The 72,089-nt window shown below is 37.4% G+C and overlaps 1 protein-coding gene across 2 annotated transcripts; it reads left to right on the top strand.

The window, feature by feature from the left end:
- The first annotated feature begins 28,170 nt into the window (after positions 1-28,170).
- Positions 28,171-59,331, top strand: anos1a (anosmin 1a). Of its 2 annotated transcripts, none has more exons than XM_073843061.1 (14): positions 28,171-28,460; positions 32,986-33,033; positions 40,749-40,811; positions 41,671-41,893; positions 42,990-43,174; positions 43,416-43,545; positions 43,665-43,861; positions 51,766-51,907; positions 52,050-52,166; positions 54,823-54,911; positions 55,376-55,547; positions 55,758-55,975; positions 57,891-58,035; positions 58,388-59,331. In XM_073843061.1, the coding sequence occupies exons 1-14, from the start codon at positions 28,281-28,283 to the stop codon at positions 58,435-58,437; spliced, it is 1,959 nt and encodes a 652-aa protein (XP_073699162.1). In that variant the 5' UTR covers positions 28,171-28,280; the 3' UTR covers positions 58,438-59,331. The 2 variants fall into 2 exon arrangements, with proteins under 2 accessions (XP_073699162.1, XP_073699161.1); XM_073843060.1 differs by having other exon boundaries at positions 28,179-28,460; positions 55,755-55,975.
- The last annotated feature ends 12,758 nt before the right edge of the window (positions 59,332-72,089 follow it).

Raw genomic sequence — 72,089 nt, 5'->3', positions numbered from 1 at the left:
TATATCTATTATTATTTATTTCTTTTATTTTACATCTATGGATTTTAGTTTAGCCAATTCGTGATTTGAGAAGGCAAATTGAAAGAGTAGGTCAACTCACTGTCTGCCGCTTGGTCTTTAAGAAACAAAAAGCTTACGTTTAACGAACAAAAATGCTCCAATTTTTTTTTCTAAATTAACTTAATAAAAAGGAAACGAAATTATAAATACTTTGCCGTTACATACAGAATGAATTACCGATTATGGCGCCAGATATTGAAACAACAGACATAAATACTGTCCAAATAGCCCTCTTTGTGCAGGGCTTGGCCACAGAATGTTGTTCCTTGCGCCACCTGGTGGATATTATATGAAGCGCAACAACGTTTTAAAAAAACCTAAAAAAGCCCCTGCAGGCCGCCGCGTGGCGACGCGTGCTGAATTGCAGGCTGCCGCGTGAAAAAAGACGCATTTTTAATGGCCAGATCTGTAGTGTACTCTGGGTTTGCTTTGTTAAGATGAAATTTTATACAGTTTGAATTTTTTTTTTTTTGCCCTAGTTTTAGTGCATTTTTAGATTGCCTTGTCTGCAAAAGATTCATGTCATACTGCCTTTAGCTAAAGTAGATATATTTGTATCTTGGGAGGCTCACTGGGTTTTGGATCATAGCAAAACAGTTCAGCAAAGCAGAGGCACATTTTGTGTGTGTGTATGTAATTTGTTTTTTGTTGTTTAATTTTAAAAACATGCTTGGTGGAAGGCATCATTTTAGGTGGGAGCATCAGATATTGCTTTAGTGCAAAGTGTGTTCACATGCACTAGATTTGTTCTGTGCAGGCAAAGGCATAATAAATCTGCCCAAACCCTCCATAAAAGCACACATGTGTGTTTTACAATCATGGTGGGGTTTTTATACTGAGCTAATGATACTTTCTATACCCTATTTCTCTACCTTTTTAGATTTTCAGTATTAACATTATTTATTATATCTATTAAGTCGTTTTTGTTTTGGAGGGGACTGCTGGCACCGTCTACGTCTACTGCAAAAGATTTCAGGTATTACTATCCTTGTGGGGACATGATAATGTTTAAAGCTGACACACACACACACACACATGTTGGGTTTACATGTTTTATGGGGACATTCCGTAGGCGTAATGGTTTTCCTACTGTACAAACTGTATTTTCTATCGCCCTACACCTACCCTACACCTAAACCTAGCCCTCACAGGAGATTGTGCACACTTTTACTTCCTCAAAAAAGCTCATTGTGCATGATTTATAAACCTGTTTCCTCATGGGGACCTAAGAAATGTCCCCACAAGGTCAAAATCTACTGGTATTACTATCCTTGTGGGGACATTTGGTCCCCATAACGTGATGAATACCAGGTACACACACACACACACACACACACACACACTAGTTTATCGGTTCTAGTACCACACTGCCTTTTTCAGTCACCCACCAGGTCTTCTTCGCCACCAATGCTGATTTGCTGACAGCAGTCGAAGGGCTGCTGGGAGAATTGTGTGTGAACATAAACAGCTATTGATTTGCCCAGAAACCACTCTTCACATTACTCTGATCCAGACGTAATTAAATAAGCAATACGCTGCTCTGCCATAAGACTTCTGGGGTCCCCAGAGCAGAGGCTAGCAAAGTAGGAAACAACCTTTTAATGGCACTGCCAATTACATGGCGGTGGAATTTTAAGTCTTTGCTAGTTCATTTGTGTATTCAAATGCAAACGTTTTATGAGGAAGTGCTTCTATTTTAATACTTCTAATACAATGCCTGTTAATCGTGTATTATATCTCATTTGTATAATCAAGGTTATGAATCTGCTTATGCCCTTTTCTTAGAACTTATGAAAATTCAACTGAAGTCAGATATTACACCCGTTTTTTCGCAGAAGCAGACACGTCTTTCAAGTGGTGAGCAGAATGCTTTTACTATATTTATTTTACTTCTGAAAATTACCGCTGGCTTTGATGTCTCTGTAGTGGTTACACATTAGATATATTTTGTTATAGGTAAATATAACAGTAGTCTTTAGTCTCATAAATCCTTGATTTGTTCCAGAGAAGATAGTTTTGGCAAAATCTCATGTTTATGTAAATTCAGCATGTATACTCTATACAGTGAGCTTTCAATAGAGTAATACTATAAGCTTTTAATGAAGCAACTCAATGCTCTTTCGTTGCTAGCTCTAAAGTGACGTTTTGGAATTATTAACAGCTCAGCTGTTAAACTGTAAACTTTAGATTTGAATCTGTGGCGGAAGGAAGTAGTTCTGCACAAAAGAGGGCTTTTAATAACACTTTGTTGTTATTTTGTTTATCTATTTACACACTCATGCCGTTGAACTGTTGTATAAATGCAATATCACACTTGTAGACGTGAGATATTGCTGTCTATCGCCCCATACGGTCACTGTGATTACCTACAGCCGTGCCAATGTTCAGCCATATCTCACGTATATGAACATAATGTTATATATATACATATATCCAATTGATGAATTAGCAGAATTTATTACTCCACCACCTGAATGTGAAAGCGTACATACTTCTATTATACTATATTATTGAACAAATGACAGTGGTATGACAATGTTACTATGGTTTTGGAAAACAGTTGTGACGCTGGTTAGTTTCTCCAACACTGCATCTAAGGTAATGAATCAGTAATAAAATGATAATTATTACATCATAAAGGAAACGCTCTGCTGATTGGTTAATGCAAATAAAATTATTGACTGTGACTAGATTGTGATTATATTTCTGGTTGAATATTCAGATTTTCAAACAGAGAGGAGATAATTGAAATGTTTTTGAATTTAACAAACTTGTAACAAAACATTTCTTATCTTCAGCTAAGATCTGCATTGTCTGGGTAAACTTATATTTAATTTATTTAATTTAATTCAAAGCTTGTAGGAATGCAATTCAAACGGCAACTACTAAATTTATGCAAAATTTTAATATTTTGACAGGGAATGGGAAAATAAGATTTCATGGCATTTAACAAATCAGACTACATTACAGATAACTGCCACACTATGGAAATGATGCAACCAAATTCTATTAGATGACATTTAAAGTGATTTTCATAAATGTTTCTGTATAATATCTCATTGTGATGTATGAATTCATGCCAGGATTTAAATAAATAAATACATAAAACTGGTATTGATTATGCATGTGTTTAACATTTGTTCATATTCAATGTATATTGTAACATTTAATATTTCCCCAAATTCTAAGATTTAAGAAACAACATGTAACAAATAAAGACTAAAAAAAATATGGTTCAGCATTTTACAAATCTATTCTTTCCTGAGTGAATAGATGTTTTCTACGGTAGTGCTCCTTTCATTGTTTAAGATGACCCCTGTTTTCATAAGCGTGCAGAGGTCAGATGGTCTGGCTTTAAACCACATCTCTGGAGCTTAATGGTGGGGGTGTGATTTGTAGAGCCATCTTCAAACACACACACACACACACACACACACACACACACACACACACACACACACACACACACACACACACACACACACACACACACACACAGAGCTGTTTAGAAGCCTGTCTCCAGTCTGAACCACCTGCCCCGTTTTCTTAATGACATGTCAAGGACTTCTAGCATGATTAAATTGCCAGTTTAGTCCACACACACACACACACACACACACACACACACACACACACACACACACACACACACACACACACACACACACACACACACACACACACACACACACACGTTGGGTTTACATGTTTTATGGGGACATTCCATAGGCGTAATGGTTTTTATACTGTACAAACCGTACTTTCTATCGCCCTACACCTACCCTACACCTAAACCTAGCCCTCACAGGAGATTGTGCATACTTTTACTTCATCAAAAAAACTCATTGTGCATGATTTATAAGCCTGTTTCCTCATGGGGACCTGAGAAATGTCCCCACAAGGTCAAAATCTACTGGTATTCCTATCCTTGTGGGGACATTTGGTCCCCACAACGTGATGAATACCAGGTACACACACACACACACACACACATAAATGTGCTGTGGTCAGGAAAGGCTGAGTCCTTGGTGGTGAGTCAACAGTAGTGACAGACAGCAGTGAGAAAATCAATAGGCTGACTATAATAAATAGTGTATTGGGACATTAGAAGTATGCGCCTGTTTGTTGTGCAAAGCCTCTAACACTTCTGTAGGATCACATCTTAGAACTCAGTGAACCTTTGAGTGCTCATCTGTGCATTTGGGAAAACACAGGTAGCTTTTTTTTACTGCAAGGACAAAAGGGACAAAACTAAGCTAAAGCAAAAATACATTATTATTTTATGTCTTATTTGCCATTTATATTTCTCATATAGCGTAGAATGGACAGGAAATTGTATGGAGAAAGAAGGAGTTGGGTAATTTGATCAGGAAATGTCACAAGCCAGATTTAAACTCACATTTCCTACAGTAAATGAGCACCAGGACTCAAAGCATGTGCGCTATATGGCTGTAGGGATATAATATGTTTATGATATAAAGCAGGGGTTTACAATTTTTATGTAAGATATTCACTAGAAGTACCCCGTGAAATTTAAATATGTATATAATTTAACAACACATTCACATATTCATGGTGATGTTGGTCACATGATATACACTGCAGTTCAATATTTTTTTTATTTATTTTAATTTAGCAAAGCTGAATTTTCAGCATCATTACTTTAGTCTTCAGTGTCACATGATCCTTTCAGAAATCATTCTAATATACTGATTTAGAATAAATTATGAAAACAGTTGTGCTGCTTCATATTTTGTTAAAACCTTTTCTTTTAGGATTGTTTAATAAATAATAAAAACGAACAGCATTTATTTAAAATAGAAATCTTTTGTAATAATATAAAATACAATTGAAAAGTTTGTGGTCAGTCATTTTTTTCTTTCTTTTTTTGAAAGACATTAATACTTTATTGACCAAGCATGTGTTCGATTGATAAAAAAAAAAAAAAAAAAAAAAAAATGATATTAAAGACCTCTATTGTTAGAAAAGATTTCTATTTTGAATAAATGCAGTTTTTTTAATTCATCAAAAATTCTGAAAAAAATAATCACAGGTTCCAAAAAAAAAAAAAAAAAAAAAAAATTAAACAGCACAACTGTTTTCAACATTGATTATAAAAGTAATATCAGCATATTAAAATGATTTCTGAAGGATCATGTGACGCTGAAGAATGGAGTAATGGCTGATGAAAATTCAACTTTGCATCACAGGAATAAATTATATTATAAAATGTATTAAAATAGAAAAAAACACTATTTTAAACTGTAAAAATATTTCACAATAGTCTGTATTTTTGGTCAAGTAAATGCAGTCTTGATAAGCATAAGATAATTATTTAAAAAAATATAAAACATCTTACTGATCACAAACTTTTGAACTTTTATTATACATTTTTTTTAATAATAATAATCAATTTATTTTAATTTTTTAATATTTAATTAATTATTACCAAATCATCAACTCACAAATCCCCTGCAGCTTGGGTCATAAACTTCAGTCTGATGTAAAGAAATAGATCAAAACTTCATAGTTTATTTATTTACCTTTATCTCATTAAAATGTTGTAAACAAGGCACAGGTGAAAATATTATATTCTAAGATGTGTCTGTAAAAGTCCATACTGATTTTTCACGTTATATCAATATTTTGAATTACACGTTGTATTGCCATTTTAGGGTTTAGGATATGTCCATAAATTAAAATTACCAGTACTTTTCTGTTTTTCTAAGGATTTTTATTTTTATTTTTTTTTTGCCTACAGTGCAACGAATAATTAAATTTCAACCTGTTTCGCATACAAAGCTGTTTGTAATATTTTATAGCAGATCGTATAGACAGCTTCTGGTTTCTTCAAAATGTTTATCTTTCATGCTCCTTTGAAAAAAAATAACACCATACGGGTTTGGAACCACATAATGGTGCATATAAAATGGACAGAATATGACAGATATCCTCCTTTATTTCCAAATTACCTCAACCATTAGTTAAAATAACAAGCCCTTTTAGTCACGTTCTGCACTGGTGTTTCTAAAATGAAGCTGTTTCTATGCTATTGTGTCCTACAGGAAGCTACTGATCATTAGTAGTCTAGAAAGCAGAGGGTGCTCAGAGCTGTCTGTGACAAAACAGTCTCAGGGGAGGGTTTCCCTGTCATACACCCCAGAGCTCTCTAAACATACATCTGAGTCCACAGCTGAGCTTTACCCTCGCAGTCACGGCAAATCAGATGAAATGGTTAAACGAATTCAATGAAATGGATAAATGAATTCAATAAAATGTATAATAAAGGATTAAATGAAGTTATTACAGATTTATGTAAACCCTAGAGTGCATTGGATGTATGGAGGCTAATGTATTTGTAATGTACTTTGGGATACCCCACAGTAGTTGGTTCTGTACCAAATGAACTGTAATGGATTGACGCCAGGCCCGTAAAGTTGCGGTCTGGCAGACATCCTTGGCAAACACTCCCTGCAGTAGGTCTTTGCTGACATACAAGTAAAACGACACCCCAAAGAGTTCAGCTGCTGCCTTTCACAACATAAATCACCACAGCTATAGTTTGTAATTAAGACATTATTGGGTGTGTTAGACTCATTTTTTTTGAGCTGCTTATTTTCTTTTGTTCTACAGCAAAATTAGGTGCATAAAGTAAATGCAAATATTTAGAATTTTGTATTATGTACACAAATAAAACACTCTGGACATTCTGAATGTTCTGAGAACATCAGGAAAAACGTTTTTTCAGAACTTAATGGGTCATATTTTTGATAGCTGGAATATTGGCTATATAAACATCCACATATCCTTTAGTGAGAAAAGACTGGTACCTTACAGGTCACTGGTGTTAATGTAGGCTGTGTTTAGGTTTAACCCTTCCATTACACATCAATCGCTCTCTGTCACACTCCTCCCGCCCATCAATTACACAATGTGTGTGTGTGCATGATCCACATTACTCTGCAGCTGACAGAAGCTGACTAATGAGAATTTTTTATGCTTTTGCATGAACATTTAAACAAAATAAAACCACAAACAAATACTACTTACTTTTTTTGTTTTCTAATGTATACAGAACCTAAACTCAATGTAAACTGCTGTTGACCCCACATTTCATTTCTGCAATGTGGTGTGTTTCAGAGTAAAAAAAGGCAGGGCATGGTTTAATTTTATCTGTAAGGGATTGACTGGTTCATGAGAAGTTGGCATTTCTAGAATTAAATGCCCATGTAGTTTGGCTACATGGGCTGATGTCAAGAGATCACACTATGAAAGGAAACTTTGATTGAGGTTGTAAAGATCTCAAAATATTTTTTTTTGAAAATTACATGTGCATACAATAGTTCATTATTTATTTTATTTTATTTTATTTTATTTTTACATACAGTTGAAGTCAAAAGTTTACATACAGCTGTAATCTGCAAAATGTTAACTATTTGACGAAAACAAGAGGGATCATACAAAATGCATGCTATTTTTTATTTAGTACTGACCTATATAAGACATTTTACAGAAAAGTCTATAGTCCAGAAGAGAAAATAACAGTTGAATTTATAAAAATGACCCTGTTCAAAAGTTTACATACACTTGATTCTTAATACTGTGTTGTTAGTGAAATTATCCACAGCTGTTTTTTTTTTCATTTATTTTTGTAGTTGTAGTTGTTCACGAGTCCCTTGTTGGTCCTGAACAGTTAAACTGCCCGCTGTTCTTCAAAAAATGTCCTTTAGGTCCCACAGATTCTTTGGTTTTTGGTTCTTTTTTATTTTATTTTTTTTAACAATGACTGTATGATTCATATGCAGTTATTACTGAAGGTTCAAATGCTCACTGATGCTTCAGAAATAAAAACAATGCATTAAGAGCAAGGGGTGTAAACTTTTGAACAGAATTAGGATGTGTGCAATTTTCTTATTTTGCCTAAATGTCATATTTTTTTTATTTTATTTAGTACTGCCCTTCAGAAGCTACAGAAAATACTTACACGTTCCCCAGAAGACAAAATTAAAGTTAAATTTACGCTGATCTCCAAATTCAAAAAGTTTTCACCCCTCTGCTCTTGTGTTTTTCCTTCTGATGCATTAGTGAGCATTTGAACCTTCTGTAATAGCTGAGTCTCTCAGTTGTCCTTAATGTGAAAAGATAGATCTCAGAATCATACAGTCATTGTTGAAAAAGGGTTCAAATACACAAAAATGCTAAAAAAAAAAAAAAAACTAAGAATTTGTAGGACCTGACGGATTTTTCTGAAGAACAGCAGGCAGTTTAACTTTTCAGGACAAGCAAGGGACAAAACAAAAATAAACAAAACAAACAAAAAACAGCTGTGGATCATTCAGGTAACAACACAATATTAAGAATCAAACTTATATAAACTTTTGAATGGGCTAATTTTTATAAATTCAGCTATTATTTTCTCTTGTAGACTATATGTAAACATCTTTTATGTGAAATTTCTCATTCAGGTCAGTACTACATAAAAAACAACATAATTTTTGTATGATCCCTCATATTTTGCCAAAATAATTAACATTTTGCAGATTCATCAAGGCATATGTAAACTTTTAACTCCGACTGTAAATTTGCAATTTTGAAGAATATGTGCATTTAAAAATCTTTCAAATCTAAAATCAAATCATAAACTCTAAATTGTCCCTATTACAGTCTTTTGACATCTGCAGTTGATTATCTGTATATAAATTATGCACACTGAAAAAAGTTAACATAATTAAATGGTTTTTTGTATATCAAAAATATTATTAATGTCCCTGAATCAACCTAAACACATTAATTTATACCACTTTATGTGGAATAAATCAGGTAGTAGTAGCTTTTACAAGTAATAATCACAAATTACTATAAGTGCACTTAATAATAATAAAAAAGTTGTTCGAAAAATGACTTGAGTCATATGCAAATGCAATTTTGCTTTGTATTGCACTATAGCGTGCAATGCCATGCTGCTGTGTGCCTGTGGTTCTTCTGGAAGTGCCTGCAAATGTCAGCTGCTGTTGAATTATTCAGTAAAACAAAATAAATATAACATCTCAAAGAAGGAAATTTGTTTGTACAGTATAATATATCAGCAGATGATTATCCTTCGTACTCAGTAGTAAAGTATATAAACCATTTTCACCAAATTACACTGCAGGCTCACCACTGGGCTATATATAAATAAATCTAACAAATGCAATTAATTGATTTTCCTGAACTCTATTCACCAGTTTATCAGCTGCGACCTTGTCTGGCGTCACACTCTAAAGGTTTTCTAGGTGCTTTGATTCATTTCCTACGCAGTCATGCTGTCTCCCTCTCTATTCTGGGAAAGAAAGATACTGTTGCGTGATGCTCTGTGCCGTAATTTCGGAGAGAGGCCTTCAATAATTCAGACTAACATTTTCTCAGTGCACAGTGATTCAAGATCCCAGTGTTCCAGCAAGCATCAGCCTGCCATTATTACGCCTCACTGGACTAAAGGTAACAGCCATCCAACCCCCAACTCACCAGAGAGAAAGAGAAATAGAGAGAGACTCACATCAGGGCTGAAAGACCACCACCCCCCTCCTTACATGAAAACTTCAAATGTGTGTTTGAAGTGGATGTAAGGGTGTAGCAGAACAGAATGAGGTCCATTTTACATTGAGCTGTCTCATCTTGTAGTTTTTTAGTTCAGTGAGTGCATAGATCCATGTAACATTATCAGGATGACGATCCACACACATTCATTTTTACAGTGTTGAATATGTGTTGGAGTAACAGATAGTGTTAGTATGCCTCATTAGTGAGCAGGAACTGGTAAAATCAAGAAATTCTTTTTTTTTAATTTATTCTGTTACACAGTTTTTTTTATCACATTTATCAGACTGGTTATTGCGACTCTTTTTATGTTTCTCAAGTGCCACATCTATTTTCTCTCGCTAGTGGATCTGCGGTTGACTGTAAAGTTGTTTTGTACTCTGCAGTTATGCAAATCTCAATAATGAATGTGCTAGGTCGAACACATGAAGCTGAAAACACCTCCAGCGAGACAGAGAGAGATGTTTCCAAACATTCTAAAATTGTTCCTTGCAGAAAACAGATGCTGGAGGAATTATTCTACAGAGGAAATATCGAAGCACAAGGCTTTTGAAGTGAACTCCACATATGTGACCCTGGACCACAAAACCAGTCATAAGGTTAAATTTGACAAAACTGAGAAGCTCAATAAATAAGCTTTCTATTGATGTATGGTTTGTTAGGATAGGACAATATTTGACTGAGATACATCTATTTGAAATCAGAAATCTGAGGATGCAAAAAAATCAAAAAGACTGAGAAAATCACCTTTAAAGTTGTCCAAATTAGGTTCTTAACAATGCATATTACAAATCAAAAATTACATTTTGATATGTTTACAGTAGGAATTTTACAAAAAATCTTAATGGAACATGAACTTTGCTTAATTTCTTAATGATTTTTTGGCATAAAAGAAAAATCAAAAATTTTGACCCATGCAATGTATTTTTGGCTATTGCTACAAATATACCCCAGCGACTTAAGACTGGTTTTGTGGTCCAGGGTCACATATGTTTTATTAAATCCTGATGATTTTGCTCCCTTTCTTTGAAAGTAGATATAAATATAAGAGCACCCACGAAATAATAATAAGGTAAATGATTAGTTTTGATCATACACATACCAGTCAAAAGATTTTTTTTGTTTTTTTAAGTCTCTTCTGCCTATTTTTGAAAATGTCATTTATTACTGCTGAACTTTTAGCATCATTACTCCAGTCACATGAACCTTCAGGAATTATTCTAATGTTCTGATTTGCTGTTCAAAAAACATTCATTATTATTATTATGTTGAAAACAGCTGAGTAGATTTTTTTCAGGTTTCTTTGATGAATAGAAAGTTCAGAAGAACAGCATTTGTCTGAAATAGAAATCTTTTGTAACATTATAAATGTCTTTATCATCACTTTTGATTAAATTGATACCATCCTTGCTAAATAAAAGTATTATTTCTCAAATAAATCTTTCTATTCATCAAAGAATCCTGGCAAAAAATGTACTTAACTGTTTTAAAGGGTCATGTGACACTGAAGACTGAAGTAATGATGCTGACAATTTTGCTTTGAAATCACAGGAATAAATTACATTTTAAAATATATTTAAATAGAAAACATTCTTTTAATTATTAAAAATATTTCAAACTTTTACTGTTTTTGCTGTACTATGGATCAAATAAATGCAGGCTTGGTGAGCAGAAAAGGCTTCTTTAAAAAACATTAAAAATCTTATTGTTCAAAAACTTTTGACTGGTAGTGTTTCTGCGTGGCTTGTGGTGCAAGTACAGCATAAGTCAGGTCAGCATAAGACCTTTATGTAGAGATAATGAATTATGCATACATGGCTGGAAGTAGGCTCTATTTGTCATCTTAATGTGTCAGACTAATTGAATACATGCAAACCACAACTCATTCATAACTCACTGTTTAGACATAACTATGTCGTTGTCCTCTATGTCCTAATGCAATTTTTATATAATCTTGAAATCAACGCATGTATGAATTTTGCTGCTTAGTGTTTGGACACATTTATGTGTATGTCTGTTGACATAATATGTGACCTTGGACCACAAAACCAGTCTTAAGTCGCTGGGGTATATTTGTAGCAATAGCCAAAAAAAACATTGTATGGTTCAAAATTTTTGATTTTTCTTTTATGCCAAAAATCATTAGGAAATTAAGTAAAGATCATGTTCCATGAAGATTTTTTGTCAAATTCCTACTGTAAATATATCAAAATGTAATTTTTGATTAGTAAAATGCATTGTTAAGAACTTAATTTGGACAACTTTAAAGGTGATTTTCTCAGTATTTTGATTTTTTTGCACCCTCAGATTCCAGATTTTCAAACAGACGTATCTCGGCCAAATATGGTCCTATCCTAACAAACCATACATCAAAAGAAAGCATATTTATTGAGCTTTCATATGATGTATACATCTCAAATACATCTTACATTACATACATCTTTTTGTAAAATTTAACCTTATGACTGGTTTTGTGGTCCAAGGTCACATACGACATTAATACACCAAAGTTTTCATATCAGTGGTAAATACTACACATACTGTATATCAGAAACATAAAGAGCAGGCACTTCAGTTTTGAATGTTAACGCTTTTCACAGCCTTGGTCTCGAATTTAAATTTCTCTCTCATCCACCCACCTCCTCCCAGTCTCACTTTTCCCCTCACTTCTATATTCCTCACTCTCCTCCCCTGAGAAAATATGCAATGGGAAACACCCATTTCATCGAATGAGAAAAAAACAAAAAAGACATTCTTTACATGATCTGTTTTATTTCCTCATTCTACACATCAGAATGCACATTTATTATTCAAAGGCACTAATGTCTGGTATGAGAATCTTAATTATACCGGTTATTTAATCAAAATCACCTACTGTATTGTGGGCAAGGGCCTGTATTTGATTGTTAGAGGAAGCACTATCGATCTGACAAAAGATTAATGGATGTTCAGACTGACAGTAATTAAACTCTGTCAGCTCTGCTGTTGCCTTGTAGCAAGTCTTCATTACAAGACATGAACACGCATACAAACACATCCTAGTTACAGAAAAGGGCACACACACACACACACACACACACACACACACACACACACACACACACACACACACACACACACACACACACACACACACACACACACACACACACACACACACACACACACACACACATCAAAACTCCTGTCTTCCACGTTCCACCTCCTTCCACTAGCAGTCCAATCTATTTTCACAAATAAAGCTGCCACTGTAACAGTTTTAGCACATACAGAGTCATAAAACGTCCTGGCGCATGTCAGATCACTGCATGGAACAAAGCCATTACACTTCCTCATAATGTAACCCCAGGAACAGGATTAAGAGCAGGCTTAACACTGACAGATTTAAAAATGCTTTTCATCAGAAATGCTACCATCAGCCAATGTCTGACCCGATAACATACATATTCGCTACATGTTTAACATTAAGATTAAGTTAACTGATGTTTAAAAGGATACTTCAGTTCAAACTAATTTCTTTTTAGTTTGTCATTGTGTACTCAACCTCGTTCTAAAACTATGACTTTTGATATTCTGTGGAATATTAAAGAGATAGTTCACCCCAAAATTAAAATTCTGTCATTAATTACTCACTCTCATGTCGTTCGAAACCCATAAGACTTTTCTTCATCTTCGGAACACAAATGAAGATATTTTTGATGAAATCCGAGTGCTTTCTGACCCTGCATAGACAGCAATGTTATTAGCATGTTCAAGGGCCAAAAAAGGTAGTAAGGACGTCGATAAAATAGTCCATGTGACATCAGTGGTTCAACCCAAGCCTACAAGAATACTTTCTGCATGCAAAGAAAACAAAAATGACTTTTTAACAATTTCTTTTCTTCCGTGTCAATCAACCGCATTCACAAAAGTACCACAACACATGCATGTGAGAATTGTTGAATAAAGTGGTTATTTTTGTTTTCCTCACGCACAAGCTTCCATAGCTTCATAAAATTACGGTTGAACCACTGATGTCACATGGACTATTTAACAATGTCCTTACTAATTTTCTGGGCCTTGAACATGGTAGTTGCTGTCTGCACTCTTAAAAATAAAAGTTCTTTATTGGCATCAAAAAACCTTTAACATGCATGGAACCTTTTCATTCCACAAAGGATTTTTAGGATTTTTTTTTAGATTATTAAAATGTTTCCTCACACTAAGAAAAAATAGTTCTTTAAAGGACTGTTCACTGAAAGGTTCTTTGAGGAACCAAAACTGGTTCTTCTATGGCATCGCTGTGAAAACCCCTTGAGTGTATGCAGGGTCAGAAAGCTCTTAGATTTAATCAAAAATATCTTCATTTGTGTTCTGAAGATGAAAGAAGATCTAATGGGTTTGAATTACATGAGGGTGAGTAATTAATGGCAGAATTATTTTTTGGTGAACTGTCCCTTGCAATGGAAGTCAGTGGGTTCCAGTGTTATTTGGTTTCCTTCTCTGCAAAATATCTTCTTTTTTTGTTCCACAAAAGAACGAAAGTAATATGGGTTTGGAACCACATAAAGATGAGTAAACAATAACAGAATTTTCCTTAAAAGGATAGTTCACCCAAAATTGAAAATTAGCCCATGATTTACTCATCAACAAGCCATCCTAGGTGTTTCAGACATTCGTCTTTCAGACGAACACAGTCGCAGTTATATTTAAAATGGTCCTGGCTTTTCCAAGCTGTAGCTATAATGGCAGTGAATTCCCCATTTCTGAATCAAGCCAAAAAGTGTATCTATCCATTAGAGTGCGGATCGGGCCGCATTTTTCTGTCCGAGCCCGGCCCGCGTCCGACAGAGCAGTAACCGAGCCCGACCCGAACCCGACAGGCATTAAGATATTTATGTCCGAGCCCGATCCCAGCCCGACACAGTTAAAATCTTTTTTTTTTCTCATATTAATGACACATGCACTTTTTTGTGTGGAAAGCCCGCTTTTATTAAGCAACTGTAGGAAGGCGTTCGGAAATGTCAACAGATGAGCGCATCAGTTTCACTATCGCGCTGATGTAACCGAGCCTGACCCGAACCCGAGCATCCTTTCTAAATATCTGTCCAAACCTGGCCCGGCCCGTCGGGTTCCGTCGGGTTCCGTCGGGTTCCGTCGGGTACCGTCGGGCTCGGCTCGGGTATCCATCCTCTACTATCCATCATAAAACTTCACAACATGGCCTTACACATTCTTGGTAAAAATGGCTATGCTCACTCTCAGGGTGTGTTCACACTTAGCAGGTTTGGATTGAATAGAATAGTGTGATTCATTTGAATAAGTGTGAACACTGTCTTCCGAACCTTGGTGCTCACCAAACAAGCAGACCGAGATGGACCAAAGATATCAAAATGAACCAAAAACAAGACGTCATAAGTTTGGTACAGGCATTGGAAGTGTCATCCCCTTATAGCAGATGTCCATGTTCGCAACAAAGGAATTCCTGGTGCTGTTTTTGACATTTTATAAGCTCTTTGTGAGTTATAAACTGGTAATGACACCACCATATGTACACACATACAGCACACATACGTTTTTAATAAAAGGGGGTAAGCTTAAGTTAAAAGAAGATTTGTGGGTATGAATTTCCTACGGTGCCTAGCAAAATCATTCAGAGCTGCTGGGAGCCACACCCTGCCAGCCCAGCAGGAGGTCTCTGCTCACAGGAGGGGAAAGAGAGAGAAAGAGTGGGGGATGTTTGCCCTGACACCTAGAGAGAACACATCATAGTAACCCAGGGAGGTGACAAACAAAAAGAATATAAAAATGAGCTAAACGCATATACAAGTTGGACAAAATGCAGAGAATGAACCTCAACAACCTGCATAAACAAACACAGTACAATACTGCACCATCATCGTGTGTAGCACAAAAAGTAGGCTATTCTTTACATCATCGTCATTGTTCCCTTTAATATGAATGCGTCCAGATTATTGTAGAACCGTTATTATAATTAAATGCTTTTCAAAAACTATGCCTTCCACATTTCCCATGTTTTCACAAACAAGGTATGGACGGCTGAGAGATGCTGAAGTGATCTCAGGTCAGCAGTAAACAAAAGGCAGATGGAAGATGCAGCCGGAATGATTGCAGACTGCCAATAGCTGTCTCTTCTTTTTAATTGCAATTGATCAAAAAGCAAAACTCAGCAATTGATCCAAAATCAATAACCTAAGGTCTACTGTGAGATTCAAACCCATGCACAGGTCCAAAGGTCTAAGACCTGTTTTCAATTTTCTATGAATACAAATACAAATCTGATATTTATATTATAATTAGCCTATATAAGACATAATCAGGACATTGATCATATGGATTGTTTTTTTAAAAGAACCATATTAGAGTATTGACAAACACTGACTGTGTGGTAAAATCCATGCATGGCCACACCCTGATGTCAGCCTGCAACGTTTGCCTGCTATTTCTCGCTCACACTCAGCACTGCAGTTATTATGTAACACACCGCCAGTGGGTGACTCTCTAACACATATCTCATATGTGACTTTCATCATTCAACTATTGCACCCTTCACTGTTCACAGTCAGCCAACTGTTCTGCCATCATCTCAATAAACTCTCATCCTTAAATCAAGCACTGCTTCTGACTATAACAGATTCGGGCTAATCATTGTGTCTGTGAAAGATGATCAGAATGGTATTAATTGTTAAGTTGTGCTCAGTCTGAATAGCACAGACTTTGACAAACATATTTGGCTATTGGATGTCCTTGACATAAACATACTCTAAAGAATGCTAAAAAGAATGAGTTATTCACTTGTGCTTAAGATTATTTCTAAATATATTGATACTTTATATATAACATTTTCAAAAGTGACGGATTATTGAGAACAACAGGAGTTTAATAAACATTTGCTACTGCCAATATACCTGCTATTTTTTTTAGGAAAAAAAAAAAAAAACGAAAAAAAAGTTTAAGTAATATAATTTTACTATATATCGCCTATATGTTTAAATATTCTTTTTTTTAAGCTACACTACACACTGTCATTGTCCTAAACTTTGTGGCTTTAGTATTCAACGGCAATAGTTGAACTACTACGCCATCTGCTGGTCATTTGGAACAAAATATATGCTGTTTTCCATAATACAGTTAAGGTCAAAAGTTTACGTACACCTTGCAGAATCTACAAAATCTTCATTGTTTTACCAAAATAAGAGGGATCATACAAAATTCATGTTATTTTTTTTATTTAGTACTGATTTGAATTATTTATTTCACATCAAGGATGTTTACATATAGTCCACAAGAGAAAAAAAAATAGTTGAATTTATAAAAAATGAACCCGTTCAAAAGTTTACATCCCCTTGATTCTTAATACTGTGTTGTTACGTGAATGATCCACAGCTGTGTTTTTTTGTTTAGCAATAGTTGTTCATGAGTCCCTTGTTTGTCCTGAACAGTTAAACTGCCTGCTGGTCCCACAAATTCTTTGGTTTTTCGGCATTTTTTGTATATTTGAACCCTTTCCAACAATGACTGTATGATTTTGAGATCCATCTTTTCACACTGAGGACAACATGAATCTCAAAACCACACAGTAATTGTTGGAAAGGGTTCAAATAGCTACCCAAAAATGCTGGAAAAAAAAAAACAGCAGAACAGTGGACAGTTTAACTGTTCAGGACAAACAAGAGACTCATGAACAACCATCACAAAAAACAAAAAAACAAAAAAAACATCTGTGGATCAATCAGGAATTCCCACACAAAACACAGGAATCAAGGAATCAAGCGTATGTAAACTTTTGAATGAGGTAAATTTTTTAAATTCAACTATTATTTTTTCTTGTGGACAATATGTAATTGTCTTCAATATGAAATATCTTATTTATGATCCCTATTATTTTGGTAAAATAATTAACATATTGCATATTCTGCAAGGTGTATGTAAACTTTTGACCACAATTGTATTTTTTAAAACAGGCTATTTTTTTGCTCTCTTCAAAACAACAAAACAAAACAAAACAAAACAAAACAAAACAAAACAAAACAAAACAAAACAAAACAACTTTCTCTTTCCAATGGCAGAAACTCCAGATATTGTCAAGGATCGAAATGCAATAGATTGGTGCATCTTGCAAAGCTATCAGGCCCATCAGTAAACATGAATGAGCCATAAATGTGAATTATTATCAAAATCACAAACCAGCTCTGCTATCACTATGCCCTAGAGCTCTTAACCCATAATGGATCAAATCAGGTTAGGTGTGGAGGGCAGATAACAGTATGTTATTCTAGTCCAACCCAGTAATTTTCCCACCTGGATTAATTCAAATCAATTATAATTCAAACAAAAGAACTGAACGAGTCAATTGCCACAAGATAATGCAAACAGGTTCTGCTCTAGCCAATTCAGCCTGGTGAATATTGAGGGTATTTAAATCATGGTATCTATAATTGCATGCCTGTGAAAGAATGAGGAACTGCCAGACAGTATGCGACAAATAGGATGTGATATATAGGATAGTGAAGCACAGTAAAATACAGAGATGACTTGAGTTTATGGGTTCTGCTTGGATTTCCCACATATACTGTATAGGCTTTTACTATATATCGCCTATATGTTTAAATATTCTTTTTTTTAAGCTACACTACACACTTTCATTGTCCTAAACTTTGTGGCTTTAGAATTCAACGGCAATAGTTGAACTACTACGCCATCTGCTGGTCATTTGGAACAAAAGATATGCTGTTTTCCATAATACAGTTAAAGGAACACTCCACTTTTTTTGAAAATAGGCTCATTCTCCAACTCCCCCCGAGTTAATAAGTTGAATTTTACCGTTTTGAAATCCATTCAGCCGTTCTCCTGTTCTGGCGATATCACTTTTAGCATAGCTTAGCATAGATCATTGAATCCTATTAGACTAATAGCATCACGTTCAAAAATTACCAAAGAGTTTCCATATTTGTTGTATTTAAAACTTGACTCTTCTGTAGTTATATCGTGTACTAAGACCGGTGGAAATGCAAAGCTGCGAGTTTCTAGGCCGATAAGATTAGGAACTACACTCCCATTCCAGCGTAATAGTCAAGGAAGTTTGCTGCCGTAATATGGCCGAAGCAGGCGAGTATTATCAGAAATGAGTTCCCAGCTAGTTTAGCATTTGCACATGTGCTGCGTGGTATTATTGCTCTTGCTTCAGCCATATACGGCAGCAACCTTCCTTGACTATTACGCCGGAATGGGAGTGTAGTTCCTAATCTTATCAGCCTAGAAACTCGCAGCTTTGCATTTCCGCCGGTCTTAGTACACAATATAACTACAGAAGAGTCAAGTTTTAAATAGGACAAATATCGAAACTCTTTGGTCATTTTTGAACGCAATGCTATTGGTCTAATAGGATTCAATGATCTATGCTAAGCTATGCTAAAAGTGATGTCGCCAGAACAGGAGAACGGCTGAATGGATTTCAAAACGGTAAAATTCAACTTATTAACTCGGGGGGAGTTGGAGAATGAGCCTATTTCCAAAAAAGTGGAGTGTTCCTTTAAGGTCAAAAGTTTACATACACCTTGCAGAATCTACAAAATCTTCATTGTTTTACCAAAATAAGAGGGATCATACAAAATTCATGTTATTTTTTTATTTAGTACTGATTTAAATTATTATTTCACATCAAAGATGTTTACATATAGTCCACAAGAGAAAAAAAATAGTTGAATTTATAAAAAATGAACCCGTTCAAAAGTTTACATCCCCTTGATTCTTAATACTGTGTTGTTACGTGAATGATCCACAGCTGTGTTTTTTTGTTTAGCAATAGTTGTTCATGAGTCCCTTGTTTGTTCTGAACAGTTAAACTGTCTGCTGGTCCCACAAATTCTTTGGTTTTTCGGCATTTTTTGTATATTTGAACCCTTTCCAACAATGACTGTATGATTTTGAGATCCATCTTTTCACACTGAGGACAACTGACGGACTCATATGCTCATATAACTATTACAGAAGGTTCAAACTTTTGAACAGAATGAAGATGTGTATATTTGTTTTATTTGATCTTATTTTGCCTAAATATCTTTTTTTTTTCTTTTTTACCCTTGAGAAGTTACAGAAGATAATTATGTTTCCCAGAAGACAAAATAAGTGAAATTTACTCTGATCTTCCAATTTAAAAAGTTCAGATTTAAAGGCTCTTATCATGGTATCTATAATTGCATGCCTGTGAAAGAATGAGGAACTGCCAGACAGTATGCGACAAATAGGATGTGATATATAGGATAGTGAAGCACAGTAAAATACAGAGATGACTTGAGTTTATGGGTTCTGCTTGGATTTCCCACATATACTGTAGGCTATCTGCAGGGCAACTTAAATAAAAGTAAAGACATATTTATTTAATTTAAACTGCCTAGAAATATATAATTCATGTAAAGTCCCTAAGCCTTTATATGTTTATCTGTATCACTGTGGTTAGTCTACAACAGATTAAATGGACAAAAAGTAATCCTTCTTGCATTTTTATATTTATGCTTACAGTTTGTACTTTCCCTTCAATATTATCACATTGAAAATGGAATCATTTTATTTTATTCAATGAACAGATGATTGTATTACACATAACTAGATAATACTTAGCATATGTGCATTCACTGTAATGACAGAGGAAGACGAGTTCCTCCAGCTGAATCTGCTTCAAGGTTTTTTCCTTCCACTGCCTAAACATATTGTGAAGTTTTTTTCCCTGCCACAGTTGACTTTGGTTTGCTCTTTGGCTTTAAGGCTTTAGACGCCAATTTATGATTGCCTCTTTAGCTGCATTGAAAGAAAGTGCATGGTGAAAAGTGTTATACAAATAAATTTTATTCACTTGAATGAATAAAACATGAACAGGATTGACTTTGAACATGAGCACAACATAATCTGAATTACATAATCTATGTAATTTTACAGATACAGCTGAAGTCAAAAATGTACATACACCTTGGAAAATCTGCAAAATGGTAATTATTTCACCAAAATAAGAGTGATTGTACAAAATGCATGTTATTTTTTTAATGAGTACTGACCTGAATAAGATATTTCACATAAAAGACGTTTACATATACTGCCCTCCAAAGGTAAAGCGCAGTAACTACACATTTGGTCAATATTGAGTTAAGGCTTAAAATGGGCTTTGTGACAACCGTCTTGTCTTGTGGCAAAGTCTCCTGGTTCAATTTTGTCCCGTTTCAGAGAAACGAGAGTGTCAAAATCGCAGTAACTACATAATCCAAACTAATACCATATAAGGTGTAAAAACTTTAAAGGCTTTTTTCTCAGTTTCAGTGTTGGCGTAGTTACTGCACTTTGCCTTTGTAGGGCAGTATAGTCCACAACAGAAAATAATGACACTTTTCAAAAGTTTACATACTCTTGATTCTTAATACTGTGTTGTTACCTGAATGATTTTTTCATGAGTCCCTTGTTTGACTTGATCAGTTAAACTGCCAACAGTTCTTCAGAAAAGTCCTTCAGGTCCCACAAATTCTTTGGTTTTTCAGCATTTTTGTGTATTTGAACCCTTTCCAACAAAGACTGTACAATGCTTCTGAAGGAAAAAAAAACAAAAAAACAAACAATGCATCAAATAATGAACATTTTGCAGATTCTGCAGGGTGTATGTAAACTTTTGACTTTAACTGTGAATTTCAATAAATAATCACAAACACAAAAGTGTTTTTGTTCGTAATATCAGCATGACAGTGAACTTTTCTTTGTTAGAACTGTCTCTAGAGTCAACTGTTGCTGTCAAATCTGTAAACATTTGCCTGCATTGATTAACCGATCATCAGGAGGTTAACAGAGCTGAACAGACTAACAAGGCATGTGGTAAAGTTAAGATATAAAGAACTTGTCCCTGACTCTGATTAAAATTTTGCTCCTTTGAATAAATATGAGAGACATAGAACTGAATCATGAAGATCCACACTAATATAAACTTTCACAATTATTGAAAAACCGTAAAGTTTTTTTTGCATTGTATTTTAGTTAAATGATACGCAATCACTAATTTCCAAACCAATTTCCAACAAAACAACAATATGACATCCGTAATCTGGAACTTTGCAACATGAATAAAATGAACGTTTATTTGCCAAAACTAGGCTGGAAGTTTATTCAAAGGAGATGTAGTTGCACATATTCGAAATGGAGATCTTCCCATCTCTCCAGTGATTTTAAACTTTGTTGTGTGTTTTTGACAGCAGTGTTTTCAAATTAAATCTAGCTCTAAATGAACTCCAGACTTCACTGTGTCAATGATCTGCAGATTTTATGATCTAAGATGACTTGGGTAAAGGAAACCTTAGACATTATGGTTAAAATTGCATCCATTAGTGAGTGTATCAGAGTGCATTGAGGATTTCACTTTCATTTAACTGCTCTGACAGTAACTGGTCCTCAAGAATATTCTTCTGTAATGGCTTTAATGCCCAGCAGATGTCAGCAGAGTTATTAAACAAAGACGGCAAGGATTCACTGTCAGGCCTAATAACCCTTTCTGAGCTGACAGACCTCAAAATGTCTCAATTTAACACAAAAATGAGTTTACTTGCGCCACTGCCAATATTCCATTTATACTTGACTGGAAAATAAATAATTCAAAGTGTCTATGATGAAATCTCTCCCTATTTCCCCTCATTTATTCCATTTTGATTTTATCCTAGTTTTCACTTGGTTTCTCCTGCCAGATGGTGACTTGTTTAATCATTCTGATCAGTTTAAGAAGAAACACAGTTCATTTTCGTTATATACTGGAGATCGGTGTTGGTTAATTCTACACAGATTGTTTGCTCTGGTAAATGTGACTCATTTGTAGACTGACATCAACATGTGTTCATTCAGTTTTCCCAAAATAACACAATAAAAAAGTTATTAAGGCGTATTAGCAGGTCGTTTCCTAACGCTGAGGAAAAAAGGGAAATGACAAAATCAACCTACCTCATGCTCCCCTACTAAGCCTAAATAAACGGCAAGGATCTCCCTGCGCTGCATATTTACGAGCTGGGCTCCCCAACGGCCAAGGCATTTCCCTGGAAACTAAAGGGGGGTATGGGAAATACCATTCAAAAAGGCTGCAGGAGAAAAGAGGACCCCACACCAACACTACTTTTCATAGGTATGTGTACACACACACAATACATACACATACACCACATTATCCTGCTGTAATACACACATTTGTATACACATAGAAACTCACAGCTGTAAGGAAACCGCAAAGACGTCACAGACGGCTATGGACTGATGCATAAAGACATTTTTAGGAGTGACACCTCACCTCCTAAATGTTATGGTGTGTGGTTCGCCCACCAGGAGCACCAACCTGGCCAAATGAATTATTTCTTCCATTCAGAGAATCCTTACATGTAGGCATGGCGTCACTGGCTGTATAATACGCATACTTCCCTACTACATAGTGGGGAAAAAAATTAGGAATGAGTATTTGAACTCATAGTATTCCAGCTGGATCTCATGGCAATTTGTAGATATTAATTCGTACAACCTCATACTGTTTGTCAAAAAATATACATATATTTTACATATATTATACATATACATAAAATATATTTGAATAAAGGGTTTGCACTTATGTCAAGGTTTGGTCAGGTACCTGGATGCATGGCCATATTAGAGATTGCACGGTTACTGCACTACTGAATACATTGTTCTGCTAATTTATGAACATAAACACACACACAAAATGTGTAGAAGCTGCTAAATCATATAGAGAAGGACTTAATAAGCAGAAAAGGGCACACTATTTTGACAAACTAAAGTTATTAAGTGGTAAAGACACTACAAGCAGTACTAATTAAAATATTAGACTAATATTTCACCTACCTAACCGGAAATAATAAGAACAAATGCTAACATTGTCAAGATTCTTCCCATGGAAATTCTGCTTCAGTTTGGCCAACCACAAATGCCTTCTTTCCTCAGACAGTCTTTTGCACTCTTCTCCTTGATTTGTTTTGGCAGACTATAATACTCCAAATGTTTTTCCTGGTCTGACCGATTAGTACGGCCCAAAACAAGACAATAATTGACCATTTTTCAGCAGCAATAATCAGAAAGATTTGCGATTTCCGTTCGGCTCAGTGGCGGTTCAGTGGCAGTGCTCTGTTCTGCCAATATGGCCAATTGATGACATGTCGTGAAAACACTCTATTTGTATGAAGGACCACATCTAAGTCTGCTCCTAAACTTGACTGTCACAGAAATCATACGAGTGAGGTTGTACGAATTTAAACGAATAAGCCAACTTGTAAAATACATACAAATTGGCAGTAAGATAGCGTTGAGTATTCCTAAAACAGTGCAAAAAGTCCCCAGGTGACATATTAGTTTCTTTCTTATGTTGAACAAAAAAAGCTATTTTGAAGATTTTTGGGGGGGGCATTTTTGCCTTTACTGTGATAGGACAGATCAGATATGACAAGAAGCAAAGTAGGAGAGAGATAGGGGGCGGGAATAGGGAAAGGTCCTCGAGTCTAGATTCGAACACGGGAGGCCCGGAGCACAACAGTGCTGTGTGACGCCATACTGCCCACAAAGCTATCAGCACTGACATTTTGAACAATTTTGTAGAACCAAAAAGCTGTTGGTCCTCATTGACTTCCATAGTTGGGAAAGAAATACTATGGAACTCAACAGGGACCAACTGTTTGATTACTAGCATTCTTCAAAATATATTCTTTTATGTTCAACATAAGAGAAACTCAAACAGATTTGGAACAACATAAGGGTGAGTAAACAACGACAGAATTTTCATTTTTGGGTGAACTATCCCTTTCAGCCCAGATCCTAGCCCACAATTAGCAAGTACTATATTTGGTTTGAAATCGACTTTGTGATTGTTTGAAAAGTATGCACTATGAATGTGTGTAGTATGATTCAACATCATGTGACATATGTGATCCTGAACCACAAAACCAGTCATAAGTAGCATGGGGATATTTGTAGCAATAGCCAACAATACATTGTATGGGTCAAAATTATCCATTTTTCTTTTATGTATTAAGTAAAGGTCATGTTCCATGAAGATATTAGGTACATTTTTTACTGTAAATATATGAAAATGTAACTTTTGATTAGTAATATGCATTGCTAACACTGTAACAAGATTACTGTGAAATTTACAGTAACTTACTGGCAGCAATTGGCAAGTAAGTTGCTGTAATATATTCCACAGTATGCTGACTGTAAGTTTAATCACAGTAACTTACTGTACTACTGTAATTTTTATAGTGAATATCAGAGTGCCACAATCGCATTCAGATTAATAGAATGCTTTTTTTTAATGAATTAATTCATGAATAAATTAATTTTTAACAAATAGTAACTAGTATACTGTACTATAATGAACATTACTGCTTTAATTGTGTGTAGTCTAAAAAGAAGACACTGTTTTTGTCACAAAAATAACATTTATTGACTTTAAATTGTGAAAATACATAAAATAGCATAGCATACAATACATTTCAATTTTGTATTTTTCAGTGTGTAAACATTTTTTATTTTGCGTAAACAGGGTATATATCAAACATTACATGATAAACCAGAAAATAGTTTTCATTACTGCTGCTTGTCAGAGAAAGTTTTAACAGCATTATAAAATAACAGCAATATCAAATACGAGGACTGACGCAGCTCGAGTAAAAAACACATAGTCCTATGAAAAATGTCTTGCAGTTTTAATGCCTTACCTGTTTCTGCATTTTCGTCCGTTTTAAAGAAATATCCATCGCGCAGTATCTAGCAAGAGAAAAACACATGTGGCTTCAAACGGCTAATCCACAAACACACACACAGACGCACTTCCAGATTAATTTATATTCAGCCATGTCAGTTCTTTACCGAAATAATGGCTTTAGCAATCAAATGTTGCCATGCCTGAAAATATATCAAAATTTAATGCTTTTTGCAATAATACGCGAACACTTACCGGTTAATGTGGATGTCCGCCCAGTTCCACGCTCCCTCTCACGGTCGACTCTCTCTCCTTCACGCTCTCTGAAAGTTAAACACGCATGTCTCGAGTGAAAACTGTAAATATAACAATAATGACAAAAAATATGGAAAAATAAAGAGCAACTTTACCTTTCTGCGGTAAAATTGGAAAAAATACGACCATTATGTCGGTTAATCCAGCTGAGAGAAAAATGCCGATCACAACTACTGTACTGTGATTCACAGGAAAATATAATTTTACTGTAGAATTTCCCGCGGTTGTATTTTCACCCATGATGCATTGCCGATTTACAGCAACATACTGTATACATATTCTACAGTATGGATTTGTTCATTTTACAGTAATAATGCTGTGAAAACTACAGAAATTTGTTACAGTGTAAGAACTTCATTTGGACAACTTTAAAGGCGATTTTCTCAATATTTAGATTTTTTTCCTCAGATTCCAGATTTTCAAATAGTTATATCTCGGCCAAATATTGTCCTATGCTAACAAATCCCATTCATCAATGGAAAGTTTTTATATTCAGCTTTCAGATGATGTATAAATCTCAGTTTTCCAAAAAAACAAAACAAAACTGACCCCTAATGACTAATTTTGTGGTCCAGGCTCACATATAACGTCAATTGCCACATCACTGTTATTTTTCAATCCTGTTCCATGCCCTCATGAGATGTCCACTGGATGCAAACTTCAGAATCTCGCTGGAAGTAGTCATCTGGGTCCTTTTTGCCTACTGTTTTATGAATCCTACAAATTTAGACATACTACTTGGTTCATATAGACTATTGTTTTTGACTACTATTTAGAATGTATATTCGGAGGGTTGCATGCATTCTTGGCCACTTGAGACCATGTGCTTGTGATAGGAAGTAAGGTCTGAGAAACGTCAAAGCTAAAAAAGAAAATCCCACCATTCATCATGTTCAGGAACTCACATGGCTTGAAATCATGGGATTTCAAGAAATACATTCCAGTATAAGTTAAATTAACTAGATGTTACATATAATTTGGTAGTTAAACACAAAATGTTAAACAACTGCTTTTTAATAGTTTAATTAGTAGTAGCACCGCTATTAAAATCAGTCATCTGTTAATTAGGGACTACTAAAAAGACATTTAGAAGTTTGTTGTAAAAGTGCAAAGTGTTGAAAATCAAAATGTGTAACTAAAGCACTGTTTATTTGCGTTCTTACAACGCTGTGTTGTAATTGTGTCCCATTGGGTAGGCTAATCAAACGTTCTACACACATTTGAACACTTGAGCCAAGTACAGCAACGAGCCATGTAAATTGACAAGTCCTCAAACACTGCAAGTGTGGGTACTGAGACAGAGCCAATGTGTAGTGAGTCAGGGTCGAAATTCATGTACACCAGATCTACACAGTGCACTGATTCACTACTAAGGGAGCTAGAGCTAGTTGATTGAGACACACCCACAGTCTCACACAGCATGAGAGCATAATCAGCTGTTCATAATTACCTCTAACTTGATGTCAGCCCAGCCTGCTAAAGGAAACTATTGTGATTCACCTGTAAAAAAAAAAAAAAAAAAAAAAAAAACGTCCTTCAAATTGCTGACGGCACAGCTGCCACAGCACCAGGAAGCTTCGCTACTTCGTAAAACCCAGTAGGGAGGAGGACGGGCGTCTCGTTAACACCCTGGGATCTCCCTTGTGAAGCCTAGTTCATTACAGCAGCTCGCATGACAGAGTGAAAAAAGGCACATCATTTTGTTCAATATTTCCAACACGTCATATTTTCTCCATTCCTTGGGCGAGGGACCAGTGCCAGAATGTTTCGAGATACCTTGTGGTATACGTTAGTGGTCGTTTTAAACGCTCCGCATATAAAACTGTTGTTGTTCTCCGCTACCAGTGAAACCTTTTAATAGTTGTGGGGTTCCCTGGATGCTTCCTGCTCCCCTCCAGATGCATGGGCTCAGGGTTTGGCCCATGATGCTGTGGGGTTTCTAGCGGACACACACGTGCACAGCTGCATTTCAACAACACAGATTAGACCGAGTGGAAAATGTGTGCACTGCATGGCATGTTGGCTGAGGTTGTAAAAGCCCTGGTAAAAATGAACATAGTAGCTACTTTGGGTGAGAAATTAAGTAAAGGGCAAATAATCTTTCATTCATAATAAAATAAATAATTCATGCAGGCCGTCATGTTTCTGTCTTAAAGCAAGAATCATTTCCATGTGGTGTTTCTTGTAATCTGTCACCAAAAGATGGCAGCAGTGCCAAGTGTCTAATTAATGCTTATTAGTTTGAGATGGAGAAATTCACATTTAGTTAGATAGATTTTTTTTTTTTTTTAATTTTATGGATACTAATTTGTAAACGTTTAATGTCACAACCACACAGTTGTGTTGTGTTCAGCCATGAAGTGAGCAATCCACAGAGAGCATCGAGCTGTGTACAGTATCTTCTCCACTGAACAGCTGCTGTGTGCGGTCGGTGCACCTGATCCCGCGCGTCTCACGGGCGCATTCCTTGGCCAATAGCAGGGCGCGTCTCTGCGCAGGCCCCGCCCACACGCGCTCATTGAACTTTCATTATTTGCATCAAGCGCCCGCACATCCACTTTTACTTTCACGCTCTTCGGCAGACGGTTCAACAGAGCACTTTGCGTTGGTCAAGATGCGCGACACGCTCACCGGTTCGTACATTGGGATTATACTGATATTAAACAGCGGGTTTGTGGTTATGAGGAGGCAGGACTCGTCTTCAGCTCTCGGCAGTATTTTCCGTACGAGGTGCGCCGCCAGGTGCCTGAGCCTTCACAGTACGCGCATCGCTCTCTCTCCAAGGCATTTCCAGGTAAGGAAGAAAAAAAGTTGAAAAAGTGGATGTTTTAAGTGTTATACTCAAATATGCCGAGTAAGACAATCAGGTATAAATGAATAAGTGCCTTACACTGTCTTATTTAATTAATATGCGTTATTATTACTAATAATACATTTATATTGTTTTCTCCACAACAGATATAGATTGTTTAGCTTTTAAAACTGTTAGAATTGATAATACTAAAAACGTTTTTACTGTATTATATTATTGTTTTACTTCTACTTTTAATACAATAGCTAATCCAGCTTTACTAAATGTATTAAAATCATAATATGTATTATTATTATTATCATTATGCAAGGATATAAAATGTACAAATTGTTTAAATTCATGGTCTCAAAATGGTCAGGAAGAGCTACTGTACAATTTAATGGTTGTAAACATAAAATAATAATTATATATGAATAATTGTAATATTATAATAATAATAAATAATATTAATAATACGTTAAATTGTATTATTTAAACCCTAAAAAGACCATGTAGTGGCATGTTATCTCATTTCTAAGATAAAGAAATACGTGCAAATCATCATTCTACACCTTGGATCTTTTGCTTTCATTAGTTAAATTGCAGTTATTTGTAGAGTTATACCCCTAACCAGTAAACACAAGCAAACTCACTCACCAGCTCATCCATTTGAATTCCTAACCATTCACCCAGAGGAGTTCTGTCTATAAACAAACAGATGCATAGGGTTGGAAAACTGGAGGCACAACTGTACAAATCTCTGCCAGCCCCAGTCTCAACACTGCGGTTGGGGTTTTCATTAGAAGTTTAAAGTTACTTGCTTCTCTGTTTATGTTGGTTATGACAGACCGTGGGAGGGTTTGGGTGGGAGTGCAGACGAGGAGTGTGTTTTAGAGGCTTCCTGTGTGTGTATGTGTGTGCGCATGCCTTATATGTTTGTGTGTGTGCACATAGGCATGTGGAGGGGGATCTTTGTGCGTGTGTCTGCACTTTTTGTCTGCTGTCAACAAACTCCCTTGTTACTGTGATTATATTCATCCTCATGTCCTTCCTGATCTTTATCACAAGCGCCGACATCCGATCCAGAAATAGACTAGCTAGAAATTCATTTACAATTCTTCAATATGAAGAAATTGTGTAACACTGCACCTATTTCATTCAGTGTTTAATATTATAAAAAAGCTGAGCGTCTGAGTGTCAAACATTATTTAGTATCAACAGTACTATACCTAAACCTTCAAACATGGACTACACCAATAATTAGACTGACCTTTAAAAGACCGCAATTAAAAAAAAAAAAAAAAAAATCCTCCAGATCTTTATATGCATTGCAAATTAAATCTTCCAATGCTCTGTCTTGCTCATCACACTGACGGTCTTGTTGTTATCTAGGCCAGACATCAGTGCAGAGGGAAGCTATGCACATCAGTCTCTGTTATCGAATGCTTTATTCCACAGCAAGCTGTCCATCTGGAGATGCTATCAAATTAGACACTCACTGGTCTAGAAGCTCCTCATTGTCTTCACTGATTCCACAGCGCATTCAAAGAGTTCCAGAGCAGCTAGTGTTCCTGAACAGCTGCCTTCATTCTGCTGTCCGAGCAGGGACTAAACTAGAATGAATGCTTTTCATATCTGCTGATCATTGTCTTCGTGTCCACATCCCTAAAGCCCACTTACGCTGTCTCCCGAGGGGGGAAGCCATTTTGGCAATTATCCCCCTTCCTCTAGTATCAAATGGAGACCGGGGTCATGGGTTAATTTGAATGGGCTGAGCTGAATGTCAAGTTATGCTGTAACATCAAGCCATAAGGAGCTATCACTGATGATTAATGATTATGGGAAATTAGAGAGTATTTGATGTGGTTCGGAGAACGTCTGATCTGTCAGCATTGCGCAGATAGTTACGTGGAAATACATAAATCTGTCAGCTGTCTCAATATCCTGTTTGACTGCCATTGTTTTGTTATTTGATCTTCGGTCTTTGCTTCACTCCATCTTAGCTTTTTTCCCAGGCACCAATAGTTATTCTTAGATGTGTAGTTTTAGTGCTTTATAGAAGTTATTCAAAGATACAATAAAAATGCTATTTGTGCTTACAGTCACTTGAGTACGGATTTAAAAGAATAGTTAATCCGAAAATGAAAATTCTCTAATTAATTACTCACCCTCATGTCATTCCAAACACATTTGCCCTCATCTTCGAAAGCAAATTAAGATATTTTTTGATAAAATCCTAGAGTTTTCTGAACCTGAATAGACAGCAATGCAACTGACGCGTTCAAGGCCCAGAAAGGTATTAAGGACATTGTTAAAGTAGTCCATGTGACATCAGTGGTTCAACCTTAATTTTCTGAAGTTACGAAAAAGCTTTTGTGCTAAAAAACAAAACAAAAATATCATCTTCATTCAACGATTTCTTCTCTTCTGTGTCAGTTTTCAATGCATGTAGTACTGCTGACGCAGGAGTCAGCATTCTGATGTAGAACCTGGATGCACTTTGCCTTGTTTACAAGCAGAGGAAGATGCACACTGTACGTAAAACAGTCTTTGTAAATATGTCTGAAGATTTCGACACATACACTCTTAAAAATAAAGGTGCTTCAAAATGTTCTTCACACCGATGCCATAGAAGAACCATTTTTGGTTCCACAGATGTCTGAACCATTCAGTCAAAGGTTCTTTAAAGAACCATCTCTTTCTTACCTTTTTATAATCTGAAGAACCTTGTTTTCTCCAAAAACAACCTTTTCTGAAACAGAAAGGTTCTTCAGATGTTAAAGGTTCTTTATGGAACCATTTAGACACAAAAGTTCTTCTATGGCATCGTGAAGCACCTTTATTTTTAAGAGTGTAGGATGTTTTTTTTGCTAAGCCTTACTTATTCACAGAAAATACAGATGGTGAACTAAGAGAGATGGACGTTCTACATCTACGCGCATCAAAGACTGACATGGAAGAGAAGAAATTGTTGAATAAAATCATTATTTTTTTTTTCTTTGTGCACAAAAATTATTCTTGTAGCTTCATAAAATTAAGGTTGAACCACTGATTTCACACAGACTATTTTATGTCCATACTATCTTTATGGGTTTTGAACATGGTAGTTACACTGCTGTCTATGCAGGGTCAGAAAGCTCTCGAAATTTAATCAAAAATATCTCAAATTGTGTTCTAAAGATGAATGAAGGTATTATGGGTTTGGAAAATCATAAAAGTGAGTAATTAATGACAGAAATTTAGTTTTTTGGGAAAACAAACCCTTTAAAGATGATCAAGTCTTTTTTTTTTTTTTTTTTTTTTGCTAAAAACAATTTGTATTTAAGTATTTTTTAATTGTTTAGGGAAGCATAAAGTTGAAAATGTCAGGGTGATACAGCAGTCCTGATTAAGAAGAACAATTCTTATTAAGGTCACTTATTACTTGCCAAATCAGAATCATAAGGAGTGACCAACAAAGTCTTGTGGCCAAACCAACATAAAAAATTGAGAATTACGAATAAATAAGCATAGGAAATTATGTCATAGATAGGACTCTCATAACTCTGTTAAGATCAGTATGTCTCTTAAAATATCAGATAAGTTGATGTTTTTATGATGGTTAGTTTAGGTTGTAAAATGTCATGTGGTGTGACTTGTCAAAAATGTAAAACAATCTTGATTAATATATTGATGCTTTTAGTTTTTTTCAATACATGTCTTTATATATTAAATGTGTTAGAAAAATATATTTCTTTTTTATTAAATTGTTGTACCACATGAAAAACATGCAAAATACAAATGCAGAGTTCTAAGAGAAAAAATTTAACCTATGCTCTTATATGTCATTAACCCACTAACAGTTATTATATGAGAATATGTTAACGTGCATGAGAACAAACCATGCTTATGCTGCCATAGTCTATTGATCCCACCACAGGCCAAAATGGATTTGTATAGCTCTATTCCCCACAGTGGCGTAGACGCAAGATCTGGCAGCGATAATATTGTGGTTACTTTAGAGTCCCCACCATGTGCAATAAAATATACAGTTCGTTCTAAAGGTTTTATCCCTTTTTGTTATTGTGCTATTCAATACCCATTATTCTGAGCCCAACAATTCTGGCCAGGGGCGTTCTCCTGCGCTCTGCCAATCAAATATGCTGCATATAAGCTAGTGTTATTCAGATAAGCGAAACGCTTTGACAGTTCCTGACACGCTACGGAACATTCCGAGATCTGCTATGCAAACAAGTTTGTGATTCCAGGTGCTGATGAATGATTTCTGATGTTTCTGTGCTTGGGTGCCCTGGCTAGTCGTCTTAATGAGGGAGGGGATCGGTTCTAGTTTATGAGCAATTTTATATTGCCGTCGTCAGGGTGGTGTTTTTAAATAAGAGTAATGCCTTCATAATAGGAAATTTCCTTTTTAAAGCCTCTCTGCTCAGCAGGGGCACATTAAAATAACGCGATTTAAATGACGCTGTCTGATGTGACTGGTGATTACAGCTTTCTGACACGCAATTCCATCTGTCTCTTCTGTCCGCAGAGTAATGGATCCCTTGGATGGTGTCAGAGCCATAAACAGTGTGCAAAGGTAATTTCTGTCAAAATTACACAGCATTTCACAGCAGCTTGACATAAAAGCCAACACAGATCTGTCACTGTAAAACATTGGTATGCCTGCGCACCTCCTGTAATGACATCATACATCATCGTAAAAGCTACTGTATTTGTCAGCTATCGCCTTGGACTATTATATCTGCGCTAGCTGGTTGTCGTGCAGAAATGAGATTATGATTCACTAGCAAAGCTAGAGGTCACGTCTGTAATAAGACTGATACAAATGGAGTTGAAAGGCTATGTGTTTTGATTCGCATTATATTATACAGCCGGTGTTATTTTTCTTCTTCACTTCAAGGCAAAATGCTAATTTCAGTCAAGAACTCAACCCACTTTTCTTAATGAGGACATTAACATGCTCTAGCAGCCTAGTCATTAAATAACAATAATACGCCGGTAGCACGGGGGGAATAGAGTTGACATGTTGCCAATGCAGATTTTCCACACATTTCGCTGTGGTATTATGTAAAGCTCCCTTTGATGTATTGTTGAAGACGAGGGCCGCTTTCCTTTCAATGCTCTGTGCTTGCATTCCTTTACATATCAACCAGCTATTCCATTGCAGTCCGCACAATGGCAGGCAGAAAACCTTCTTGAATGTACATCTGGCCGTTTTCGAGTTTTTCGAAACAGTTCATGATTGTGCATGTTACGGTTAAGTGCCTAAGCAGACTTTTCATGGCTTGAGGGGCGGCTTTAAGGATTTGAGATCTTTAATGCATTGATGTATGTGTGCATATGGTTGGAAAGAGTGCAGCACGTGTTTTCATATCACCCTCGGGGTAAGTTCACTGGAACAGCCAGGGTTCTGACCTCTCTTCTACGATCCATGAAAACATTTGGCCAACTGGTTCATGGATTTTTACTGCGTTCTTCAGAGAGTTTCCTCCGTTGGATTCAAACGAGGACAATGCCTTTTAAACTCTTTCTGCTCATTATAGAGGATCCACAGTCAGTTAGAAGCCCAAATGCTTCACGACAGCGTGCTTTTAAAATTGTGTGTCTCTCACAATGTGGTTATTTTGGCATTCCGAGTAGAGATGCACAAAACTACATATTTTCTTATTTTGTGGGTTGTCGTTTTTTGTGAGTACACAGTCTTTCAGTAGAATAACTTACAGATTTTGAACAAATAGATTAGCTAAAAATTAAGGATGCCACATTTATGTGGAATTTCTGTGATGTTTATTTATATTTATCAATTATCTGAAGGATCATGTGACACTGAAGACTAGTGTAATAGATGCTAAAAATTCAGATTTGCATTGCAGGAATAAATTACAATTTGAAATATATTTTAATAGAAAGCAGTTATTTAAAAAAAAAGTAATATTATTTCACAATTTTACTTAAATGAATGCAGACTTGGTGAGTGTAAAAAAAGTGCAATGAAATGTGTAATCTCCCATTAAAATATGGCCTATGGGATTCAGAGCTTTCATAAAACTTATTTATGAGTCTCTGTGCAGGATGAGATTGTGTTTCTTGCATTACACTGGAATTACAGACCTTGTTCTCTTCCATTAGCCTTTATGCCACATTCAGGTGAATAGGCCTCTGAAAGTCTTTTAATCTCACAACAAAGTGTGCATGTCTGATTAAAGAGCTGTAACATATCATGCACAAAGCAGACTGCAAAGCAGCTTTTGTTTTCCTGACCTTGTTTACCGCTTCAATACGGAACTAGCATTTGCATTCAGCATGTGTACACAAACAAGCATTAATACTCCTAATAGCAGTGTTTACAAACTAGACTTGTGCTTGAAAATGCAGTCTCAGACATACATTTTTCTTAGATATCCTTCTCAGAAGCTGGTTAGCTTCTAAAATGGCCAGTTAGGTTGCTTCTCATAGAATTAACAGCTAACCTAGTGGTCTCCTCTCATCAGCTTTTGAGTTCTAATAACTGTACTCAGACAGCACTTGGCTAGCTCTTCACTGAAGTACTCTTCAAAGCGATTAGCATGCTATAACTACATACAGCAATTCCTCTATTTCATACGACAAATGTTAAAGTACACAGACAGCCCTCAAATCGAAGATCTGCTCTTGAAAGTTATTATGCTTCCGCCGCAAGTGGCCTTTAGGCATTTGATATTCAAATGCCACCGAAATAATTAGTGTGCCTTTACAATTCTCCTACCCTCCAGTTTAATCGCTCGTTCGAGTATTAATGCTGCGGAATCAATGCAATTGCAAAACCGAGAGCGCAAGCAATTTTCATGACATGGGCAAGATTTCAATTACAGTTGCTCTACATAATTCGCTGAGGCTGGCAAAGTGAGTGTCTCAGAGGTAGATTAAACAAGGCCTGGAACCTTCTTTTGTAACTGCAGTTTGACCGAACGTTTGCCATAGACGTGGGTGGGATTCTCGCATTCCCTCCTAGCATTAAACACCCAAAGCAAGCACCGTCCAAAACTCACTTATGGAGGGCGCCATGTCAGATTTGAGCATTTTATTCAAAAGAGACAGGTCTTATTTTTCACGCAATGCTAGAAAGTACTAAACTTGTTTGGTTTGTTCAAGGGCAATGCATCTTTGCTGAACTGGAACTTCTCCTCAGGTCAATCTCCATGTCTGCAGCTCTTAAATAACCTTTATTTTGTACGGTAGAAGGGAATGCTTGATTTGAGACTGAAATGGGGCGGAAAACTAACTGGCGCAGGGGTACAATAAAGACACTGGGAGCGAATGCTTTCATGGAGATTACAGGTGCCTCACGGACAAAAGCGGAGTGGGTTTGGCACAAGCCAAAAGGTGGCTTTAGAAAGGTGAAAGCGTTTTAAAGCCAGCATTGCAGGATTGGAATACTTTAGGTGATTTATAGCTTAGTTCAATGCTGTGCTTTTTCCACCAACATGCAATGCATCATAAAGGGCCGCTTCACAAAGGGAATGAGCCATTGAGTGCTGTATTTGAGAGTCTGATAAATGAGACTAGGGTTGGGAATGTGGCGTTCCTCAGAACAAGCTATTGTTTACAAAGCTTTAGGTTTAGGGGTGAGGGTGAATGAGATTGTAGTTTATAAAGAGGCCAATGAATCTACTTGTCATATGAGGTATGGAATATATCTGATCAATTATAAAGTATGTGGGAAGAAGGTAATTCTCCTGCATTGACATCAGCTTTGCACAAAAACGCATTACCTGCAGAGTATTGAGCGAGGAGACATAGATGTTTATCAAAGACTGTATTGTATATCGCATATGATGCTGGAAAATCAATGTAATGAATAAGGCTCCGCAGTTCTTTAAGGGAAAGGTCACCCAAAAATGAAAATTACTCCATGATTTATTCACACTTAAACCATTATATGTGTATGTGACTTTCTTCTTTCAGATGAATACAATCAGAGTTCTATTAAAAACATATCCTGGCACTTTCAACCTTTATAATGGCAGTGAATGGGTTTTAAGTGCATCCAGCCATCATAAAAAGTACTTAAGGCCTTCTGAAGTGAATCTATGCATTTGTGTTAGAAAATGATCTTTATTTAAAACTGGCAGAGAGTGGCATTCCAGTGGATGGCGTAAGATGTGGGTGTAGCGTAAGTTCTGATGAGAATATGCTGATCTTGCCAGAACCAAGTTTTGTTTACATCCTCTTGGCTTCTCTTAAGCAAATTCATCCAACGGGTTTCTTTACAAACTGGTGTTTTGTATTGCTCTCTCCTCTGCGCTTCCGCATTCACTTTCAGGGTTGCCAGGTTTTAACAAAAAAGTCCACTCAAATGCCCAGTAAAATTCACATTCCAGGGGCTAAATATCACATTTTTGAGATTGCTTCAACCCGCGTACATTAAAAATAATCTGCGGCAACAGAGTTTAAATAGCCAAATTCCATGCAGATTTGGCAACACTGGTCACTTCTCACTGGAGTTTACTTTACGCCTACATCATCCGCAGGAACGCCACTCTCTCATGAACACGAGCACGACTGTTAGTAATGAAAATGTATTGATTTTATTCATTTATTTTTTAATTACAAACAAAAGATTTTCATGTTGTGCAAGGTAATAATAATGCCTTGACTAACATTGCCATGCTATAAAAAGGTCAAACTATACTGACCTTTACACAGTTGTGAGGATCTGTTTTCTGCTTTCTTTCTTTCTCTTTCTTTTTTCTTTCTTTTTTTCTTTCATGTTGGTTGCTCCACATGACCTTGATTTGTCAGTCTTATACTAATACTAATTAGTCAAATACTAATAAGCTGTAAAGCAGTTTTGTCTGTAAATAAGTTTTTTTTGTTCTCATCAGTAGTAAAATCTTATGCTAAACTACTTAATAAGCTTTTCTTTTCTTTTCTTTTCTTTTCTTTTCTTCATTGTTATTATATTGTGAAAAAAATAAATTGGTTGTAATTGCAACTTTAACATCAAGTATAAAGCAGCTTTAATGACAGTGTCATTATTTAACTTAGTTTAATTCACTTTTTCTGTGTTTTCATTTAATAGTATCAAAAATGGCTCAAATCAGTATGTTTTAATGACTATTCATTTTTTAAATTCAAATAAAACTATTAACAAATAGATCTGGACATGAAAATAGGGTCTTTGAATTCTGTAACTCCAGTCACTTTATACTAATTTACTTGTGTATTACAGTTATTGCAAATGATAAACATGCGGTAAACATTAGTACTGCACTATGTCTAGACTGTGAATTAAACTTTAATTATGCAGTGCTTGAAATGTCATTGTTTTATTTTAATGTGGCATATTGTGGTATGCATGATAAATTGATATTTGCACGCATGGGAAACAGAAGCAGGCAAAGTTGAATTCTCTCAGCTGCGCAGGCGACTCTGAGACAGCGTTTCGTGTGTTCGAGCACACAAGCTCCAGGCCATCTCAGCAGGGCTCTGGCCGCTCTGAGCTCCATAAAACTGCCTCCTCTGCCGCCTCTAACTGCCCCTGTGCCTCTCCCATTATTCATAGTTTCCGACGACTGCGCCACCCGAGCCCGAGCCGTCTTTAAAAGGTGTGCATTTTTACTGCCCTCCCAGATAAATGTGTTTCCCACTCTCATTCTCACTCAGACACATGGCCCCAGGATAACATCGGTTCCCCCCGACACAAACACACATATATTAGCAATTTGCACGCACACACCAACGGACACACGCCTTATCGTTTCCTCCTGAGACTAAATCCCTGGATTAACAAGCATTTTAATGTGAACCTCTCTAACTGACGTCTGCAGAATCTTTCCTTCGGAAGGAAGTGTACGTTTTCCCAAGGTGGTGGTAAAGGTCCATTCATGCTGTTCTGAAAATGTGACCATCGGAGTAAAGACGGCTACTAGATCAGCATAATGTGTAATGTTCACATCTCTTTCCCAGCATGCTCCTGCAGAGCAATGTTTAGCCCCAGCACCACAGTGACCGCTGTGTCTCATCGTGGCATGAAATTGGAAATGTGAATTCCCCAGAGGCAGCCACGCTCACTCATGCAGGAAGTGAAGTGTCAATTTTAAGGAAAGGCGAATAGAAGATGAGAGAGGGAGTGAAAGAGAAGGAGAAAGAGCCAGGGAGCGAGGCAGGTGTAGACATTGAAATGAAAGAATTTTGGCATGTGATTTAAATGCTGAATGCAAATGTCAGTGAACGGAAAATGTTCAGGGATCTCTCCGCTGACACTTCCAAGTTGCTGAGAAGGTAATGACAGACTTCAAACACCTACGAGTTATGTAGGATCGAAAAATGATAAAAGAACCTTTGTCTGAACGATTTTGCGAAGTAGAAAAATGCTGACTGCAAATTGCTGTGGCTCTTCAGATCAACAGATTTTCACTAGATGATTACCACGGACAAAAGAATTCACGATTGATTTATGCTATTAGTAAAATTCATCTTTAACTTAACTAACATGCTTTTGTGTGGCAGTTGTAACTACACTCTAAAAATTCTGGGTTAAAAACAACCCAACTTGGGTTATTTGGCAACCCAGCGCTGGGTAAATATTGGACGGAACACATGTTGGGTTATTTTGAATCAGCAGGTTGGGTTAAATGTTTTTACCCAACATGCTGGGTTGTATTATTTAAGTCAACTATTGTTAAATTACTATATTGCTGGTTTAAAATAGGCAGGAAATTAAAAATCACACAGAATTACTTGAGGCAACGGCAATAATCAAAAGATTTGTGACCCTTGACAACAAAACCAGTCATAAGGGGTCAATTTATTGAAATTGAGATTTATACATCTTCCGAAATCTGAATAAATAAGCTTTCCATTTTCCGTTTGTTAGGAAAGGACAATATTTGGCCGAGACAGAACTATTTAAAAATCTGGAGAAAATCGCTTTTAAAGTTGTTCAAATAAAGTTCTTAGCAATGCATATTACTAATCCAAAATTAAGTTTTGATATATTTATGGTAGGAAATGTACAAAATGTCTTCATTGAACATGATCTTTACTTAATACCCTAATGATTTTTGGCATAAAAGGAAAAATGCATTTTTGGCTATTGCTACAAATATACCCGTGCTACTTAAGACTGGTTTTGTGGTCCAGGGTCACATTTATTAATAAGCAAGAACACCCAAAGACAAAAATATAAGACAAATTGAATTTATTTGAGTAACTACAGCATCATTTACAATATTACATAGATTTAAACTCGTTTAACAAGCATTATAGAAATAAAAACTGTAAAAAAGCATTTTAATTTAAGTGTATTCAACCATTCTGTCTTTTGTTTTCATCCCTTTTCACCGAATTAATGCTAATTCTTGTGCTGATGTGTTGCCGAAATTTAAGCCAGTGATGGGTTGCTGTTTGATAGCTGAAAGATGCCGTGACTCCATAACCTGCCAATAAACAAAACAGTCTTGAGGTGACATATTTTAACATTAAATCAAATAATATGAAGTATGAAATAAAATCAGTTTATATTATGCAAGGCAAAAGGCGTTTCCGTGGTGCGAAATGACCACTGCTGACGCATTTAACGTTAGATGACTGATATATCGACCTTGTGTTACATTGCGTAAATAAATATAATTCACAGCATAGTAAAGATTTTATAAATCAAATAATACATATGCAAACCTTTATTTCGCTGAAGAAGTGCACCAAATTGGTGGTGCTGAGAACTGCTTTCTTCTGTAGAGGTACAGTAGAGGTGACTGTAACTCAGCAGCTTGTCGGAGGGAGGGGAGGGGTGTATAATTTCAGCTGTCAGCGAGATTGAACCAGACACTAACCCAATGGCTGGGTAACACAGAAACTACCCAGCAGGCACAACCCAGCAGTTGGGTAGTAAAAAAATAACACTGCAGCTTAGTTACGAAAAAAAACAGCACCTCGTTAAAATATTATGAATAATCCAGTAAAAAAACCCAACAGGCTGAACCCAGCATTCGAGTTAAAGTGTACACATTGCATCTATGTCATATTTCCACTTTTATGCTGGTTGCCAACCAGCATTAAGGAATGTTGACATTGAGTGTCAACCAGTTACAAGTCATGGTTTATTTATGATATTATTGTTTGTGTAATATATACACTATTTCAATGTTTCATTTTTAAAATATCATGGTTATCGTCACTATCTGTATATTGTGATATCCTGAATGCTTTAGAGTTTAACATATTTGACTGTGATTGTATGAAGAAGAGTAATACCAGAGTCATTCGAAGCTGCTTCCTGATATTCAAACCTCTGCTGTCTGTTCACAGTGCCTGGAGCCATGCAAAGACTCCTGGGAGTTGAAAGACGGACCTTGTCGAGATTTATGTGAGGTACAGACCGCAGCATTCTTAACAGATCTAGTAGTTTCTGGGATGTGCTCTCAACAAGAAAAAAATGATTCAAAATGGCCGACCTTGATGTTCTGGTTTTCCAAATATTAATCCTCCATTGTTTTTCCTGACAGACTTGGCTACCGTTTAAGTGGTCTCCCATTGTTCAATATGATAATGTTCTGCTCTGATCTTCTTTTTTTAACAGTCTGAGAATTTCTTTGATCATTTCTCTTTGGTCTTCTTGAATCCTGTTATTGTGCTGTTTCTCTACAATTTAAAACTCTTGGCTTAGTAACGGCCAGCTTTTCCTGTTTCTTTGGCTATAACTGCACTGTTAAGGGCATTGGGGACTTAAAACAATGAATATTAGTTTTTTTCATTTGCCAGCACTGATCAGGACCTTCATCCATCATTTTAGACTTGTATAAGATTAAGCAACATGAAATCCACTCATTCACAACACATGTAAATCTTGTAATCATCTCGCGTTGAACGTAGTGCCAAAACCAAGAAAATCCATTCCCAAAGCCAGCTAAAAAAACAATACACCTTTCATATAGATTTAAACTGCATGTGAAAGTCTACATTTTTATGCAGAACCTATGCTGGACCATATTTTGTTCTCTGAATTAAATGTTCAATAATAATTTTCAGTAATTACATTTATAATATAAGCTGGGATATGCTCCAGAATCCCCACAACCCTACATAGGACAAGGGGTTTGGAAAATAAATGATATTATATTGTATTATATTATAAATGAAAATTGTAAGTACAAAGGTTATATGTAAAAATACATGCATACATATTGTGTGAGTGAATGAGACTCGATGACTATGACTACTATCTCCTCAGCATGCATTTCCCAAGCGTCATGGCGAGTGTGTGACGAGCTGTGAGTTCCTGCGATCCGTGATGGTGGTGAAACAGGGTGACTGTCCGGCACCAGAAAGAGCCAGCGGGTTCGCAGCTGCCTGCGTGGAGGGATGTGAGGAAGACGGAGAGTGTTCAGCCCAGAAGAAATGCTGTCCAAATGGCTGTGGACACACATGCCAGTCACCTAAGAACCTCTACAGGGGTATGACTTAATACTGAACCTGATGGCAAACAGCTGGCTTAACCCAGTTATGAGTTCGCTTTTAACCCTAGCTGTGGATGATACCAGTAACTTGTACCTTTTTGCATATAACTGGAGCGGATTGCTATTAAATAAATAGTTTACCCAAAAATTTCAAGGGATGGTTCAGCCAAAAATGAAAAGCCGTAAGACAAGCTATTGTTGAATAAAGTCATTATTTTTGTTATTTTGCCTTACCTCATAGCTTCATAACATTACGGTTGAACCACTAATGTTAGATGGACTATTTTATCAAGGTCCTTACTACTTTTCTAGGTCTTGAATGTGGTAGTTGCGTTGCTGTCTATGCAGGGTCAGAAAGCTCTCAGATTTAATCAAAAACAATTAAATTTGAGTTCTGAAGATAAACGAAGTTCTTACAAGTTTGGAACGACATTTTTAATTTTTGGATGAACTATCCCTTTAAATTTAATGAAAATTGCATTTGCTCTTGTTTCTGTATGGGAACAGATTTGGGAAGATTTAGATTTATAGTCAAACCAAATATTATTCAGAAACCAAATATAATTTTTTTTTATATTTTTACTAGTGGGTGCAGGACACTATAGTTAATTTATGTAAGTGAGGATAGCAAAATAAAATAAAATGTGACATAGTATGCCAAAAAATTCTTCATACAGTGGGCAACCAATAAAATTGGGACCAAAAATTACATTTGACACTTTGACCTGACCATGTTTTGTTACGTACCTTTCTATCAAAGGTTTTCTGAAATGATCAACTCTTGAGTTCTTGTCATATTTTATTACCATTTTCTAAACTATAGTGAATAAAAAAAAAATGAGTCAAGAACTATAAAAAAGAGGAATCATTTTTCTTACAAATTAAAAAAGTGTTCTGTTTCAAAATGTAGGAAATGTCCTGAAAAGAACCATAATAGGATTTGGGAAAAACATTAAGCAGATTAGATTATCATGTTATGAATCCTACAGCAAGTATGAATATATTGTTCCTGATAGACTACTGGACAGAATAAAGGCATATCCAGATTGTTCTTTCTCAAGTTCTTGTCAATACTTCTTGTCTTGATCTTCAGGTGCTCCTCTGAAGCCCAGGAAGGAGCTGGTCTTTGAGGAGCTGGAGTCTGGTGTGTTGGAAGTGCGCTGGTCCTCCAAGTTCAATGTGTCAGCGGAGCCGGTGCTGAACGTTCTCCAGAGGAGATGGAACTACGGCATCCACCCCAGTGAGGATGGAGCAACTGAGTGGCAAGTGGTAGCTAGAGTAAGTTTGAAAGTGTGTGTTTATGTGTGTGTAATACCTGTTCTTTAGTAAAGACCTCTATGGAGTCCACAGCCATACTGCGGGAGATTTGAAAAATATGGTTTGATCTCAAGCACATTTTTCTAAAATAACTTGGGATCCTTGAACTATTATATATTCATTAGTCTTTTTTTTTTTCTATTTCCTTCAGTCATTTATATGCTCCCTCCTACATTTATACATCTGTGTTTCTGTACTGTAGACATCAGAAGAGCGTGTGTGGTTGACAGACATTCGGCCTGGTCGCTGGTACCAGTTCAGAGTGGCAGCGGTCAATGTTCATGGAACCAGAGGATACACCACACCCAGCAGACACTTCAGATCATCTAAAGGTGATAAACATGAAACTGTAATCTAATGAGATTCTGTTCCATTTTATAATAGTTTTTCTTATATTATTTAGATTTGACATTACACTGTATTGTAATTTCCTTATTTAACCCTCTCTCAGATCCTGCCCCTCCCCCGGCACCGTCTGAACTTCACGTCAGTGACATGACCTTTGGCGCAGATCGCTCTGTATCTGTCCGCCTCAGCTGGAGCATGTCTGCAGATTTAGACATCCCCGTTAACCACTACAAACTATCCTGGAGCTGTTCTGACCATAGTATGCCATCCAAACTCAAGAGGAGACAGTCTACAAATGGGGTAATTCATATGGTCTGCCCACACACTCCCTGTCTGCCCATTTGTTTTGTTTTCTCTCAGACTTTAACGCTTTAATTTTCCTACATATTGGATTGTTCCCAAACCCCCTCAAGGGTTAAGCTTCCCAGCCCCTTCTTTCAGCAAGCCACAACAAATTAGAAATCTTAGTGCAAATAAGTGCAAGATAAACAACTGAGAATTGGGCCTTTGATCACACCAAGCCCTATTTTTTCAAGGGCTTCAGACACCAAACTAGGGTGGTACAGCATTGCATCACCACTCTTGGCAAACGCAAACATTTCTGGGCGCCATTTGATACACAGCCAAAAACAGCATATCAATTCTAGTTGTGCTTGAGAAAAGGAAATCTCTCAATAACAGCTGAATTGTTTTTCTTTCAATGAGATCATGTTGAAGAGTTTATTTTTTCCTCCTTTAGGAATCCAAGAGATGGCAGTTGATTCATATTTGTATGTTGTATTTTTGAGGGCTCTGTCAGTCGAGGGACATGGAAATTTCCTCCGAAAATGACATTTTTCAAATAGCTGACGAGTGAATGCGGACAAAATGTAAACCACACTGCTTTTACTGTTTGGCTCTGCAATATGATAGGAAAAAATATGATGAAAATTGATTTTAAACATTACTCTAGTGCACAATGGTTTTAAGATTACAACACAATCTGCAAAAACTCTGATAACTTTACAGTTCTTTGTTGGCTTGCTTTTTTACTGTGATTTATGTGATTAATAGTAGTATTAATATTAAAATGTAACTCAGCTACAGTATTAGATACAATGTTATTGAATTAAAGCAGAGTCTAATCTAGCCTGTGGGAAGATTTTGGAGAAAAAAAAAAAGAAAACTATGAAGTATTTTTAGATTTATTTAGAACTGTTTAATAATGCTTCTTTCTACTGAATAATTATTACATAAATGTGATTAATGCATTCATGATAATTTAACGCTGTCAGAATTTGAGCAGCAGGCTTGTAAATCATTCTGTCATCATTTACTCACTCTCATGTTGTTTCAAACCAAGACTTGTTCCTTTTCTGTTTTTGCTCAAACATTGAAAGCCAGTGGGGTCTGACTTTCATCACTTACTTTAATTGTATGGACGAAGAAAAAAAAATACATGGTTAAAGTGTTAGTTCACCCAAAAATAAAAGTTCTGTCATTAATTACTCACCCTCATGTTGTTCCAAACCTGTAAGACCTTGCTGTCAAAAATCTTAAATCTTAAATTGTGTTCCAAAGATGAACGAAGGTCTTACAGGTTTGGAACAACATGAGGGTGAGTAATTAATGACAGAATTTTCATTTCTGGGTGAGCTAAAACTTTAAATATTTTCTATGGAGTTTCAAAAAAGAAACAAATCTGAACAATTTTGAATGACAAATGATGACAGAATATTAACTAAATTACAATTTCAAGTAGTTAATATTAAAGGGATAGTTCATCCACAAATGGAAATTCTTTCATTAATTACTCATGATGTTCCAAGACTTTCGCTCACCTTTAGAACACAAATTAAGATATTTTTGAAAAAAAAGAAAGAAAGAAAACTATGATGCATTTTTAGATCTGTCTACAGCATTAAAGTGTATTTGGGGTCAGCAAATTTCTTAATGTTTTTGAAAGAAGATTTTTGTAATAACTGTTTAATGATTCTTTCTACCAAATAATTGTTACATAAATATGATTAATGCAGGCCTTTAAATCATTCTGTCATCATTTACACACTCTCATATTGTTCCAAACCAAGACTTGTTCATATTTTGAAGAATGTTTCACTGTTTTTGCTCAAACATTGAAAGCCAGTGGGGTCTGACTTTCATCACTTACTTTAATTATATGGACAAAGAAAAAAAAAGACATTGTTAAGGGGTTAGTTCACCCAAAAATGAAAGTTCTGTCATTAATTACTCACCCTCATGTTGTTCCAAACCTGTAAGACCTAGTACCCATGCTGTCTATGGGAGGGTTTCTCGGACTTCATCAAAAATGTTAAATCTTAAATTGTGTTCCAAAGATGAACGAAGGTCTTGTGGGTTTGGAACAACATGAGGGTGAGTAATTAATGACAGAATTACATTTTTTTGGTGAACTAAAGCTTTAAATATTTTCATTGGAGTTTCAAAAAATAAACAAATCTGAACAATTTTGAATGACAATAGAGCAAATGATGACAGAATATTAACTAAATTACAATTTCAAGTAGTTAACATTAAGTTCACCCAAGAATGAAAATTCTGTCATTAATTACTTAATTAATGTTGTTCCAAACCCATAAGACCTTCATTCACCTTTAGAACATATATTCTAAAGAATCAAATCTGGCCTGTGGGTTGATTTTGGAGAAAAAAAAGAAAACTGTGATGGATTTTTAGATCTATCTACAACAGTAAGGTATATTTGGGGTCTGTGACGTGCGAGAAAGGATGAGGAAGCAAATGCAGGAAATGGTGATTTATTGAACAGACGTAAGTGATACAAACAGCTGGTGAGTGCGATCTCTCGGATGGGCGAGGCAGGGGCTAGATGGCCGTGACGTGATGAGTTGTGAAGTCCTGAGCGGGTGAGTCCTGGGATGCGTGGTGAATAATCCAACAGTGATGAACACGAAGACACGAACGACATCCAACGCAGACTCCAACACGAACTCACAGAGACACACACAGCAAAGGTCCGGGGAACAATCATCTGACAATGGGAGAGAGACAGCGGTGAGTATAAATAGAGTGTGATGATGAGCGGCACCTGGTGCGGGACTGATTGGCAGCTGATGAGTGAGCATGACGTACAACACAACAAAACACAGACCACGAGACCTGAGAACACAGCTGATCTGTGTACCGTGACAGTACCCCCTCCCCTAGGAACGTCGCCTGACGTTCCCAGACTCCTTTACCTGTCGATTGTAATCATCGATGAGGGAGTGATCCAGGATGTCCCTGGCAGGAACCCAACTTCTCTCCTCCGGACCGTAACCTTCCCAGTCCACCAAGTACTGAAATCCGCGTCCCCTCCGTCTAGAGTCCAGAATACGATTAACCGAATAGGTGGTCTCCCCGTCTACGAGACGCGGCGGTGGGGGAACCGGAGTTGGCGGGTTAATACGTGCGAAAAACACGGGTTTAATTTTGGATACATGAAAGACGGGGTGAATTCTCCTGTACACTGGAGGGAGTTTGAGGCGGACTGCCACCGGACTAATGATTTTGGTGACAGGAAACGGGCCAATAAATTTGGGAGCAAGTTTATTAGACACGGATCGGAGAGGAATGTTCTTGGTAGAAAGCCACACTTTAGAACCAACGACGTATACGGGAGGCCTAGACCGGTGGCGATCGGCTTTGGCCTTGGTGCGATCTCTCACCTGGAGTAGAGTCTCACGGGCTCTATTCCAGGTGCGATGACACCTCTGGACGAAGGCGTGAGCAGAGGGGACCGCGACTTCGGATTCCAGACTGGGAAAATTAGGTGGCTGGTACCCTAAACTACCTTCAAACGGAGATAGGCCCGTGGCTGATACCGGTAACGAATTGTGGGCGTACTCCACCATAGACAGTTGCTGACTCCAGGAGGAAGGATTTCTAGTGACCATACATCGTAACGTTCTCTCTAAATCTTGGTTGGCTCTCTCAGTTTGTCCATTGCTTTGAGGATGGAACCCCGAAGAGAGACTAACAGTGGCCCCCAGAAGTTTACAAAACTCTTTCCAAAATTTGGATACAAACTGGGGTCCTCTGTCGGAGACCACGTCCGTCGGGAGGCCATGTAACCGAAAGACGTGGTCTACAACTGCCACCGCTGTCTCCTTGGCTGAGGGTAATTTGGGCAAGGGAACAAAATGGACCGCCTTCGAGAACCGGTCCACCACGGTCAAAACTACCGTGTGACCCTGGGAGGGTGGGAGGGCGGTGACAAAATCTAGAGCGATGTGGGACCAGGGTCTCGAAGGGATCGGCAGCGGTTGAAGGAGCCCATCTGGAGGTCTGTTAGATGTCTTACCAATGGCACAAACTGAGCAAGCCAAAACAAAACTGCGAACGTCACGAGCCATAAGTGGCCACCAAAATCGTTGCTTGACCAAGTGTATGGTGCGATTGACCCCTGGATGACACGCCACATTGGAACAATGACCCCACTGGATAACCTCGGACCTAAGATTCTCTGGCACAAACAAACGGTTAGGTGGGCAAGCGACCGGAGGCGTTACCCCATGTAAGGCTGTTTTAACCTTCGATTCGACCTCCCAACTGAGAGTGGAGACAATAAGTGTCTCAGGAAAAATACTCTCGGGAGTGGACGGGCGATCGGAATGGTCAAAAATACGAGATAATGAATCGGGCTTGATGTTTTTAGATCCCGGGCGGTACGAAATAGTAAAGTCAAAACGTCCGAAAAAAAGTGCCCACCGAGCCTGCCTAGAGTTCAATCTTTTAGCATTTTGAATGTATTCTAGGTTCTTGTGATCAGTCCAAACAATGAATGGTACCCCCGACCCTTCTAACCAGTGACGCCATTCTTCCAATGCTAACTTGACAGCCAACAACTCTCTGTTACCAATATCATAATTAGTCTCGGCTGTCGACATGCGGTGTGAAAAAAACGCGCAGGGATGCATCTTGTCGTCCGTCGGTGAGCGCTGTGAGAGCACCGCACCTACCCCCACCTCCGATGCGTCGACCTCTACCACAAACTGTCGTGATGGATCAGGGGTAATCAATACAAGGTCGCAGAGATCCGTCCTTCTTCCCCACAAAAAAGAACCCCGCCCCCGCTGGAGAAGAGGAGGGTCGAATGAACCCCGCTGCTAGAGAATCAGAAATATATTTCTCCATAGCCTCTCTCTCGGGAACTGAGAGTGAATAAAGTTTGCCTTTCGGCGGAGACGTACCTGTCAGTAACTCTATCGCACAGTCATAGGGACGGTGAGGAGGAAGAGAAGCAGCCCGCGACTTACTGAACACTTCCTTCAGGTCGTGGTACTCCGCGGGCACGTTACTCAGATCCACTGTCTTCTCCTGAAACACAGAACTAGAAACAGACGGACAGGCAGACACAAGACAAGACTCGTAACACTTATTGCTCCACTCAGTCACCGACTTCAGCTGCCAATCGATCCGAGGGTTGTGTCTGATAAGCCAGGGATGTCCTAAAACAACAGGTGCATTGGGAGAGTCCAGGATGTAAAATGAGATGCTCTCACTGTGATTGCCAGACACAGTGAGAGTGACGGGTTCCGTGATGTGTGTGATGTTAGGAAGAATCTGGCCATTGAGTGCGTGGACGGCAATGTTGTTGGTGAGGGGGAGAAGGAAAACATGAAACTGATGAGCAAAACTAGAATCCAAAAAGTTACCTTCAGCCCCGGAGTCCAACAGTGCAGTGCAGTGATGATCCTGGTTTGACCATCTGAGCCTAATCGGAAGGAGCGTGGAGGTAGCACTGGATGAGGTCTTCGCAGCGGAAATCCCACCCGACAGTAGCCTCAGTTTTACTGCCGGGCTGGGCCTTTTACCGGGCAGTTGTAAGCATAATGTCCCGCGGCTCCGCAGTATAAGCAAAGGCCCTGGGACTTCCGCCTCTCCTTCTCCTCCCGAGAAAGCCGAGCTCGACCCACCTGCATAGGCTCGTGATCGTAGGTAGGGCTGACCGCGTCACTGCTGCTGGCTCGAGCAGGTGGTCCCTCCCCAGGGGGGAACCGAGCGGGTAAGCACCGCCGCTCGGCTCGGGAGAGACGAGAATCCACCCGCAAAGCCAAGTCAATAAGGCCGTTAAGGCTGGTGGGCAGGTCCATGGCGTAAATCTCACGATGGACGCGATCAGCCAGCCCATGCAGGAACATATCCCACTGCGCCTCCTCGTTCCAGTTACACTCCGCCGCCAGGGTGCGGAACTCGATGGAATAATCAGCGACGGATCTCTCCCCCTGTCGGAGATCCGCCAAGACTCGCGCGGCCTCTCTCCCCGCGACCGCGCGGTCAAACACCCTCTTCATCTCAGCGGAGAGTGTAACGAACGAGGCAACACAGGGATCTTGATTCTCCCACACCGCCGTTCCCCACAGTGCCGCCCTCCCCGACAACAGGGTGAGCACGAACGCTACCTTGCTTTCCTCACTAGCGAAAGTACGGGGTTGCAGAGCAAAGTGCATGGAACATCTAGTGAGGAAAGCTCGGCAGAAGTTCGGCTCACCGTTGTAGAGTTCTGGGGTGGGAAGGCGGGGCTCGGATGACGTAGTAGCGCTGGATGGTGGTGGGGGAACAGATGGCGTGGGCGGTGTGGGTGGCGCAGCGGGAAGTTGCATGTGTTGAATCCGCTGAGCGAGCTCGGACACCTGCCCCGCGAGACTACGGATCGCCTGACCCATAGTCTGTTCCTGGCTGTCCATCCGAGAGATACAAGCCTGCATGAAATCCGCCGTGGTGGGTTGAGGTGATCCTGCTGCTTCCATGTGGTCAGATGATTCTGTGACGTGCGAGAAAGGATGAGGAAGCAAATGCAGGAAATGGTGATTTATTGAACAGACGTAAGTGATACAAACAGCTGGTGAGTGCGATCTCTCGGATGGGCGAGGCAGGGGCTAGATGGCCGTGACGTGATGAGTTGTGAAGTCCTGAGCGGGTGAGTCCTGGGATGCGTGGTGAATAATCCAACAGTGATGAACACGAAGACACGAACGACATCCAACGCAGACTCCAACACGAACTCACAGAGACACACACAGCAAAGGTCCGGGGAACAATCATCTGACAATGGGAGAGAGACAGCGGTGAGTATAAATAGAGTGTGATGATGAGCGGCACCTGGTGCGGGACTGATTGGCAGCTGATGAGTGAGCATGACGTACAACACAACAAAACACAGACCACGAGACCTGAGAACACAGCTGATCTGTGTACCGTGACAGGGTCAGCACAATGATTCTTTCTACCAAATAATTATTACATAAATATGATTCATGCATTAATGCTAATTTAATGCTGTCAGAATTTGAGCAGCAAACCTGTAAATTATTATTATTATTTTTTAAACTGTTCACTAACAATTCTTTGGGTTTTTCTGTGGAAACATACACTATTAAAAATAAAGGTTCTTTAAAAGGTTCTTCACAGTGATGCCATAGAAGAACCAATATTGGTTCCACAAAGAACCATCTCATTATTCCCTTTTTATAATCTGAAAAACCTTCTTTCACCACAAAGAACCTTTTGTGAAACAGAAAGGTTCTTCCGATGTTAAAGGTTCTTTATGGAACCATTTAGACAAAAAAGGTTCTTCTATGGCATCGTGAAGTACCTTTATTTTTAAGAGTGTACTGCAAACATCCCTTTTGGAACCTTAAGCAGTTTTCTGTCTTTTTTTGGACTAACTTGGCGTTAATGGTCAGTTATACCTCCAAAGAGTGTTTTAAATCTTCTTAAGTTAACCAGGCAGACCGATAAATGATAATGGGTTTTCTCTTTTTTTGTTCTTGTCAGTATTTTTATTTGATTAATATTCCCTAATTACTTTTTTCATATGCAGATGTAGTCCAAAGGTCTTTGGTGACTAGAATTTCACCCAATGTTGGCCAGTTCATTCTGGATTCGTTCTAGAAGAGCATGCTTTTTGCATGCTGTTTTTGTGATTAGGCTTCGCCAAGGATTAACAAATAAATTTCTTTTGCCTGTGTAAGGTGCTGTTTTGAATGGCCCTAAACCAAAAATGAGATTATTGGGTAGTTAAAAATCCTACATTGGATTACCTTCCATTTCCATTTGTTCTCCCTTTCTTTTTTTGGGATTTGCATTGCCGTGACTATTCTAATCCTTGCCTGTGGGTTTTGTGTCTGTGTGTGTGTGTGTGTGTGTGTGTGTGTGTGTGTGTGTGTGTGTGTGTGTGTGTGCAGGACTCTACCTATGCTGAGCTGGATGATTTGAGAGAGAACAGGAGTTACACTGTGGAGTTGCAGGCGGTTTCATACTGGGGTCAGGTCCCTCTCAAGAGCTCCAAGGCCATTTTTCAGTTTACTACAAGCCAAAGACAATCTGGTACAAAACTATTTAATTGCTGTACATTTTTTGCTTGATACATAACAGCACTCATTTGGGTGTTGTGAAATACAGTGAAAACAGCTGTAAATGTTTTCCATTTGTAACGTTATACTTTTTCCCCATATTTGATGTCATTCAGATTTGGAACCCACAGACAGCCCGGTCTTCATAAAACCCCAGTCAGATCTATTAGACGTGGGCACTCCGTTCTATCAAGATGGACAGCTTCAGGTCCGGGTCTACTGGAAAAAGAAAGGTATGACATATGCAATAGACAACATCTTTCATCTGTCAAATAGTCCTGTTCCTGTTACTGTTCCTGTTTCTGTCTTCCTTCCTCCAAGCTATGCTATGTAATTATGTAAACATAGTGCTTATTAAAGAGTTAAGAAACAGAATTATATGCAATTAAATGAAGAACAATAGCTCTTTGTTTGGAAAGTGATAAGAACTGCTCTTGAAGTAAGTGTGGAGCTGTTTGTGTGCTAACATGAGCTGATGAGGCATGTCTCAGCTTAACTTCGCATGCAGCAAATTACATTTAAACAGTTTCATTCTGTCAAAGACTGATGAGATAATCCCACAAATGAAAACTGTCATAGAAACGAAAACATTTTAGTCATTCCAAACCATGGTGCTTGAAATCTTGTCATTGACCTCTGTTTTGAATTTCAATAATTTGATAGTCACACTGGCCACATGTCAAATCCCTTAATCTCTCTAATGGATGTCCAACAGATTTATCTCATACTGATCTGCCAGGCACATTATCAAGATTGCTTTGCTTTGCATAGTTTGCGTTGTTTTGCATATTTGCTGGATGAGTACAAAGCATGGCTGCCTACAAGGCGTATTACTGAGCACTGATTACTTGTAAGGATGTAATTGATCATTACTGATGATTATCAGTGAATCATGAACTGTTCGTTTACTGACAAAGATTCTCAAAATGTTTAAGAATACAATGAAAGGCTTGTTGAAATGGATAGTTCATCCAAAAATTAACATTCTGTCATTATTTACTTACCCTAATGTTGTTCCAAACCAAGACTTTTTTCACTGTGGACTACAAAAGAAGATACTTTGAAGAATTCTTCAGTGTTTTTGACATTGTTAAATATTTTTCTTGGAGTTTCAAAAAAGAAAGAAATGCCATGGGAGTGAGCAAATGATGACCGCATTTTAATTTTGGGGTAAATTACAATTTCAAGTAATTAATATTGAAGGGATAGTTGACCTAAAAAATTTAAATTCTGTCTTTAATTACTCACTCTCATGTTGTTCCAAACCCTTCCAAAGACCTTCGTTGATTTTCGAAACACAGTTTTCTGACCTTACATAGACAGGAACAGTATACTACAACATTCAAGGCCCAGAATGGTAGTAAGGACATTGTTAAAATAGTCATGTAACATTAGTGGTTCAACCTTAAAGGAGTAGTTCACTTCTAGAACAAAAATGAACAGATAATGCACTCACCCCATTGGCATCCAAGATGTTCATGTCTTTCTTTCTTCAGTCGCAAAGAAATTACGTTTTTTGAGGAAAACATTCCAGGATTTTTCTCCATATAGTGGACATCTATGGTGCCTGCGAATTTGAACTTTCAAAATGTAGTTTGAATGCAGCTTCAAAGGGTTTTAAACGATCCTAGCCGAGGAAGAAGGGTCTTACCTAGCGAAATGATCAGGTATTTAAAAAAAAAAAAAAACATTTATATAGTTTTAAACCTCAAATGCCCATTTTGTCTAGCTCTGTGTGAACTCTGTGTATTCCGGTTCATGACAGTTAGGGTATGTCGAAAAACACCCATCTCATTTTCTCCTCCAACTTCAAAACCGACCCAGTGTTTACAAAGTGAACGTGCAAAGAAGATCAAATGCCCTTTACAGAAAAGGTAAAACAGCAATGTAGGATGATTTTGAAGTTAGAGAAGAAAATGAGATGGGAGTTTTTCGACATACCCTAACTGTCTTTAACCGGAGTGCACAGAGTATGTATGCGCATCGCAGAGCTAGACAAGACGAACGTTTGAGGTTTAAAAGTATATCAATTGTAATTTTTTTCAGAAAACAACCAATCGTTTGGCTAGATAAGACCCTTATTCCTCAGCTGGGATTCGTTTAGAGCCATTCGAAGCTGCATTTAAACTGCATTTTTGACGTTCAAACTTGCGGGCACCATAGAAATCCACTATATATAGATAATTCCTGAAATGTTTCCCTCAAAAAACAATTTCTTTAGTACTGAAGATAGAAAGATATGAACTTCTTGGATGACAAGGGGGTGAGTACATTATTTGTAAATTTTTGCTCTGGAAGTGAACTACTCCTTTAATTTTATAAAGCTATACACAAAAATAATTTTATTCAACAATTTCTACTCGTTAGTGGTACTACATACATTGTAGACTGACACAAAGAAGAAAAGGTTATTTTGGGTTTCTTTGCGCACAAAAAGCATTCTCATAGCTTTTATACCATTACTGTTAAACCACTGATATCACATGGACCATTTTAACAATGTCCTTACTAGCTTTCTGGGCCTTGAACTCTCTCAGATTTCATCAAAAATATCTTGTGTTCCAAAGATAAACAAAGGCCTTATGGGTTTGGAACAACATTAGGGTATTAGTAGTTAATAACAGAATTTTAATTTCTGGGTGAAATAAATCTTTAAATAACTTAAGCATCAGATTTAATTTGGCAAGCCCATAAAGTTGAAATAGTTCCAGACAAAAGCAAAGAATCAGTTTGCGTGTCACCAAACAACACCAGACTGTAAACGGGTCTGGAACAGCATATGTGAGTGGAGTGAAACAACAAAAAAAAAACATCCCGTCCCCCACTCAGAGCCCTCCATAATCACATTCAGAATCTGGCATTTCATATTTTGCCGTCTCTCCTTTTCAGATCCCACCGTGAATCGTTACCGTGTGCAGTGGTCTCCGGAATTCTGCAGTCACAATGGATCCAGAATCCAGGAGAAGCTCATCACCCAGGTAACCAGTCAGGAATGTGTCTTCTATTCTCCCTACAGGTGCAAGGCCACATTCTGACAGCTCACACACATAAGTTGAATTTTCAGGGAGAGTGTTCATGTGGTGTTCTTTGATCATCCATGGTGCATAACTCACCATCCCAATTCCAGAGAGATTTCTTTACTAAATTGCAGAGAAATAGGTTTAGATTATAGGTTAGATTTTCATCAGCGTAATTATGTAATTTACAATGTGAGAGGTTGTGTTAAAACCGTTGACGTTGAAAAAGGGGGGAATATCTTTATCAGCATGGAAATAAATCTTATTTGACATATGCAAAACATGAACTATAGATTTTCCCTTTGTGGCCCACAGCTATGCTGCATGTGGTGATAGGTGATCAGTCATCATATTTCTACTGGAATTCTTCTCAGTGGAGTTAAAATAAAGTCTCACTTTTGCTCTCTTCTCATGTCACTGAGCAGGAGAATTTCGCGAGCCTTCCTGGCCTTCAGTTCTCCTGCAAGTATAAAGTGATCATCCAGCCCGTAGGATCAAAGGGTAGAGCCCAGGCAGAAAGCACAACCTTCTACACCCCGTCCTGTGCTACCATTCAGAGCAAGAGTCCCAAACCCATTCCCTGCTCCACAGCCTCAGGTAATTCTAAAATTTACTTTCTGAGAATGAGATGAATGTGTGCTGCAATTCATTAATGTAATCTACAAAACTGCTTTGTTTATTAGGCATGTTGGATAAAATTTGTGGGTCAATGTCTCATAAAAAATGCTTATAGTTTTAGAAATTTTCCAAATCTTCTTGCAAATGAACTCTTTCTTAAATGATTTTTTATGTTCTGTCAATCAGCAGTGGTTCCTCCAAAGGTCCTGGTCAAGGCAGAGAACCTGACGGCAGCGTTCTCAGTCTACATGGGGAACGTGACAGGCCTGTTCTCATGGGTGGTGGCCATGCCTCGACCGCCACAGCAGGTCACAGGTTATCAGGTCACATGGGCAGAGGTCATCACAGAAAGCCGCAGAAATAATCTGCCCAACAGTCTCATATCCCAGTCTCAAATCCTGCCTCCAGTAAGTCACATACAGTATGTTGTGTTTTGCACAATGTTTACCAGCAAACCAACATAGAATTCATACTGTTCTGAGATAAATTCATACCATTCTAAACTCAGTTCATGCTGTTATATTCTGGTTCCCATATATTATCTTAGAAACTACTGAATTTGATAACTAAGCCATAAAGGTATTGTATTCATTGTATTAATACCAATGGTTCTTCTACAATGTAGTCTACCGTTTAAAAGCTTGGGGTCGTTTTTTTAAATAAATGAGTTCTTTTATTCAGTACGGCTGCATTCATTGATAAAAAGTGACAATAAAGACATTTATAATGTTACAAATGATTTATTTTTCAAATAATACTATCCTTTTGGACTTTCTATTAGGGATGTGCATCTCCCTAACTGAGCCTGATGCGATACGTATCTTGATGTATAGCCAACGATACGATACATTAAAGACACATGGCAGCTACCAATGCGATCTGGACAATTCACCCATTACGATGCAGTGGGATTCGATTTTGATTAGATTCAATTCAATACAAAGCGATTTAATGCAATACAATGCAATGGGCGAAAAAAAGATTCTATGCAATTCAATATGGTACAGATTACAGAAATACCGTGTTCGGAAAGGAAACGACGAATACTAAGGCACCCCTATAAATACGAGATGCGAGTAAAAAAATATATTTTAGTACTTTCTCTTGTATTTTTCGTTGGGTAATTATATTGTATATAAATTGCAGGCATAAGGGAGCCTATAGCGCTATTAATATGCGGGGCATTGAAATAGTTTTTGAATCCGCGCTTGCTTTTTACTTTCACTTTCAAGATTTGTGATCACATGTACACTGCGGAGCGGCACTACTTACACATTTTACAAGATTAGATGTTTGTCAGTGGTGCTCAGGATCTGCAAATCATTTGCCATCATCCTATCAGTCATCTCTCCTTACTCTGTTTGTGGTTTAAGTTAAATTTTTTGTACTGTCATGTAACAGGCTATCGCTGTCAAGCAGTTAACCATGTCCCTTTAGTGGCTCTGTAGAACGCGTTGTTCATTTTTCGTGCCTTTCTAAATATGGATTCACTATTCAGGCACATCGCTAGTACAGATAGTTAATTTTATTTCTTTGGTTCATTGCAAGTATTTGGTGGAAGATGCAGCTTCTACCTCAGCCATGTTATTCTAAAATCTTTGTGACTCTCAGGATACCCTTCAACCTCCGAAGTGTTGTGATATGTCTTATTCACATAGCAGCAGTGGTGATGAGAGAACGCGCTTAAACAGTTTAGAGAGCAAAGATCAATTTACATATATAAAATAATGAAAGTATAGCGCATCTACTAATAATTATATATAAATAAATAGTTTTTTACCAATGCAAATATGTTTGAAACAATGCATCACAATACAAATGCCAACTTGTATCCGATACACACAATTGGAATCTGTGCGTCGCATCGTTAACTTTTATGCTCACACACCAATGCAAAACTGTAAATCTTACCATCCCTGCGTTCTGTTCATAAAAGAATCTTGAAATTTAGTTTCTATAAATAATATTAAGCAGCACAATTTATTTCAGCTTTGATAGTAATAATCATTGTTTTCTTGGCCAGCAATTCAGCATATTAAACTGATTTCTGAAGGATCCTGTGTCATTGAAGACTGGTGTAATGGTTGATGAAAATTCAGCTTTGCATCACAGGAATAAATTACTTTTTAAAATGTATTCAAATGGAAATCCGTTATTTTGAATTGTCAAATAAATGATCAAAGAAATGCCACCTTGGTGAGCATAAGAGAACATGAAAAAAGTCTTTCGACCCCAAACTTTTGAACAATGATGTGTTTGTATTTTAATTCTTTCTTAAACTCAAATGTGAATTAACTAAAAAATCTCTTTTTTCACAAACAGGAGCGTAATATCTTAGTAGTTTCTGGTCTTCAGTTAGCATCTCTCTACAGACTTGAGGTGCAGGTGATCACTGCAGGAGGACAAGGCCCAGCAACCTCCAGAACCTTCCAGACACCAGCTCACAGCAAGCCAGTCCTACACTACAGTAAGTTATTTAAACTTACAAGATGACAATTGTGTGCCACCAAAGCACATATTTTGAAATGGCATCATCGCTCTTACTTACTTCACAATTTATCATTGAACATCGTTTGCGGTTTCTGTATGTCACTGACCTCTCCAGTGCAAAGAACCGCAGCCCAATACTTAAATCTTAATAAGGGAGAGCTGAAAAGTCATTCTTGTTCATGGGAAGGAAAAGGTCAGGGGGGTATATGAGAGGTCAAATGTCATGTGCAAGTGGCCCCAGCTCTTGATGTGCAGGTCAACCAATAAATCATGTAATTGAGATGAATTGCTTTTCCTCTCTTGACTCTAGTGTATATTTAACTTTGCAGAACCCAGGATTAAGAAACACCATCTAAGGTCGGTGATAGAACGGCACTGAAGACCACACTGCAATGAATCATCCTGGACCAGAACTGACTCCTCAGGAACACAGAGAACCAGACGAACCAAAGAACAGTTAATTGCGAATCGCGTTTCAGCCTGAGCCAGTCAGCTGCCTCATAACTCAACATGGGGACCTGCTGTAATCGGAAGATCAAATTTTGATTGACGTTACGATATTTAAAGCCCCAGTAATTTCCTGTGCGGGATCAGCTTCCACAAACTAATTAGAATTGAGTATGCAACAAAGACTAGGGCATCAAAAGCAACAGCCATAGGATAAAAACAAAAACAAGTGATTTGAAACTGTAACTTTGTGGTTTTATGCCTAAAAGACATGCTTTGTATTGCACCATCCCTTAAAAAATGGTTACCCACACCCCTAAGCGCTGCAAATGGAGCCTCTTTAAGTCAATATTGCATGTGATGACTAATTTGGATTGACTTGTAAATAAGCCTGACTCAATACAACTGTTTGTGGTTTTGCATGTGTTCGTTAAGCATGGAATTTTACTGTTTGTATCCCCATTGTGTCAATAGCAACAAATGAGGAATCAGTGAAAAAAATCTCATTTAAGTTTATGAGGGTTTTGTGTGGTATGTGCTCAATATGCTGTAGAGATATTTGTTTGCAGTCATGTAATTCCTGTATATACTGTATGTTTTTTATTTATTTATGTATGCAATACAAATGTGTTATGTGGATTTGTAACTGTGTGAGTGCATGAGTGTGTGCGTATGTGTGTGTGCGCGTGTTCCCCCAGCATCATTCACAAACTGACAAACCCTTGCAAGGAGATTTTGTATAAATATATTTGTAAATTCCCATAGATAATGAATATTAATGTACATATTTTATATGAATAAAGATGTTAAACCTTGTTTCCCTTTACCAAGCTGGTTATGTGTTTTGTAATTACAAGGGTGAATGTAATGAAATGGGAGTCAACTGTATTTTATCCAAATTTAGTTAAAGAAATTAAGGGTTTTGAGGAAAACATTCCAGGATTTTTCTTCATATAATGGACTTCAATGGGGATCAGTGGGTTGAAGGTCCAAATTTTTAATGCTTCTTCAAGAGGCTCTACACGATCTAAGCTGATGAATGATGGTCTTATCTCCTCCAACTGCAAAATCATCCAATGTTTTACCTTTTTTCGTAAAGGGCATTTGACTTTCTTTGCACGTTTGCTTTGTAAACACTGGGTTAGTAGTTCTGCCAATGTCACTACTTAATGTGTGAAGTCCAGCTAGTGTGAGATGAGCATTTGTGGTTTAAAAACATAAATTTTTATTTTATTTTTGTATCTAAACAAAATTTGAATAAATCAGTTGGGTGAAGGATTCAATGACTCACAAATGTTAGCCTAAAGATATAGTCACACTTACTGTTGCTCTCAGAAATTTCAGGGATGAATTTCACACCAAAAAATATAAATTCTTGCCTTTAATTACTCACCCCCATGTCGTTCCAAACCCGTAAGATGTTAATTTATCTTCGGAACACGAATTAAGACATTTATGATGACATCCGAGAGCTTTCTGACCCTGGATAGACAGGTATAAATATAACGTCTAAATATATTTGAAAATTCCCATAGATAATGAATATTAATGTACATATTTTATATGAATAAAGCTGTTAAACCTTGTTTCCCTTTACCAAGCTGATTGTGTGTTTTGTAATTACAAGGGTGAATGTAATGAAATGGAAGCCAACTGTGTTTTATTACCCCCGTATCATCCAAGACATTCATGTCTTTCTTTCTTTCTTCAGTTGAAAAGAAATGAGAGGATTTTTCTCTATATAGTGGACTTCAATGGGGAAGAGCAGGTTGAAGGTCCTGGAGCTTCAAGGGGCTCTACAGTTCAGAAAGGCAGAGTAGGGGGGAAAATCTCCATTTCAATTTCTCCTCCAACTGCAAAATCGTCCAACATTGTTTTACCATTCATTTATAAAGGGCTTTGACTTTCTTTGCACGTTTGCTTTGTAAACACTGGGTTGGTACTTCCTCATACGTCATGTGTGACCTTTCCAACATGACTATGTAATGTGTAAAGTCGAACTAGTGCAAGATGAGCATTTGTGGTTAGAAAGTATATCATTTTTTATTGTTTTTATAAAAAAAAAGACTTCTTGTTTCGCGATAAGACCCTTATTTCTCGTCTGGGATTGAGTAGAGCACTTAGAAGCTTTAACCCGCTGATCCCCATTGAAGTCCACTATATGGAGAAAAATCCTGTTATGTTTAATAACGAATAACACTGCATTATCTAAATCTATCATGCAACACAAAGCAATATTCAATCGTATATTTGTAAAATAAACACAATCTATACATATAAATGCCACCAGTGTTCATTTTACTAAAACAATTTCATACGAAACAGTCAAGACTAGGAACTTTACCAGTCCTTGACAATAATAATATACAGTATACATATAATTGCATTTATTTTTCATTTCAATGCAAATGTACACACTACTTCAGAAAAAAAAGCATCCATATTGAGAGTAATGAGATGTTCTGTTGATGCAGCTACATTGTGCTCTGCTTCTATTTCTGTTGTGGTTCAGTGTATGTGTGTGCAAACAAAGCATTCATAAAGCCCTAAGCTCAAGGGACAAGTGTGTGGTTACTCAAACATACACATATGCATGCAGGCAACTCTACCCTTGTAGCTGTGTAGTCACTTTCATTAGAATTCAACTCCACATCTGGCCCTCATGTCACAACGGAAGTGTGTGTGTGTGTGTGTGTGTGTGTGTGTGTGTGTGTGTGTGTGTGTGTGTGTGTGTTATTTGTTATATGGAATACTGATGTACCCTTCGGATAATGTCAAAACAAAAAGACAGGAGACAACGTGGAAGTTCATATACAATATTCATTTGTGTAGCTCCTCTGTGAGATTATATGATATATTGTACATTCACTACCATATACTGCAGAAGTCACACAATACAGTGGACTATCACCAGCATATGTTATAGCAATACCACATGAGTAGGAGGTCTGTTATTGCACTGATATTTAGACCAAGAGCTTGTAGCACGTTTGCAAGTGAGATAGAGGTTCAAACAAAGCCAGAGAAGAATCAACCATAGCTTATCTTTGAACAACACAGATACTGTTTCATTATTTAATGAATTTGTTTTCAATAAATCATTTGAGTGAATGATTAAAATACTTACTCAGAAATTAGAATGAATTAGTGTTTTTGAATAAATCGGTTAAGTGAATAATTCAATGACTGTCACAAATGTAAGGTGTAGTCACACTTACTGTTGCTCTCTGAAATTTCAGGGGTGAATTTCACTTACTTTAATAGGAATCTGTGTGAGTTTTGTGCAAGGGTAACAAAGTTTCCCACACAGATTTAAAGGGTTAGCTCACCCAAAAATGAAAATTCTGTCATTAATTATTCACCCTCATGTTGTTCCAAACCCGTAAGATGTTCATTCATCTTCGGATTTTTGATGAAATTCGAGAGCTTTCTGACCCTGCATGGACAAGGGTTTAAAATAAATTTTAATTCTCTTTAGAAGAAAATTAAATGCCTATCTTATCTGTCTAAACTCCTTGACAGAGTTTCTGAAAAGTTATTTTGTCATATGTTCTTATAATGAGGCACATCAGTATCAATCTCGTTGGTTAAAGTAATCATTCTCTTGACAATGAGGCCTCTGTGGACTCAACAAAGTAGAACTGGTGTGACGTCAGTTCAAACAAAATCAGGCCAAAATGAAATTTGTTTGGAGTAAGAAACATAATTTTGTCATTGGGGCCTTAAAGGAGTAGTTTACTTTCAGAACAAAAATTTACAGATAATGTACTCACCCCATTGTCATCCAAGATGTTCGTGTCTTTCTTTCTTCAGTCGTAAAGAAATGGTGTTTTTTGAGGAAAACCTTTCAGGATTTCTCTCCATATAATGGACTTCTATGGTGCCCCCAAGTTTCAACTTCCAAAATGCAGTTTAAATGTAGCTTTAAAGAGCTCTAAATGATCCCAGCCGAGGAAAAAGCGAAATGATCGGTTATTTTCTAAAAACATTTACAACTTATATATTTTTTTTAATCTCAAACGCTCGTCTTGCCGAGCTAGACAAGACAAGCATTTGAGGTTAAAAAGTATGTAAACTGTAATTCTTTTAAAGAAGATAACCCATCGTTAAAGCTGAATTTTGGAAGGGGGCACCATAGAAGTCCATCATATGGAGAGAAATCCTGAAATGTTTTACTCTAAAAACATGATTTCCTTACAACTGAAGAAAGAAAGACATGAACATCTTGGAATACATTGTCTGTAAATTTTTGTTCTGAAAGTGAATTACTTCTAAGCCCTTGCAGTCTTCCTCCAAACCCACAATTTTAATGACAGTCTGCTGCAAAGCTCGCTTCAGCAGACACAAGGGCTGCAAAGGGGGCGCTCATGAGCACACTTCTGAAACATAAAAAGTGTGGCTTCTCTCCGATGACAACTTAGCTCCTGGAGGCTTGCCGTGCAAGGAAGTAAAGAGTCACAAGCATGCAAAGCTTTCGCCTAATGATTGTCGACAAGCTGTGACATTGACATAAATATAACAGAAACAAAAACTTGACTTACTGACTTATTGCTAGCTAAAAATCAGATCCAGAATATATATTCAATCCATAATCGTACATTGATGGGTGTGCTCTTGCTTGCACTATGGTTGATGTTTGCACACTCGTCCTGGAGAAGTGCCCATACAAGGAATTCTGCCCTTAATTATGTCATAGAGGGCCATACTCGAGAAAAAAAAAACAATAAAAAAATAAATAAATAAAAACACTGTGAAATGTATCCACCTTATTCTTCAACAACACAGAAATAAGTCAATGGGAGAGACTTCCGGTTCATTAGCCGCTATAGGAAAATAACAAGAACAATAACAATGTGCAGTAAATAGAAAAAACGGTTTGCACTACAAACCACTGTGTTCATAATTAAGGTAATATATTAAAATAACAAATTGTTTTAAACAGCTGAACATAGCTGGATGCGGATGAGATCAAAACCCAGAGGCCGCACCCAGTCTTACGGGAAAAATAAGGTGGATACAAACCCTAAAGGAGTGTCTGGCATAGAAATACTTTGTCATACGTCCAATTTGTTTTTTAAGACTTCGGTCATGTTTGAATGAGAATCTAACTCTTTAGTGGTGTAAATAAGTCAGAATGCATGAAAAAGCATTAGTCTTCCCGTATAAAGACTGCTTGTTTCTGTATAAATCAGTGTTTTTGACAAATCCAGTTGAGTTACTGTGATGTAATGATGAAATTTGAAGAAAAAGTCATTGAGAAAATTTTCACAAGTGATCCAGCTAAAGGCTGGAATAGACTACACGACTTTAATAAACTGAACAGATCCTAAAATACTCTGTGTCATATACCTACCAACATTGTAATAGAGAAAAAAAACTGTCTATCATACACTAAAGTAGTTCCGATCAATACAAACTCAGGCAGAAACGTGCACCCTGTTGCTAGAAGACACAACCAATAAAAACAATATGTGTTCTTAAATGGCCTCAAAATATCAAACATGTTTGATATCCTCCGAGTGAATGGAATCAAAGTCTGTGACCATCATTCACTACACAGTTTTCTGTGAAATCTATCAATTGAAATCTCCAGACTGGAAAATCAGAGCAAAATTCATAGTGTATTCCACCCTTAAAGGGGTCATCGGATGCAAAATTCACTTTTACATGTTGTTTGAACATAAATGTGTGTTGGCATACCAAAGTATGTCTTAATGTTTCATCAAGACCCTAAAGAATCAAATCAACTTGTGGAAAATGGGCATCCGATGACCCCTTTTAAAAATATGCTCTAAGAACGTATTGCTGACATTACCATTAAGTTATAAAAGTAGAAGTACAACTAAAACATAATAAATAAGAGGGGGAAAGAAGAAAAAAAAACATTACATGAAGATTATAAATTGTTTTTTAAGCTAACATTTTGAGCTAACTCTTTTGAAGTTAAGATAACTTTGAACAAACTTTCTATTAATGTTCCTCAAAGAATGTTCATAACTTTGAAAGACTCTTGTCAGAATGTTAACCAAAGTTCTGAGAACGTTCCCTGTTAGCTGGAAAAGCATTGACTAATACATTCTGTCTGCAATGTACAAAAAAGACACGAAATGATTCAAACACTGGAAAGTCTAAGGGGTTGTTTACCATAAAAGTATATGGTTTAACCAGCTTTACCAACATAATCCAGCATGGAAATTCATATTAGTCTAAGCTGTTTTTTTCAGCAGGCATGTATTCTACACAGAGTCAGACTTGGTGATGGTTATTACATGTGGCTTGTTTGGATGGTGGGGTATGACTTCCATATGCAGTACCTTGCATGTCGCGTGCGTATGTGTGTGTGCCTGGGTTAAGCTGACATTTTTATGATTAGACTTTAAACGGCTTCTTATTAGAAAATTAAATATGTATCTTTTCTGTCTGAACTCCCTGAATGACTGTCTGAAAAGTTGTTGTTTTGTCACATTGTCTGATAATGAGGCACATCAGTATCATCTTCATTGTTTAAAGTAATCATTCTCTTGTCAATGAGGCCTCGGTGGATTCAGTTAAGTAGAATATATTGCTAGTTGTTTGAATCCAGGCCGAGTGTTAGATATGACTAATATAAAGGCTGTCTGAATAAATCGATGGAGCTCTGCATGTTGCATCTGGAGCGCAGTGAGAACATTAGAGAACGTAATGGCCTGGTTGGAAGTGTCTTCTTGCTTCCCTGCTGAAGTGTTGAACTGTGCCTCAGGATTTATGAGTGCTTCTGGACTCTGGTGACCCAGAGACAGGGATTTAGAAGAAACAGAGAGAAGGAAAGGTGGGGGTTAAAGAGTTTGGGAAGACTCGATCCGCTTGCAACACATTTATGATGCTCTAGAGATTGGCCGGAGAATGGTATAAAGAGAGTGTGAGAGAAAGGGAGACTAAAAGGGAAGCAGCATCAGGAAGAATGAATCCTAGAGGGGAGAGGAACCAAAGGAACCAAAAGGGAGAAGAGGCAAAAGAGGGACAGCGAGAGAAGGGGAGAATAGATGACTTCAGGGACCGAAAGTGTGAGCAGATGAAATATGTATCAAAATACTTCACACTTTTTAAGCCAGAGGGAGATATGATATTTCCTCCTCCCACTTTCCCATGAGCCTCCCAAACGAGTTGCCTCACAACTGGCCAATCCCATAAGAAACGTTTTAAAAATGATTGCACTCTGGCCTGTGTTCTCACTTACACCATTACTGTTTCAATTCCTGCATAATTCCTGCATACCATTTTTAAGAAAAGTATTTTTTGTTTCTTTTAACAAATATCATGATCAAGCTGAACTTACCTTGAGAGTTGACCTTGATATAGTCCTGAGTCTTACGGGTCTGCAGGTATTATTATATTTGAACTCTCTCTTCCTTTTTTTTAAGAATTAGACCTTTTTATTTAATCAGTACTGATATTGCACCACTGTTTCAACATCTTACTTTTCACAGATCTTCTTAAAATTTCAGTTGATTTTTAATTATTTTGTTTAACTTTTAAAGGGGTCATCGGATGCAAAACTCACTTTTACATGTTGTTTGAACATTAATGTGTGTTGGCAGTTTGTGTACACAACCATCCTACAATGACAAAAATCCACTTAGTGGTATTATTTCAATCTATTAAATCTAATTTAATAAGTAATATCCTCTTTTTAAAATCAGGTCATTCTCAGCTTTTTGTCGGTGTGACGATAGTTGCTTGACATGAGCGTCTTACCTTAGACCCGCCCTCATAGAACTGAAACAGCCAGACTCCAATCGCCATTGTGTCGACTCAGGTGCAGGGAAAGACAAGAATGTCTCCGATTGAGCGATTGAGGTGTTCTGGATGTAATAATGAACATAGCAGTCGTCATTTACTCCCGACATTTGAGCCTGCAGAGGTTTAACGTTACTTTTGTTTTTAAAAGGAAAGCGCCGATCCCGATCTACGTATGCGTCGTGATGCAGCTTCATCCACAGCAGAAGTGAGTATAGGGTTTTTATGCATCTTTGCAAATGGCCTTTCTTAATAATGTGTTGGTTTCGCAGCTAAAAGTGGCTAACGGCAGCTAAATGCGGTGAAAGTAAACATTACGGCTCATCATCCCACGGCAGATTAGTTAAGTTAAAAAGTTAAAAGTTAAAAAGAGTGTTTTTTTACACTATTATTGAGAAATTTTAACCAAAGTATGTTATAGACTTCTCATTAAGACCCTAAAGAATCATATCAACTTATGGAAAATGGCCATTCAATGCCCTCTTTAACAACCTTTTAGCATTAAACATTGTTTCAATGTTTGTTCATCACTGAAACAACAGCAAATGACATGAAGATGAGAGAGATGTCATTGGCCCACTTGTTTTCATTTAGCAGTTTGTCACAAAGTCTACATTTTTATCCAAGGATGACAGACTTATTTGCTGTTTCATTCAATCCAGCTTCTCTATATTGATTTTAAAATCCCTCAGATGTGTTTCATAATCAGTTCGTGTGAAATCCACGCTCAAATGAATCCATGCTCTACAAATTGCATAGTGCAGAGGAGGGAGACATTTTATAGCTTGTTTGTTTGCAAAGAGCTGCTTTGATTATTTAATATTTATTACATTTGAGCTGAAAATCTGTGGGACCCACAAGTAGAAGAAACACTCATGAACTTGAATGACAGTCATTTCTCAGGGCGAAAGCGATTTCGCACGCTGTACTGAAGAGAAGGCGCACACAGCTCATGGATTAATGGAGCGACTTCACTCAAGGGTATTGAAAATTTGGCGCTCATGAGCGTCTAAACTCCGAATGCGTGAGAAATGTGGCTGCACATCACCACAGATGAAACAGAATTGCATTTGGGTTTGAACACTTGATGTTTCTTCTGTTTATTTGATTCAGTTTGGCAACGTTTCAAAACAGTTCTTTAAAGGTACAGTCTGTTCTTCCAAACATCACAATATCTGCGTATCTCAGACTGCTTTAGAAGATTATAGGCCTACAGGTGAGGGCTGTCAGAATAAATCATTAATAAAATATGGGGTTCAAAGCATAATACTTCCTTCTCTTCTCAGCATTTGAGTCTTCTGCTTTTGTAATGACAGGACCTTTGAATAGGACCTTTAAATAAGATTTAATAAAAATTGCTTGAACGATAATGAATTCAAAGTAATGCGATTGTCCAGTCTAATCTAATAGGATACGCTCTGGATTGTAAAATGGGTCTCGCTGTACTCCAGGGAGAGACCTTCTGGCCATTACTGCAATGTTGTTGTTATCTAGCAATGGGGACCAATGAGAAAGCAGGACATTGACAAATGAGAAAACAACTTAGGTAGCGTATGTGTGTTCTGTATGGATTTACTACATTGTATGCATATGTTGGCTATGGTAAGAAGAATAGTGAGCAGATGTGCAGTTATTACTCTGAGTTTTATGGCACATGGCTGATGCTGTTTTCTCCCATCAGCACCCAGTACGGGGAGCCATTACTTTAGCGCTGTATATTTGATACTATCCAATATCAGTCACCGAGGATTTTATTATGAAGAACTGTTCGCTCCATTAAATCAGATCCTACAAAAAGAGGGCGGCGATGTGGCGACGTTACAGGCGATGTTCAAGGGAAGCCTCCTGAGATAAAGAGATTATAGTCCCATATGGACATCTGGAGGCCTTGATTTCTTCTTTTCCATGCGGATTAGTGTTTTGAAACTTTGTTTTTGTGGAGCGCAACGCTGCATCGCGGCTGCTTTTGTTTTTGGGTTCCTTTGAGGCTTTTTTCCCATCCAAATCCTGTTTAATATGGATTATGCATGTCGTCTGCACTGGGATTACTGGGGATGAGTTCCATAACAAAATAGCAGCAAAACAGGATATTTTTGTCTCCTGCATTATAGGCACTGCATGAAGTCTGTGTCAGTTAAAGAGCTGATTTGTGATATTAAAAATGTGGCTGACTGGACTAGTGCTAGTAGAGCTGACAGCAAAACACAGCACTGCATAATCTTTTTAACAATACAGTTTTACCCTTTTGATGGCCTGGAGCGAAAATTCAGCTGACTGGGTGAATTTGCACACTCATTTAAGAGATCCACTATGACAAAGTACCAGATTAGCGCTTGTGTTTTTCTACATCTCTTCGAGGATTATCTCATCACAGCAAATTAACTGGAATGTTTTCATTCACATTTTGAATTATTTATGTTCCCAAGACAGTTCCCATGGCAACATCTTGTTGTATTCCACTGGCGATACATTAATCACCAACCCAGGCTCATTGGAAATACGTGCCTGTGGCGACATTTCTGCAAAATGATATTACCTTGCTTCTTGCGTGTTCCAATACACTTTTAAAGTGAAATGTCCAGAGTGTGGCACTAAAAGCGTGTTCAGTTTTATCCGGAAGAGATGAGTGTGATAATCATAGTGTTTTATTATGCTGGTTGTAGTATGTGTTGAGGCAGTTCGGAAATGAATCGTCAGGTGAGTTGCGCTTAAAGATTAATACTCTATCATGTTTGAAAATAACATACCACCGGTGCTGGGTAGTACATCAGATCCATACATAATATTCACTCAATAGTAATAAATGATTCCTTTCAAAAATAGATTACCACGTAAACACATTGGCCCGGTTTCACAGACAAGGCTTAAGCCTAGTCCTAGACTAAAATGTAAGTCTGAGCTGTTTGAACTGAAAGAAACTTGCACTTACTTATTTTAAAATATATCGGTGTCTTTGTTTTGTATCAAGATGCACACAAGTAATGTTTTTTTCTAAGCATGTTTATAAAAATTACTTAAATATCCTAATTGAACTATCTGCTAATCCTGGCTTAGTCTAAGCCCTGTCTGTGAAACCGGGCCAATAAGTCTTAGTTTTGTGGAAATTCACACAAAAACAAATCACTAGTGAGGTGGCTTTAATTTCACAGGAAATGGCCACACAGCATTTGAGGTGCCAGGGTGACGTCACCTGGGCACGACATTTGCATAAACACTGCCTCCAGAGCAAGGCATCAACTAATAGTCTTCTTCTTTCTATAGGCTCCAACCACTGCCATTCAGACGCTTAACTGCTTGACACTTGTTTACGCTGATTGTGAGTGTTGTGTCACGTCAAAAGCTAATAGAAATTACAATCACTTGTGCTGTCTTACAGTGCCTTGCAAAAGTATTCATATCCCTTCATTTTTGTCACATTTTGTTTTGTTGCAGCATTATGTTAAACTGCTTTAAATTAGTTTTTCCCCACATCAGTTTACACTCCATACACCATAATAATGACAAAGCAAAAACCAGATTTGCAAATTTGACAAATTTATTAAAAATAAAACACTGAAATAAGTACATTGCATAAGTATTCATACCCTTAACTCAGTACATAGTTGAAGCACCTTTACAGCCTAAAGTCTTTTTGGGTATGATGTGACGAGCTTTGCACATCTGCATTTGGCAATTATCTGCCATTCTTTGCCTCACCTTTTCACCTCTCAAGCTCTGTCAGCTTGGTTGGGTGCTGGCAGGCATTTTCTAGAGTCCTAGTTGTTCCAATCGTCTTCCATTATGGATAATGCTTCTGTGAACCTTCAATGCAGCAGATTTTTTTCTGAACTCTTCCCTAGATCATTGCCTTAACGCAAGTCTGTCACTGAGCTCTACAGGCAGTTATCTTGACCTCAGGACTTTTTTGCTCTGATATGTATTTTCAGCTGTTAGACCTTTTCTGAGAGGTGTGTGCCTTTCTAAATCATACTCATTCAAATGAATTTGCCAAAGTTTAACTCCACTCGAATTGTAGTAACATCTAGAAGCAATATGAATGCTCCTCAGCTAAATTTCGAGTGTCCCAGAAAAGGGTATGAATACTTATGCAACGGGATTTTTTCAGTTTTTTATTTTTAATAAATTTGCCCAAATGTTAAAAACCTATTTTTTGCTTTGCCATTATGGAGTAGGGAGTGTAGACTGATGTGGGAAAAAAAAAAAGTAATTTAAAGTAGTTTAACATAAGAGTTGACTTGAGTTTGTCGTCAAAAGGACAAATGGAGTGAAAGAAAACTCATTTTGACACGTTTGGTTTAAACAGCTCATTCACGTCTTTGTATAGATATCAGAAGGATCCCAGCGTAAGGAAAAAGTGGATAGTTTATTTTTAATGGCATCCCAGATTGTATTAGAGGACTGGGGATCATTCTTCGTACGTCTCTAACTCAGTTAGCTGGATTTAATTGTTGACGATTTGGCATGATCTTGGATTGTTTGGTTCTTCGAAGCTCATCCTGGACTTGCTGTCATAGCAACAGGTGCGCAAGCTTAAACCTGCTCGGGAACAGGTTTATTATTTAATGTAAACAGGATTTAGACTGTGCTCCTGGCGGGTTATGATTGGTTGAAATGGCGAGGTCACATCTGATTGGTTAAAGAACACGACTGTCGCGGACTGACTTACGTGGGAAAAGAAAAGTATTTTGCAAGAAATTGTAGAAAATAATTATGACGATTCACACACGAATGATAACTACAGCTACACACACATTATATAGCCTATATAGCCTATATATACAGTTGCAATCAAAATTATTTAACCCCCCAGAGACTGCAGTACTTTTGATTTTTGCTCTTTCTGAAGATTCAGGACTAAATTGCATCTACAACAGTTTTCTGGCATATTAAATATTTTATAGGATTTTTTAATAACACAGCTATGTCAGAATTATTCAACCCCTATTCAACATTGCTGTTTTAAGACAGTTATTTTTATGGTCAGGAACAAAATTGTCTTAAAACATAATTAAGCCTTTACAAACGTATTAAAAATGGAATTAGCTTGGGGTGTTACACATAGTATACCTTAAACCCATACATGTGCTGAAGGTGAGTAGCAAATATGGTAAAGTCAACAGAGAGCTCACACAAAATCAATAGAGAAGAAATAGTTTGTTATCTTAAAACTACATGAAGATTTCTAAGACATTACAAGTTCCTAGAGACACAGCTGGCAGTCGTATTCCTTAAGTGTGTTGAACCAGAAAACCTTTGAGGTTGTTGAACAAAAAAGCACAATATCATAAAATGTTCTATCAGATCAACTGAGAAAAACTTGCAATGTACAGCCAAAGACTTGCAAGATGACCAGATGAAAGGAGGCAAAATATTTCAATGCTGTGTATAAAAAGGACACTAGACAAGTATGGTCTTCATGTTGAGGAATCTTGCTGAATACCATTCTTGACCAAGAAGAACAAAAAGCTGACTTGAACATGCTAAAATTCATTTAGTTAGATCTGTGGAGTTCTGGGAGAATGTTTTATGGAGTGATGTGACCAAAACTGGAACTTTTTTGGATGTATGGATCAGAGGTATGTCTGGTGCAAAAAAGACAAAGCTTATAAGCAGAAGAACACCATCTCCATCATCAAACATGGAGGTGGGCCAGTCGTGTTATGGGGTTGTTCTACTGTAGCAGGAAATGGAAAACATGACCATACAAAGGATATCATGGATTTATTAAAGTATCACACCATTTTGGCAAACATTGTGATGCCTTTTGTGCAATGTCTGAAGCTAATAATCAATGGACTTTCCTGCAGG

This window comes from Garra rufa, chromosome 6, assembly GCF_049309525.1.
Source record: "Garra rufa chromosome 6, GarRuf1.0, whole genome shotgun sequence".
Taxonomy (NCBI): domain Eukaryota; kingdom Metazoa; phylum Chordata; class Actinopteri; order Cypriniformes; family Cyprinidae; genus Garra; species Garra rufa.
The sequence above is the reverse complement of the archived record's forward strand: the minus strand, read 5'-3'. Positions and strand labels throughout refer to the sequence as shown.

What these genes read in the sequence shown, in the direction of transcription:
- anos1a (XM_073843060.1), top strand. Translation starts at nt 28,281, where the DNA reads ATGCGCGACACGCTCACCGGTTCGTACATTGGGATTATACTGATATTA. An exon ending in AGTGGCAAGTGGTAGCTAGA is followed by an intron (nt 43,175 to 43,415) that starts GTAAGTTTGAAA and finishes TCTGTACTGTAG; the next exon opens with ACATCAGAAGAGCGTGTGTG. An exon ending in GGTCTACTGGAAAAAGAAAG is followed by an intron (nt 52,167 to 54,822) that starts GTATGACATATG and finishes TCTCCTTTTCAG; the next exon opens with ATCCCACCGTGAATCGTTAC.